General features: G+C 43.6%; 1 long non-coding RNA gene and 1 pseudogene across 2 annotated transcripts; one reads left to right on the top strand and one right to left on the bottom strand.

Moving 5' to 3' along the window:
- Nucleotides 1–7,145: 7,145 nt before the first annotated feature.
- LOC128777784 (tigger transposable element-derived protein 1-like) lies at nucleotides 7,146–21,479 on the top strand (annotated as a pseudogene).
- A 1,753-nt stretch (nucleotides 21,480–23,232) lies between these two features.
- On the bottom strand, nucleotides 23,233–54,002 carry LOC109249574 (uncharacterized). Of its 2 annotated transcripts, none has more exons than XR_002072640.2 (5): nucleotides 53,917–54,002; nucleotides 27,067–27,145; nucleotides 26,790–26,889; nucleotides 26,229–26,278; nucleotides 23,233–23,392 (listed from the first exon to the last, which is right to left on the bottom strand). It is a non-coding gene; the product is annotated as an uncharacterized LOC109249574 (long non-coding RNA). The 2 variants fall into 2 exon arrangements; XR_002072641.2 differs by lacking the exon at nucleotides 53,917–54,002 and adding an exon at nucleotides 29,203–30,242.
- Between the last annotated feature and the right edge of the window lie 6,946 nt (nucleotides 54,003–60,948).

Genomic DNA, 60,948 nt, shown 5'->3' with positions numbered 1-60,948 from the left:
AGAGAGAGGGGGGAAGAGAGAGAATGAGTGGGGGAGGGGCAGAGAGAGAGAGAGGGAGATACAGAATCCGAAGCAGGATCCAGGCTCTCAGCTGTGAGCACAGAGTTTGACACGGGGCTCGAACTCATGAACCGTGAGATCGTGACCTGAGCCGAAGTCCAGTCATAACCAACTGAGCCACCCAGGAGCCCCACTACTGACAGTTTTATTAAGGACCACTGCGGCTCTCTATTGAAAGAATTCCTGAGACGTTAGGAGTGTTTTGTTTGGAGAAGGGAAAACAGAAGCCAAAGGTCAGAGAAGGCTTTGTGAAGTCAGATCACCTCCACACCTCACTTCCCATCCCACACTTTCTCCCCACAGAGTGACCTCTCCCACTGTGACTCCATCCTGTCTCTTTATGCTTCACGGGAAAATCTGGAGAAAACGTGTTGATTGCTTTGCAACACACTTTGACAGATTTACTTCCGTTTGCTTCCATGAGTTTTGAGATTGAGCTCTCTTGAACCCTCAGACAGGGACTCCTGTTCTAGGAGACCACTCTTGAGATTGTCCCAAGCCTTTGGAAATTTATGGACTCTTCAAATCCACACCCGCTCTCTTGAATGGTGTTAGATGGCCGTGCTTCCGGGAAGGATTTGGAGCATATTTCCTGGTGGGTGGTGAGTCCACGGCTGGGATTATGTGAGCAAACTTGAGCCTAGCCTGTGTCAGATCTTTCTTTCAGGCGCTGCCGCATTCAGTGCCATTGAGTGAGTGTGTTTTGTTTTACTCACTGCCCACACTTACGTGGCATCTTCAGAGAGTTCTCAGGGCTGCGTTGCATGTTTCCAGCCCCAAGAGTCACAGCGGCTTTCCGCCCTGTCTGCTTCACTCTAGAGAGTCCGTGGAATCATTAAAGGGGGAAACCGTGGCAGTCGAAGAAACACCCCCAGCAGCCGATCACATAATGATCGTCCTTTCTTAACTGAGAAAGGAAGACTACCACTGCCCAGATGGGGATCTCTGGAAGTCACCACCATTCTTCAATTTAACAAACATTTATTGGGAATCTCCATGACTGAGGCAACAGGGAAGAAGTCGATATGACACTTTTTAAGAAAAAATCTGATATTATGAAACGACTAACAGGTGCCATATTTTACGTACATTATCCCCGCTAATCCTTACAACAGCTTTTTGAGCTGGGGAATATTATTCCTGTTTCACAGATGAAGAAACAGAGGCTCAGTGAATTTCTCTCCCTCGCTCAAGCAGTAGAGATAGAACCTTCTGACTCCAGAATATACAGCGATCTTAATGTGGATGAAAAGACAGTTCCTTGGACAACTAGAATTCAAGGTGATAAGTATAACAGGATGAGAACATTTTCAATTGCCATATGAGTTTTAAGGAAAGAGATAAGAACTTGATCCTCTCTTCCCCTTAACCCCCCACACAAATGAGTCCCTTCCTACCCACCAGCTTGGCATGAAGCAGAACAACTTAGAAATACATTGGAACACAGTGTCGCAGTTACTTAGGTTAAAAGTTTGGGGCTGCACCTGGGTGGCTCAGTCGGTGAAGTGACCCATTTCGGCTCAGGTCGTGACCGCGCAGGTCAAGGGTCCAAGCCCGGATCAGGCTCAGGGCTGAGAGCTCAGGGCCTGGGGCCTGCTTCCGATTCTGTGTCTCCCTTTCTCTCTGCACCTCCCCCTTCACGCTCTGGCTTTCTCTCCGAAATAAACATGAAAAAAAACCCAGAAGCTTGGGGATAAGACTGTTCACTTTCTATGCATGGATACTGTCACACATTGGTGACAGTTTCTCAAAACTTGGTGATCAGTTTCTCAAAATGCCCTGCTCAGGAGATCAGCTGGGGCTCAACAGGGCCAGGCCAATAAGAACCCTCCTTACCCTCAGATGGTCTTCTGTTGTCAAAAGCCAATTCTGTTTTCCCCTTCTGGAAAGTAGTATCTATAAATCTGAATGATACCTATTTTCCATCGTAGATGAAGCAAATATTGGTAACCAGGTATGGAACAACTTACTGGCTAGGTGAAAAAGATATGTGGAAGTGTACAGAAATAAAATCATTTTTCCACATTTGGTAGCAAACTTCTTAAAAAAATTTTTAATGTTTATTTAGTTTTGAGAGAGAGAGAGAGAGAGAGAGGCAGAGCGTGAGTGGGAGAGAGAGACACAGAATCCGAAGCAGGCTCCAGGCTCTGAGCTGTCAGCACAGAACCCGACGCGGGGCTCGAACCCACGAACCGTGAGATCATGACCTGAGCCGAAGTTGGACGCTCAACCGACTGAGCCCCCCAGGCGCCCTGACATTTGGGAGCAAACTTTAAGTACCGTTCACCTTTTGGTACCTCCTTCTCATGCCTAAATCCAAAATAATATAGTAATGAAAACACATTTTATACGGTACATGACGGGACAATACGGTACACTTATTCCCCCAATCCTTCTGAGATAAGTAGGAATTATTTCCCCTAGAGTAGAGATGAGAAAAATGGCTCAGATAAAGTATATTTCCAAGGGTCAAAAAGTATCTTTCCAGGATTACAGAGCCAGGGAGTTCTCTAAGCTAGAACTGTAGCCCGGAACACCACATTGCAAGCTGCGTGCTCCTTCTACACATGATGTAGTTTTGCAGCAGGAATGAAATTCTCTTCACTATCATCAAAAGTGACACTCTAAAAGATCATATCCTTTGCCAGTTTTGCCGTCTCAGCAAAACTCCCGTTACTTCACGTATATCTCGGCATCTCTTCTTCCAACGTGGAAGCCTTCCATTTTACGGGACTCTATCTGTATTACTACATTCCCACTATTATGACTTCTCATTGTTTTCTAGTATCTGTGATTCTGAATTTTTCATTTTCAGTCTTTTCCTTCTGGCAACACCAGACATTCATACACAGGAAATGACACAAGTGAGTGGAAGATTTGGATCCACATCTAGACCCAGGAATGGGTTATTATTTCAGGAGTAATCTTAGAAAGTTGATCCAAAAACATCACTTAAGCAAAGCTTAATTTACTTGGGTAAAACACAAATTAAGCAGTGAGTTTTCCAAACAAATATCTGAGATACTAGTATCCCCACAGCTCCCAGAAGAAGCAAATGGACAGATAAAGACCATGTATATATATTTGCATCTTCAAATAAGGACAACCGGATACAGAAAATCTCATAGCTTTAAAAGATTTCTTGTACATGGCCAGTTTTTAAATGAAAATCGTATTTATCTAAGACATACAGCATGATGATTTGATACACATAGTAAAGCTTTTACTTCAGTCAAGCTAATTAACATACCTTCTCACATAGTTACCATTTCTGTGTGTGTGATGAGAGTACATGAAATCTACATGGACATTTCATGGACTTCTCACCCCTGACCCCCACATCATGCCATGCTCTGGAAAAGCATTTATCTTCTCAAGATATCAGGCATTTATATATTCACGTCTTGTGATGATGTATATTGGGTTTAGTAATGTCTTACCAGGCCAAGAACTTACCAGTTGGAGGCAGTCTAGAGAGGCAGTTAAAATGGCCAAGTTTACACAAAGCTGCAGAAAAGGGGAATGGAATTAGGGGGAAAGAAACTCAAAGAAATGGCCTTTTCAATCCGTATCCCTTTGGCTACAGGATTCTACAAAGGCCACTAGAACTCGGCTCTCAGTTATCGAATCCTGGGCCTTCGCAGATTCAAATGGAGAGAGAAACTGAGATTGTTAATTTTATTTTCAGTTTTATTTGTTTTGAGAGAGAGAGAGAGAGAGGGAGGGAGAAAGAGAAAATCCCAAGTAGGCTCCACACCATCAGTGCGGATCCTAATGCAGGGCTCGAACTCAGGATTGTGAGATCATGAGTCGGGCGCTTAACAAATGGAGTCACCCAGACGCCCCGAGACTGTGATTAACAAGAAACATGAACACCGTATTTAGCACAACCTATTCATCAGGCACAGTGCCATCTGTTTACCTACAAACAGCCTCCCAGATAGCAAATAACACCCAGCTCGATTCATGAGGGCATATCCGAATTACGGCGATATTTCCAGGAAACGAGTATGGACAGAATTCTGAGGCAAAAGGTGAATCATCAGTGCCTCCCCCAAGAGTGACCTCCCAGGACACATTTAACACCTGGGAAATACCAATGAATGTATTGGGTTGTTCAAACTCATCCAACGTTGGGTGGCTTTTTAATAAATAAAGATCTAACCATTTCCTCTAAGAAGCTGTGACTTGTCACTCCTCCTAACATCTTGTCCCGATTTTTAAGAAATGGAAAAATCTCAAACCAGACATGTAAACGTAACTTGCTTTTTCCTCTAATTCGTGGGGGGGAAGTAAAACTTTGAAAAAGACTTGTTGGTTTAAGAAACTAAAAATATAATCAAGAAGACCCCAAATATCAGATGCAACTTTCTAACTTCTGTACCTCAGTTTACCTATCCTTAAAATGGGATTAACAATGTTGCAGTGCACCTGCAGAGGAATATAAATTTAATCAGCATCTTAAACCTCCACTTTGTAATCCTCAGAGGAAAAGGCACTGTGTAAATACAAAGTGATCTTATCGTTGCGCCTCATTATCTGAGCTAACATTAACTGTAGAAAAGCTATGTCGACTAACATAAAATGGATATTGGAAGAAAATTGCAGTTTGATTTTGTTGTTTTATCATTTCTATTGGCAAGTGAGCATAAAGTAAGCACAAGGGAGAAATAGATGACAAACATTCATTATATCATGTCACCAAAATTCCGGCTTAGAAATAATACCTAATAATAACAGCACGGTTCCTGGTTCTACCAACTTCTAAAATAAAAACCAACTCGAACTGAGCATGCCAGCTAGATATAAAGTAATACCTTTTAAAAAAAAAAAGGCTCAAACTCACATATAAATATCAGACTGGCATCCTGATAATTGGCCAGTAGCATCGCTTTCCACTACTTAATAGCACATCGTTAGGAAAAGTATAAACTTCTGGAATGTCATTTTGATGTTGTTTTCACTGCTTTTTGTTTTGTTTTGTTTTGAGAGAGAGCGTGGCGGAGAGGGGCAGAGGTAGAGAGAGAAAGAATCTGAAGCAGGCGCCACACCCTGCAAGGAGCCCCAGTGGGGGGCTCAATCCCATGACCCTGGGATCATAACCTGAGCGAAAATCAAGAGTTGGACGCCTAACTGACTGAACCACACGGGTGCCCCAATGTTGTTTTCACTTTTATGAAGCGGTCAGGTGATTCTCATGCAAGGATAGCTTCTTCTGTAACTCAGATACATGGTCTGTATGGTTCCATGGAAGGTTCCATGACTGGCCCAAAACATCAGGCAGAGCAGGAATGGTGCCCACATCTCATGACCAGTTATTAACGATGTAACCCTTGCACATTCAGTGTGAGCCAGACTCGAGCCTCTTCTTCCGAGGATGAGAATGGGAGCATTAGCAAGGTGATCTGCAAAATGCAATCTGAAGCTCATCCCAGTACACAACGACGAGCTAATCCTTTGTGTTGGTATAAATAGTGCTGTGCAATTCTTTTGTTTATTCATTTTGAGAGAAAGAGAGCAGCATGAGTAGGGGAGGAGAGAGAGAGAGAGAGAGAGAGAGAGAGAATCCCAAGAAGGCTCTGAGCTGTCTGAGCCCAACACAGGACTTGAACTCATGAACCATGAGATCACGATCTGAGCCGATACCAAGAGTAGGACGCTCAACCGACTAAGCCACCCAGGCACCCCATAGTGTTGTGAAATTTTTAATGCTTACAAACTTTCTCTCATTTACCTCCTTCAAAGCAGGGTCTCTGTCTTCCTTGTGCTCTATTTCCCTTGTGCTAATGCAGTGCCAGGAATGTTGCACATATTCAAAAAATAGCAAATATTAATGTTATTTAGTTGGGACCCTAATTCGTTCATCTTATAAACCAGATTTTACCTCAGCTTTGCATAACTACTTTTCTAGCTCAAGTTGTCCTTTTTCCTTTTTCTTTCCTTTTTTGTTCTTTTTCTTCTCTTTCTTTCCTTTTCTTTTTTCTTTTTTTCTTTTTTTTTTTTTTTTTGTATTTTGGCTTTTTTTTCCATCTGTAGCTTATCCATAGCAACATGATTCTCTCAGCACCTTCAAAAGTTGTCCAGACTCCTGCAGTTTCTCTTTTTGTTTTTTTGTTTTGTTTTGTTTTGTTTTTTCTCCACTGGGGATTTCACAGCCCAGGCAAGGGCATTTCACCCTGTGACTGCTTTCTGCTAACTCAGCAAAGACTTTAGATCAAATTTCCTGATTGTTCACCGAGGATATTTACATTTCCACAGCCAGAAGTAGGGAAGACAGAATGATAGTGGTCATTTTCAGGGTGTATTTCAGGACTTTCCTTTTACAACTACAACATTTTCCCCCAGCTAACCACTCCCCCACCCTTAGTTCCTTATCCATTGAATTACCTATTGTTCATATACTGCCTTGAATCTTTTAGGCTTTTTTATGAATTACTCATGCTCAGGTGCCCTTAATAATAATCTTTAACCATCTTCTAGCTTAAAACCCTGCTTCTGAGTCTAAGGGAGGATTAGTAAGTAAATCTATTTTTTAGGCATTTTTTTCTTCCCATCATCATAAAGAAATTATTAAACATTGCTGTGTGAAATTGCACGAATCAGTATTTTAAGATAGTATCAAAACCATAGATGGCTAACGTGACCAAAGACCAGACTGTCCCCAGGAATCAGGTCCATGCAAGGGCATGGGACCAATTGCCAGGAGATCTGGTTTTAGGTGTAACACATTCCCGAAGTCTGGTTTCCTCACCTTTCTGCCTCCAGCGACTGGTGTCAAAGCTGTGTGAAATAATGCAGAGAAATGCGTTTATAAACGGTAACACTCATGTAAGATTCTTCAACCTTCTTATGCATACATGCTTACACTGAAAAAGAGAAATAGGGGTGCCCGGGTGGCCCAGTCGGCTAAGCGTGCGACTTCGGCTCGGGTCTGGATCTCCCAGTTCTGGAGTTTGAGCCCCAGGTCAGCCTCCTTGCTGACGGTGGGGGGCCTGCTTCAGATCCTCCGTCTCCCTCTTTCTCCGCCCCTGCCCCGCTCACAGCTCACCCCCTCTCTCACAAATATAAAATAATGAACACTAAAAATGAAAAAGAAAATAGAAGATTTGAAAAGGGACGTGGAGGAATATTGCAGGTATGCTAAGAAGTCTCTGCAAGATTTCTTTTGACATAGTTCTTCGGCAATATATTTTACTTCCTTCAGGAAAATTCCAGTCTCTAACCTAAAGCCCTTGTCGTGAAATAACGTCCCAAACATCATAACCAATTTGTTTTGACTACTAAAGAGGCCCCTTCACGGTCCCTGTAGTACACCCCCAATTATATTCAAGCCCTAATTAATCCTGGAAGTGGTGGGCAGACCCTAGGTTGGTGTATGTTGACCGAGAATTCCAACCCTTAAGTGGTAATTTCGCCATACTCAGCGGTATTTGTGGCCCTCGCCATCCAAATGACTTTGCTCAAACGCCCGTCATCCCATGTGGCTTTAACGCCTACAGACTCGGAACAATCCAGCCTAATGCTTTCTTGGAGGTGACGCGCTCCAGTTCAAAAGTCCGCATGTCCCCCAGGCCACTGAGGGTCTCAGATCTACCAGGGAGGCACCACCACATACTTCGTAAGAGAGACTGTGAATTAGAGGCTTAAATGTGAAGTTGATTTTCTCAGGAATGGGGTTGTAGGAAAGAGCTCCTCGCTTTTCTGAAACAAGTTTGCGGCCTTAAAGCTTGGGCCTTATAAACAATCTGTCTTTGGACTTGCTTTTCTTTCCCCACCCCCCCAAAGGTGTTCTGGAAAGCAGAGCGTGTGAGAACATAATACAAATGAGTCATATGGGGGTGGAGGACCCCCCAGGAGGGGCCTGGCATTTAGAGATAAAGACACTGTGAGAAGGTTACCCAAATTGCATTTCCACTGGCCAAGTCCTTTCTCCGCGGAATAGCAACGTCAAATAAAAACGCAACACAAGGACCAGGAAGGATTGTTTGCAGGGATAAACAGGACAGGAGACAGACTCACATGTGCCACGTTTTTCCCACTGCAGATGAATAAAAGAGGCAATTATCTAATAAAAAAATGTACTGTTAATTGCCCCCAGTTAAGCAGTACTACTGTTAGAGCTATTAAGTACTATTTGGACTGAAGAGATTTATTTCACCTTCCTCTGCTTGGAAATTTGACATCATTCCTGGCTTCCATCTCACCCCCCAATTATAATCCACTGGAAATGGGAAAGCGACAAGAGCCATTTAATGTGTCACAACAAGAGTGAGGGGGAAGAAGGGCTGGAAGTGAAGGCTTTTCAAAGAGAGTGGGGGAAATAGTGTCGCATGATGATTACAGAATCTGGTGGGGTTTTGTTCTTCTTTCCCCCTCCTTTGCCGTATGGATTCGTTTTGTTTTTGTTTGTGTTTTTGTTTTCTCACGTTAGGGCCAAAGCGTTATGGTTAAAGGGTGTGTTCTTTCGGGTTTATGGCTCTGACTAATGGAATTGCTCTAAATAACATTTTGATCTCGCAAGGTCACCCAGAGTGCTATACCTTTCCTTTCATGATTCAGGTCTGGACCAGGCATTTCCCAGAATTGAGATGGTAATGAAGTCATTAGTTTCTTCCTACTTGAAGCCCTGGCTAGAAAGCAGAATTCTATGGGCAAAGTCTGAGTGGGCTTTTTTCATAAATCTCACACCCAGCTGAGCTGTAACACCTGTTACATTTTCCCAGGAGCTTGAGCCATAAGACCATTTCCAATCTATTTGCTCTTCTTCTTGCACAGGACACTGACAAAGGCAGGGGTCCCTGTTTTCTAAGGCACTGCTAATTGAAAATCTCTGGCTGGTGCAAATGTGAACTCAAACCCGCAAGAGTTCCAAATAAGGCTCCAATGAGTATTTCCTCCTCTTTTTAAAAATGGCCTTTCTAATGCAGGTTATACAAGATTAATTTGTTGGAGGGAAAAATCGTCATTGAACCTCTTTGCCCCCAATAAACTTTTACTTTCCATGCATTTTTTTTTTAAAGAAAGAAAAGGGAGGGAAAATAATAAAACCCAGAGATCAGCTAACCCTACAAGACCTGTGTTTGTAAGAACTGGAGGGTGGGGGGGAGCATGGCATTAAAGTGTATTTGCTTTTGTTGGTGTGCTTTTAAAATCTCTGTGTATTAATTTTGAACGCAAGAAAGGAGAACAAAGTTGAGTCACATGAGCGAGCAAATGTAAAGTGATTACAATGGCAAAGCAAGTTTCAAAAACTGTTCTCAAAAACTGAATAATTAAAAGAGGAGGAAATTTTCCTCTAGGATTCTTGAAAGGGAAAAGAAAATGTATTCATCTATAGAGAAGATGGGCATTTCTGGTCCTCATAACAGTCCGTGGGGAAAGAAAACAAAACAAAACAGAGCAAAAAAAAAACCCCAAAAACCGTGCAAAACAAGGGAGGTTTAGAAGAAGCAGCTATGAGGCCTCACCTGGCATTTGACAGGAAAAAGAAGTATTGGAAATAAAGTAGATGTAAATAAATGAACAGTTACACATTCCTCTGGGAGCTCAGACACCCTAAGAATTTGGGTCTTAAAGATACAACGTTGGGGATCCTAGCCCCACAAATCGTAACAGAGCCCACAACCTGGCTGTTCCACCAACTACATTCTTCACCCAAAGCCCCTAAAGAAATGGCCTGTCTCTGAATTCCATACCACAGGCTTTATCGCTTTATTGCTGTTTGATGTTTTGTGACTTGTTGGCTTGGGGTTTTGTTCCTGTTGTTTTTAAGTGCATTGCTTGTGGTCACTGTCACTGTTTGAGTAGGTAGCACTTAGGTCATTTGGGTATCTTTGCATGCCTCATTCTTAAGGCACATTCTCACTCATTATACTCCTCCTTTGCCAGAAGTGGAGAAGCTGGTCTAAAGCTTGCAGGCTTTCAGTCATGATGTGTGAAGGGGTGTATGCATCAGTAGGAAGAAAGCTACCATTTCGGTGCAGGAGGAAAAAATAATGACTGACATTTTTAAGTCCACGTTTAACAAACTGTCTTTCTCCAACATAGATTAACTCTACTGTGAAATCTGTGTGTGGTTCTAAATCCAATCCTGAGAAGAGCTGAGACACTCAGAACCTTCAGAGAACACTTGTTCATACAGTTCCTAAACCATATTTGAAACCACCAAAAATGGATGTGGTTGCCTATTTATTGGAAAGGAAAGAGGTTCATGATATATCCCTGAGTGAAAAAGCTTTTCAGCTCACCCATCTATGAATTGCCATATTTTTTGGTAAGGTCAAAAGTGGTCAAGTATCTACAATGTCATATCTCAGCTTAAATACTGGGTAAGATAATATGAATAATATGATCTGATTTTGTCGTTGTTTTATATATACTCTGAAAATCTACCATAAGTTTTCCCTGAAACAGAGATTAGGGGTAACTTTTACTTCATTTCTTCTTTTGGCTTACCTTTATTTTTCACTTTTTCTGGAAAAATCTCTGGGATCCCCCCCAGGAGGTCCAGGCCGGCCAAAGCTGAAATACTTGAGAAAATGTTAGCCACACCCTTTGGGCTCTTGTCAACCTCTATCCCAATGCTCAATCCGTTTGTACTATTCATGGCGGGGAGGTGGGGTGGGGGGAGTAGGGGGTGGGGATGGTGTTGTCACCCATATTTCACCAATTCTGACTTTGTCCATATAAGCTGTAGAGTCAAATAACTTAATAATTTAAGAATCAATTTGGACTAATGATTTTTGCCCCACTTAAATCTACCATGAAAACATGTCACAATTCTGTTCGGAGAATTTTCTGTTCCCATCCACCATAACAAAATTAAAGATACGCTCCCATGGAGGAAAAGTCAAGCAAAACAAAGAGTCTCCATAGACTGAGTCTAAATTTCTGGAAAAGAATATGGTGAAGGTGGTGACCTTTTATTTGTTAGGAAAGACCAGCAACACTGATTCTATCCGACTTACCTTCTCTCGCTTCCAGAAATGTGGGTTACTTCTAGATTCTTCCATCGCCTTTCCACCATCCACCCCTTTAGACTCCCTGCTTGTGTTTTTTGTGTTTTTTTGACTCTGCATTGATCATTGCCAATTTTTACCTTTCCTGCTTGTTCCTTTTATGTGGTTATTTATGTCCAAGAGACTGGACCTTACCACCATTTCATCAATAGTTTCTGCCACTTACTGCCATATTTTCTTATCATAGTAACTTCCTTGATCAATTTTCTATTTTGTATGTGCTAGTGATGAGTACTGGTATTCATAATCTTTCTAAGAGCTCAGAATTTCTTTTAAAAGGGACCATTCTATTATTTAGGTTGGTGATACCGATCTATATTTTAATTAGAGAAAGTCGAGCAAAAATTATTTTAAACCCCACACTATTCAGGGAGGCAGCCTGAAGCAGGAAAAAAGAAATCACCAGTAAGATAAGGTTGTAGCCCAGGTTTTGTGACTCACTCTGTGACTTTGAGCATGTCACTTAACCTCTATGGGACATAAGCCATCATCTATAGGACAAAAGATTTTCAAGACGGAGAATGTAGGTCTCTCTATTTCTATTTTTGTTTTGGCTCTCAATTCATGAATCCATAAATCCCTTTGAATTCTTATGTGCAACACCAATTTTCCACAATGACTAAGAGCCAAGAGTGGTTGATCCATCAGCCCTGTGATTCCCAGGGCTCTGGAACGTGGCTGAATCTCCATTTGCCAGGCAGAGAGATTCTTTCCATTCCCTTACTGCCCGTCGGTCTTCAAGGCACAGAGAGGACTCTACTCCTGACAGGTACCTTGGTGGCTACAGGTAACCTTGCTTGAATGAACTCCTCAGAAACACCCGATAGCTTTGAGTTTCATTGTGCCCACCCACGTCCTGTAACACTTGGGAATTTCCTGGACTCGTTCTTTCATACATTCCCACCCAAACTACACGCTAAGGGAATAGGAGTGGAAATCAGCTACGAGTGCGGAGCGCCCGCCGTTCAGAATCGAATGGGAAAATTTTCTCAGCCTCAGGTAAGTAAAAGTAAAAAGGCAGAGCGCTCTTTGAATTCTCCTGGAGACAAAAAAAAAAAAAAAAAAAAAAAATTAAAATGTTCTCTATGAGTTGCTCCAGGGCCCCGGGCAGGCATCCCCCCCTCCCCACCCCTTTTTAAAATAAGAGCTTGCCCTTCCCTGCACAGCCCTTTTAATACAAGTGAAAAAATTCCAAATTCCTCATTTGTTTAGCCTGAAAATCCCCTGCACATTCCCACAAACTACTTCCTTTTCTCTCTTTTTAGCAAGACTCCCCTCTCTCTCTTTAATGAAGAGAAGTTCAGAGGGTTTTTCCCATGAATAGATGGCAGGCACCTGGGAGTTATGAATTTTAAAGTGATCATTTTCTTTCAGCCATGCCGGACAATGGGCATCTCCTTTTGACTCACTTTCACAGCTTTGAGAGGCTCTCAGATCAGCCACATTCCAATCGGACTGGAGTCAGCTCGGAGCTGTGCTGGACCGCATCAAGGTCTCGCACAGAAAGACAGGGAGCAGATGGCCGGCCCGGCTCTCCTCCCCCCTTTCAGCGCGCAGAGGCAGGCAATGTGGGAAAGCGTTGGCCCGGCATTGCCCATTGATCCCTGAATAGAACCACCGCGGGCCACCAGCCTGTAGGTATGAACCTCTGTTAACAGATGGTGAGATCATTATGAGCAATTAATTCCTTTAATGTATCAGTGGGAACATGTTGGAAAGGATGACGCAAACACTCAGTGAATAGTGAGCTCCTCGCTCCTGGGGGAGCGAGCGGGTGCTACCTTGGGGGGCGGCTGGGAATCTCTCCCCAGGCTGCAAGGCCGCCTTATGGCTTGGGACGGGATCTGGGAACGGACTGCCCGGCACGGAGGTGTGGTTTTCATTAACTAATTGTGAATCCTTCCCTTCCTTCATGATGAATGCCAGATTGTCTCCAGGTCATTTTTCTGTACAAGCACCATCCAGAAACAGAGACACAAACAAAAACGGTGCCTGTCAGTCAATCCGAGATGCGCGGGGAATTATTTCACAGAAACCGGCAGAGAATCAGGTCATGGGGTCACTTTTGCTAAACACGATTTCAGTTGCGAAGGTTCGAAATTCAAAGAAGGGTTTCTTTCAACACAGATGAAGCAGTGGTAATACTCCGTGCATCCCAGGGTTTGAGTCTGCAAACTGAATGTTTGGATGCATGATAAATGGGTAGATGAAAGGAGAGTCATTTTTAAAAATATGAATTCGCAAACATAGTGAATTTGAGCAAATGACCCATGCAGCAAATTACTCCCCTTGCATAAGTGAGATAATTTTTAAATTCCGCAACAAGGTAAAAAGGATGGTCGGCGGCCAACTGGGAAAAATTGGCACCCTCTTCTTCAGGTATTACTCTGATTAATAATCAATGAGATAATGGCGTTTTTACGTGTTTTTCCTACTTTTAGAAATAATATTTAGTAGTAGGGGTGTTTTTATTTTATAGGAAAAAGAAAAATCTTGGGGCACAGTACAGATCCTTGGGTAGCCTTTAGATTTTAAGAAGATAGAAAATACAGGAACAGGAAATACTGGCAACTATTCGCTTAATTCATATTTAAATGACACTTTTTGCTTGTAATTAAGACACTCAAGCAGTGTCTCTGTTCATGAAATTTACATAACTGTACAATAGCTTGCCTAAATGAACAGCAAATGGCAGTTAACCTTGAAGTGTATTATCTTAATTGAATAAATCTGGCTTTAATTCAATAAATTAAAAACAGAAATAATATCGCAAAAGACTTTTAAAAACAGACTTGCCATCACCCCCTAAATACAGACTGGTACTGTTTATAGTTGTGTTGGAATGCTCGGACATTTTCCAGTATGATTTTAGAACTCTAAAAGCATTCTGGGTACACATTCGCTATTTTTCCATCATTGTTTCCAAAGCAAATCAATGTCACTTTTTGGAAATCATTGATAACAGTATCTGAACACTGAATCAGAACTCATAAGCCTGCTGATTTAAGATGATTCTTCGTCCGGGTTTCCACTGCCTCTACCTCCATGGGAAATTTGCTCTTCCTTTTTTTCCAGTTCTTTATGACGGAGTGTCCTGTGACACACAGAAAAGACTAAACAGGGGGGAAGAGACTTCTTACATAGGAAAGAGACATTCCCACTACTTGTTCATTTAAATCAGATTCCCATGGGCTACAAATGCCTTCAGCATCAGGGAACTGACAAAAATTGCTGAATTCTTTCTCCCAAAGTTTGTTGCATTAATCGGCAAAATTATGTTTCAGTGATTATACAGTTAAGGAGAAGAAATCATGCAATATGTTTTTATTTGCATCAAATAAGTTAATGAGGCACCACCTGTGCCTTGTATCAGTTTATGGGGGAAAAAGCAGGAGAACACAGGTGTTCCAAGAGCATCACGGTAGACTTCCTACATTAATTTAAAAACCCTAAAAGCATTTAGCAGCATCTACAGTGCATATTGCCAAGGAATAACCTATGCACACAGAGACGTGCATAAAAATTATTGTGAAGAAATTCCTGGTTTCTTGGCTAGCAAGGAAAAAAAAAGCCGTAATTCATTCTTTCCTTGTTCTCACAGTGTTTGCTATTATACCATCTGCAATATACAATGTACATGCTCAGCCATAACCCGTACGGCTGGAAAAGAAGCATTCACACTGTGAATTACCATTTTTCCCAGCATCTAGCTCTAGTCAAAGACAGCACAATAATAAACTAGAAGCTCCTTTGTCTGTTAAACATTGTTCTTCATTACTACATGAAAAGCAAATTGTCTTTGTATAGAGAAAGAGTGGCACATCAGCCATGGGAGTGGGGGGAAGGGCTTCGCCTCTCTCACTGACCACCTCGCAGACACAGAGGCCACTCATCTATCTTTCCCCACCGGCCCACCCAACTCTGCTTTCCAAATCATTTCATCGACAGGCACGTTGGGGAGAGATCCCTTGTTCGGTTGAGTGAGATGCCCGATTGGAGGCTCACAGGAAGCTTTTACCCTGAATAGCCTAACACTTACATCCACAGATTTCTTTCTTTAAATCTCTTCGGTGTGTCCCTTTACAATGTTTGGGAGAAGTGAAGCTTATCAGAGATGCTCTTTTTCCTGTGGTTAAATATACTCCACGAGTTATTGTGCTCTTTGTATTGTTTTTGAGCTCTTAAGGGCCAAATGAGAAGACAGCCAACAAAGAAACAAAACATTTGGAGCAGCCGACTAGATAGATAGATAGATAGAAAACATATACCAAGTACATTAATACCAGTTACCATGAAAGTTAAGAAAATGTATAGATTAGACCAGAACCACCCATTCAAGGAAAGGGTCCTCATGATGCAAATCAGTTACTTACAAGAAATTGATGATTTTCTCAGGGCTTTTTAAGTCTTTTGGATGTAATAAATTCCAACAAAACTTGCAACATCATAAGCTTGCTTGCGAAAACTTAGTTACTAAATTAAAAACTCAAAAATCTCTCCTCGTAGGGAAGGCAATGGGCAAACCCAAGTTCTCGTTTTAAATCTCAAAGACGATTACCTCTTACTGACGTCTCGTATGACCCGCAGTAGATCGTGGCCACAGTGTGTTGCTAGAGAGGTCTGCCAGAAGGGACTGAAGAAGGGGACCCTGCTAGACATGACGTGAGGAGTCAAAGTCACGTCTGTTAACTCCACTCCCCTGGACAGAGACCGGCCGGGTGAAACACCCTGCCTGAATATCAGTCCCAAAGTAGTTCAATTTGTGCATTTACTGTTCAAAAGAAGTTGAGATCTCATCAGAGACTGGTAAAAATCACTGGGGGGGAGAATGTCCAGAATCAGCTTTGGACATAAAACAGCCGTTTCCATATTGATGGGTTTTGCAGTCTAATTTTGAATGTGACTGCAAGTTTTTCTCTCTGGCAGACGGGAAAAATACCTGGCTCACTGAATCGTCATGAGGCTTTAAGGAAATCACATCATAAAATAACTACATTAGCTCTCCATAGTGTAGGCTCTCAATAAATGCCAAAAAAGGTACCTTTTCAGGTGTCGATTAACACTTGATTTTCACTTAGGAGATGGGGCGCCTGGGTGGCTCAATGGGTTAAGCGTCCGACTTTGGCTCAGGTCATGATATCACACTTCGTGAGTTTGAGCCCTGCGTGCTGAGAGCTCAGAGCCTGGAACCTGCTTCAGATCCCGCGTCTCCCTCTCGCCATCTGCCCCTCCCCCACTCGCACGCTGTCTCTCAAAAATGAACAAATGTTAAAAAAAAGTTATTTTTAATTTCGGGAGAAAAAAGTACATAATTGCCAAGCAGCATATTCACGTTTGTTCTCTCCTGAGGAGAGACACAACTTTTATTTTTAATGCGCAACACCTGAAATGGCAACTTGAGAAATTGTGAAATGTTTGCGGAGGTAATTGGGACAATCCTTCTCAACTCTGAAATTCCGTTATTCTCGAATGTTCTCGAATGTCTAAAGTTCCTGTGCTCAACCCAGAAATCAAGTCTGTTACCCTGGAGCTTGCAACCGTATCCCATCTAAAAAGAAACTCGCCTATGTATTTTTATCATGCATCACGTGACAGGGCTAGTTTTGACTTAGGCAGGCTCATTCTGTGTAAACAAGATACTGACATCATCAAGACACAGAGAGGAATAAACTGAGTCCATGGCCATGAGAAAGTGGTAAAAATACATGAGTCACATCAGAAACATCTGTCTTCAATCCCAAGTTAAGGACTTCCCAGGCTAAGGGGCAATTTGTGAATCATACGATCGACTCTCCAATTCAAACATCGGCATTGGTCTTAATTCTACTGATACGTAAAAGGATAACTAATGATTTATCTTTTTTAATAATACTGTTTTTCCTTGTAAGTTTGCATACTGGTTTCGAAATGGTTACAACAAATACTTTTTTTTTTTTTAATTTTCAGCTTGAATGCTTCCTTCTTAATTCAGAATGACAACATTTGTTCCTAAACTCATAACACAAAGTATGTACTAGTACTTCGTATAGTTGTGCCTTTGTTTTTTCACTTTCAGGGAAAACATGTTGAACTTCCTGACTGCTACTCCTCAACATTTAGACCCTCCCTTTCCAGTATCCCTTTTCTTTCCTTCTCCACAGGCTCTTTCTCTATCATTTCAAACATACTCGGACCATCTCAGTTTGGGGTGGTACTTCTTCACTAAAGAGTGATTTTGCCTCTGGGAAATATTTAGCAACGTCTAGAGACTATTTTGGTTGTCAAAACTCCATTGCCATTGGCATCGAGTAGGTACAGACCAGGGATGCTGTTGAACATCCTACCGTGCATAGGGCAGTCCCCTTGCCCACCCCACACAAAGAATTATCCAGCCCCAAATGTCCATTGTACCCAGGCTGAGAAACCCTAGTCTAGAGGAGGAAAAAACCTGAGATCTAGCTTTATGTTATTTTGTGCCTAGCTACTCCACTCCCAATCCTTTCCTCTTTGCTAACCTGTCTCAAAACCTCTCCCCTCTACCCATTCCCTATTACCCCCTTACTCCTTAATCATCTGCAATTTATTTTCCTTCTCTACAAGTCACGGCAACCGTTCTCTTCGGGGTCACTAACCTCCTTGCATGCTCGACCTCACAAGGCAATGAACACTTCCTGTCCTTTATTGGGACATCACTGTTGCATTTTGCTTGCTGACCACTTTTGCCATTGTATAACTCTCTCATTCCTTGGCACCATTGACAAAAATGGTCTACAAGTCTTAATCATTATTCCTCTTCAGCATCATCATCATCAACAACATCTCCTCAATCGTCGCGACCACTGACACCTCATGCCTTGCTTCATTCCATTCTCCATTTAAATATCCTCCCCGCAAAGAGCCTTCCCTGCCTGCTCAACTCAAAGTAGCGTTATGGGATTTTCCTTTCTCCTTAACTTGCTTTGTTTTTTTTATTACTACCTGATACTATATGAATGTATACTTGAGTTTGTACCTTGTGTCTCTTCACCCCATTCCTTTTCCCCAAAGAATATAAACTTGAGGACAGAGGAGGGACAGTGCTTGTTTTGTTCACTTCGATGTGATTAGCACCCGGCACTTAGCGACACATGCATATTTGTAGAATGGGTGACTGAATGAAATAATGGATGTGTGAATGAATGAGTGAATGAATGCATGAATAGTGGGGGGAAAACCCCAGACCTTCGAGTGCTTTCCACCTGCCAGCACTGTGCTTAGTGCAGTGTCTGATACTGGAGATTTTTTCTTAAAATTCTTTCCTATCGTTGTCTTCTAAGACATTGCCCTAGGCTGATTCTACTATTTCCATGGTCATTTCTCTGTCTGCTTTGATGCCTCCTCCCTCCTGCTGGGCCATTCCCTCCTCAAACGAGAGCCATCTCCTTGTTCTGCTCCCTCCTTGACAGCATGTTCCAGTGTCCCACTTGAGTGACCCTGATAAGATTCTGTGTGTGGCACCACACATCTGTAGAACCAGTTGTATCATGGGGCATTCTGAGAACCCAAACATGTTCTAAGTCAATGCCGTTGCTGCTGAATGCATCTACAAAGTATGACATTGGCAGAGATCTTGAGGGAGGAAGAAGCCTTAAATATTTGGGAAAGTGGGGGGCGGTGGGGGGACGGGCTGTATGCTGGAATAAGGAGACCGAAGGGTGTAACGCTGATAAAATACGGTGGTGAAGAAAGTTTCATTGGAAGCCCCTTTATGGACATATAACTACATCTAATTTTCTAAGACATGTGGACAGAGAAATTAAAGATGAACTGAGGTCCCCTTCATGCCTAAAGTTCTGTGATTTACTAATCATAAGCACTGTGTCTAAATAAGGCACAGCTCGCTGTATTGCGCTCCACGGATGTGTGTTTCTTTACAACTTGGAGGTTTGAGGCAGCCCTGGGTTGAGTGAGACTAAGCTGCCACTTTTCTAACAGTATTTGCTCACTGCATGTCTCTGTGTCACATTTTGGTAATTTTTGAAATATTTCAAATTTTTTCATTATTATTCTATCTGTGATGGTGATCTGTGATCGGTGATCTTTGACTTTACTATTGCAATTGTTCTGGGATTCTGTGAACTGTACCCATAGAAGACAGAGAACTTAACCAATAAATACTCTGTGTTCCAGCTGTTACACTGACCAGTCATCCCCCCATCTTTCTCCCTCCCTCTCTTCAGGCGTCTCTATTCCCTGAGACACCATGATGTCGAAATGAGGCCAGTTAAGGACCCTACGTGGGCTGTAAGCGTTCAAGTGAAGGGAAGAGTCACTTGTCTCTCACTTTAAGTCAAAAGCTAGAAATGGTTAAGCTCAGTGAGGAAGGCATGGTGAAAGCCAAGACAGGCTGAAAACAAGGCCTCTTGTGCCAAACAGAGAACTTGTGAATGCAAAGGAGAAGTTCTTGAAGGAAATGAAAAGTGCTGCTCCCGTGAACACATGAATGATAAGAAAGGGAAACAGCCTTTTTGCTGATAAGGAGAAAGTCTGAGTGGTCTGGATAGAAGATCAAACCAGCCACAACATTCCCTTAAGCCAAAGCCTCATGCAGAGCAAGGCCCTGGATCTCTTCAGGTTGGGTGAGAGAGGTGAGGAAGCTGCAGAAGGAACGTTTGAAGCCAGCAGAGGTTGGTTCATGAGGTTTAAGAAAGAAGCTGTCTCCATGACATCAAAGTTCACGGTGAAGCAGCAGGTGCTGATGTAGAAGCTGCAGCCAATTCTCCAGCAGATCTAGCTGAGGTAGTTAATGACGGTGGCTACACTAAACAACAAAAATTTGGTTAATTTTTTTTAATGTTTATTTTGAGAGGTTGAGGAGAGGGGCAGAGAGAGAGGGAGACACAGAATCCAAAGCAGGCTCCAGGCTCTGAGCTGTCAGCACCAAGCCTGATGAGGGGCTCGAACTCACAAACTATGAGATCATGATCTGAGCCGAAGCCGGATGCACAACCGACTGAGCCACCCAGGTGCCCCACAAGTTTTTAATGTAGATGAAATAGCCATCTACTGGAAGAAGATTACATGTAGGACTTTCATAGCTAGAGAGAAGTCAATGCCTGGCTTCAAAGCTTCATAGGACAGGCTGACTCTCTTGTAAGGGGCTAATGCAACTGTTGACTTTAAGCTGAAGCCAACGCTCATTCACCATTCCAAAACTCCGAAGGCCCTTAGGAATGATGCTGGATCTACTCTGCCAGTGCTCTCTCCATAAATGGAACAATAAAGCCTAGATGACAGGACATTTGTTTACAACATGGTTTACTGAATATTTCTTTTCAATATGTGAAATTTATTGTCAAATTGGTTTCCATACCACACCCAGTGCTCATCCCAAAAGGTGCCTTCCTCAATACCCATCACCCACCCTCCCCTCTCTCCCACCCCCCCATCAACCCTGTTTGTTCTCAGTTTTTAAGAGTCTCTTATGCTTTGGCTCTCTCCCACTCTAACCTCTTTTTTTTTTCCTTCCCCTGGTTTACTGAATATTGTAAGCCCACTGTTGAGACCTACTGCTCTGAGGAGGGAAAAAAAACCCCTTTCAAAATATTACTGCTCTTTGACAATGCACCTGCTCACCCAAGAGCTCTGAGGGAGATGGACGAGATAAATGTTGTTTTCATGCCTACTGATGTAACATCCATTCTGGAGCTCATGGGTCAGGGAATAATTTTGACTTTCAAGCCTTATTTACGAAATACATTTCATAGTGCTATAGCTTCCATAGACAGTGATTCCTCTTATGTATCTGGGCAAAGTAAATCGAAAACCTAAAAAGGACTCACCATTCTAGATTCCATTAAGAACATTCATGATTCATGGGAAGGGGCCAAAATATCAACATGAAAAGGAGTTTGGAGGAAGTGAATTCCAACCCTCATGGATGACTCTGAGGGGCTCAAGACTTCCATAGAGGAAGTCACTGTAGGTGTGGTGGAAACAGCGAAAGAACTAGAAGGGGAGCCTGAAGATGTGACTGACTTGTGCAACCTCATGATCGAACTTGAACAGATGAGGAGTTGCTTCCAAGGGAGGAGCGAAGACAATGGTTTCTTGAGATGGAAACTACTCCTGGTGAAGACGCCGTGAAGATTATTGGGATGGCAACAGAAGATTTAGAACATTACATGAACTTAGTTGATGAAGCAGTGGCAGAGTGTGAGAGGATGAATTCCAATTCTGAAAGACGTTCTACGGGTAAAACGGTGTCAAACAGCACCACATGCTATGGAAAAAATGTTCCTAAACGGAAGATTCCCATGGATGTGACAACCTTCATTGTTGTCTTATCTTAAGAAATGGCCTCAGCCTTCAGCAGCCACCATGCTGATCCACTGGCAGCCATTGACATGGAGGCAAGGCCCTCCCCCTGCACAAAAATTCTGAACGGCTGAAAGCTCAGATGACGGTTAGCATTTTTTTAGCAATAAAGCGTTTTAAATTAAGGGTGTACCTTTTTTCAACATGATGCTATTACACAATTAGTACAATGTAAGTGTAACTTTTATAAAATTCATTCGATTCGCTTTATTGCAATATTTACTTTATTGCGGCGGTCTGGAACTGAACCCACAATATCTCTGAGGTTGCCTGCACTAAAATAAATAGACGAGAATGAATGCAATAAAACGCGTGCATACTGTTGATGGAACAGACTCAAGCGTGCTGCTGGTCATTCTCCGAATCAGTTCTGCGCCCTTTCCTGGCCGGCTCTGTGCCCGAGGCTGACTCCCGGCCTCACCGCCCATTCCGGCACCAGCTGTAAACGGGAGGACGTGAGGAGGGAAAGTGGGGCCCGTTTGCCTTGTTCCCTCCTGTGCTGCCATCAGGAGGACAGCTCCTTACTGGGCCCAGGCGACCCCTCCTCCCTCCAGGCCCAGGAACGGGCACAGCTTCCCCTACTGCCAGCTTCTGGAAGTCTCCGCGTCCCTCTCCTCCCCTGTCGGTGCCACAGCTGGCAAACCGAGTACAGCCTCTTCACCTGCACCACTTGGGATGAAGTGTCTCCAGCTGGAATCTTGTCCCTTATCTCCTCTTGTGCGTATGTGAGTTAGATATTTTTTTGTGTATATACAAATTGTGTGAGCATAACTGTCCATTCTCTTTTCTTTAAATTTCTTTAACTTTGCCGCTTTCTTTATTTTTAGATTATTCTCCATTGCTGACATACTAACTTAAAGTAACTCATATCTATATTGTGGTGTGTGTTTGTGCGTGTGTGTGTGTGTGTGTGTGTGTGTTTGTCATCAAGGGAAAACTTTTATTTTAGGGTGTCTGGCTGGCTCAGTCAGTGGAGCATGTGACTCTTGATCTTGGATTTCTGAGTTCAAGCCCCATGTTGGATGTAGAAATTCCTTAAAAATAAAAATCTTAAAAAAAAAAAAAACAAAAATGTTTAACTGTATGGGAGTTGAAAACATTCAAACAACAAACAATATCTTAAATAAAACAAAAAAAATTTTCAATGAAAAAAATGAGTTGCAAAATTTAAACTCCCCTAAATTAATCTATGACCTTAGAGCTAATCTATGTGAAATATTATGACCTTCTACTGGAGTGATCTTATTATTTAGGGTTTTTTCCCAATTAAAAAAAAATGAAAAGTCATTCAGGAAAATATTAAATTCTTGTACAGAGTTCTAATACATGTTCATGTATCTGAAAATGACACACAAAAATGCTGATGCCATACAAAAATGGTCTTCATTGTTTTAAATCTCAGTATGCGTGCCAAATTTTAATGATGGATAAAGTAATAGTGGACTTTTTATTTAAATCAAAATACAATACTTACATTATCTAATTCTGCAGTGTCCAATGATGTGAAAATAATGTATTCACAAGAATTATATCAAATGAATCTTTATTTGAAAAACACTATCCCAAAATTATATCTACTTGAATAAGAACGACCGTAGCGGCAATTAAATGACAGCAACCAAACCAAGAAGAGATCAGTGAAAACGACTGTGAAGACAGAAAACACTTGCAGATGCGCCGAGGCTGTGGGTGACCAGGACCCGGCTGCCATGGGCCGGGCCACACCTGCAGGGGAGCCTCGATCCCTGAGCTCAGCACATGACCTTCCTCTTCCCTGAGGGGCTGGTGGCCCAGGGGACCCCCCGACACTTGCGGCCTCTGTGGGCTGTGAGTGGAGCACCGGGAGCCAACGGGCCACTTGGGAAAGGCTGGGAGTCGGACGTGGCGTTGGCCAGCATTTGCCTGTGGCGATCCTTTCCTTCTCTCAGCTCCTCGAGGTTCCTCCAGTCAACACAGCTGCTGTCCAGCTTTCTCCAGCTCTGTCCTCAGGGAAGAGGATTTATTTGTTTGGGGAGAGAGGAGAGTGGGGGAGGGGCAGAGAGAGAGGGAGAGAGAGATTCCCAGGCAGGCTCCTCACTGTCGGTGCAGAGCCTGAGGCGGGGCTCAGTCTCCTGAACCAGGAGGTCACGACCCGAGCCGGAACCAAGGGTCAGACGCTCAACCAACTGAGCCACCCAGGCGCCCCACGACTCTCTTTCGATTGGAGGCAGTGCTTCTCTCCATTCTTTGCCCATGTCTTCGGCCGTCTTCCTCTAGAGGCTGGGAATCTGATTTGTGCAGTTCGTGTTTCTACGCACGCTGGGAAGTTTCTTCTCGACTCCCAAGCAGCCTGTTTCCTCCTCAAACAACTGTCTGTGATGTTGCACGATGTGTTCTTGATGTAATCCAGGCAGAATTGGAAGCTTCAGCTTCAACCGCAGAATCTCACTTTCAAGCTGTGAATGTTCACGCTACAAAGGTGCTTCTTCGGTTTGGGGTCTTGTTATTTGTCCTGCGAGCTGTTCATTCGTTTGTTTTCCTTCCCACAGTTGTCTGGCTATTTCTTGATTTTCTTCTTCGTACTTTGAAGGGACACCCTGAAGTCAGCATGGTCGACACTCTTCAGATCAACTACTGACTGGTGGATGGGGCCATTGCCATCTTCTCTTTTGCTTGACTGCCCCTCTCTCTAAGGAGATCAGAGAAGGGGAAGGTCGTCAGCAGGTTTTCTGCCCTTGATATCAACTGGCTGAGTTTCTCCCTCGAGACCTGCCGCATCCCTGCGTTCGGCTGCTCCAGCCCTTCTCTCTCCTCCTCCTTTTCCTGGACTCTCTGCCTCCGTCTTGCAACTTCTTGTTTGGACGGTTCTGGACTTTCCTTCAAACCACCCATTATTTCCTCCTGAAGTTGTCCTCTGTCCTTCTCTGATGCCTTGAAGATGGGTTTTTCATCAGTTGCTTGGGAAAATTTAGGGGGCTGGCTCCTCTGTGCCTTTTTCAGGGAGTTGACGGTGACGTCTTGGAGTGACGTCCTGCTCAGGTTTGTTTTCATCGCCGACAAGCACAAGGTCTGTACGTGAGAGGACCGGCCTCCGCCCCAGGTGCCTGAGGGCCTCATCGGCCTGTGTCACTGGTGCGAAATTCTCACCACGTTCGCCACAGACTTTGTTGCAGGCAGAACACGGTTTGCCTAGAGCCTTCACACTTCTTAAAGTTTGTAGTCTCTTTACACCCGAACCAGCACCGTGGTACAAACCAGGATCTCCCAGGGAAACACACAGAGGCCCGGGACATGGCTCCAGCTTTCAGAAATCACCCACAGGGCGCACCCCCCCCCCCCCCCCGCCACCACCCAGGTGCTCCAAGGCCAGCTGGAACGTGGATCTGGTGACGGGCGGCAGGCCCTCCATGGCTGCATCGCGCTCCACAGCGCTGTCTCCAAGTGCCAGCGTCCTGTGGGTCTCTACCGATGGCTCAGAACCCCGGGGAATGTTCTGCCTCTAAGATAAACAACTGCCCGACAACCAGGGCAGAGTAGTCGGGCCGGGGGAAGGGGAGGCCAGCCAGGGGCCAGAAAGGAGTTCTCCCTAACTTGGCCCTGAAACAGAAAGGGATGTCACTTACACAGGCACGGGCTCAAGTGCAAAGGGCTGATGGCAACTTGGAGCCCCCGCTATTCCAGGCCCACCTGGCCCTACAGCAGACCTAGGGGGCTCAAAGCAGGTCCAGGCCATGTCCCTTTTCTCACACCAGAGCAAGTTAGGACAGAGTGGTGGGGCCCCTCTCCCTGTCCCTGGGTGAGGCTCATTTTCCTGATTTAAGGTTTCCTTCTGCTGCAGGAAGCCTGGTGCTGCCCACGAGATCCCGGGGATCCCACCCTTCTGAGTCTTCTTCTCTCCTCTGTATGTGGCCAGTGTGGGCAGGCAGGGGCCCCGGGCGGACGGATGTCCCCAAAGGTATTAACTAAGAGACCTGGATTCCAACCCTAACAACTCAGGAGAAATCAATCACAACTGGCAGGTCGTATGATTTCCCGGACTTTCTGTGGAGCCAGTAGCCCCTGTTCGACCCAGCGTTCCTGGAAGGGGTGACTCTGCTCCAGAGGTGACAGAGTGACCGGGTTCCTTCCCTCATGTGGCCCTCCATCTTGAGCCCGTGCCTCCCAAGATGGCCTCGGGGAGGGTCCCCAGTCCATGAGTCATCTTCAGAAGTGGGCCTCTGGGGAGGCGGTCCTTCTTTGGGCTCAGTTTACCACTTTTACTTCATTAAACCACATCTCACTCTCTGGTGTCTCTCGGGCAGACCCCGCTCAGGGCCTCCTTGTCCACCCCCGGGGACTCTGTCGTGAGCAGCTTGTCCCCAGTCCCTTTACTGAGAGGGACACAGGACAGCTGTTAGCCAAGGCCTGTCTGGGGGTCCTGAAGGGCTCCATGGGCGCAGAGAACAGAGGCTCTGACCAGGCCTGGTGGTGCAGGGAGGAGGCAGCCAAATGCCCACGGTGAGAGTGGCTTCGTTTCTTCTTCTTCTGTTTTTTTTTTTTTTATAAATGTTTATTGATTTTTGAGAGAGAGGGTGGGGGGAGGGGCAGAGAGAGAGAGGGAGACACAGAATCTGAAGCAGCTCCAAGCTCTGTGCTGGCAGCAGAGGTCACGACCTGAGCCAAAGTCGGACAGTCAACCCACTGAGTCACCCAGGTGTCCCCACCAATGCTTCTTCTTTTTGACTGGACTATTTTCAAGAGCAGTTTTGGGTTTGAAGGAAAACTGAGTACAAACAGAGCCCACCCAGCAGCACGCCTGTCTGTGACCCTATCAAACCCCAGCATTTCACCACATACCTCCCCTCCTGTTTCCTTTCTGAGGTTCCTTCTGGTCAATTCCGCTGGTCCTGTTTGATTGAGAAAACAATTTATCAGTTATGATTTTTTCAAATAGTGGTCTATATTTAAGAGTCATCAAAACAAGACAATTTATTCCAAATGTATTCCAAACTACTAAGAATCCGCACGGAGCCTAAATTATATGTCACAGAGAAAAGCACAGTTTGGGAAGGATCACGTAACTAAAAGCCCCGTCATTTGCTTTTCTCTTTTTTACCTAATTGTGTTTTCTTCTTCAAACTCTTTTTTTCCTTCCTCGGATTCATTTTCTCCTATCCAGACTCTTTGCCTTTAAAGAAAACTCCAGTGGTGGGCAGCCATTGAAAGCAATAACATGTACTATGAGTTGTCAAGGGGGATTTGAAAGAAAAGTCATTTCTGACTGGGAATATCAGCCAAGAAAAAGGGAAAGAAGCTCTGTGTGTGTGTGTGTGTGTGTGTGCGTGTGTGGTGTGTATCTGTGTGGTGTGGGGGGGGGGGGTGTGGTGGAACACATGTCTGCCTGTGTTTATGCCTCACCTTGGAATCTGAGCTTCAGGAATATTCTCAGACATCATCTGCTTCTTAAATTTTCAAACAGACACGACCCCAACAAGGACTAAATAAATGAAGATGACTTCTATTATAAAGGCAGGACAATTGCATAGATTATTTTAAAAACGTCTGAAGAAAAATAAGCTGGTATGGTAAGGAGGATGAGCTTAACCACTTTAGAAACTGTAAAGCAAGCAAGCAAGCAAGAAACTGTAAAGCATTAGACAAATGCAATATGTTGGTGTTACTGATAAATAATTACCTGTATTTTAATTTGGCTTTGCACCTGCAGTATTCTGTGACTTAAGTAGGATTGCTGGGAAGTCAGTTCTAGGGAGAAACTAAAAGGGAAAAAAAGTTACTTGTCTTTCCGCATTTGTCCCAAGTAGCTCAAATTTAGAGCGTTTATTTTAAATCACTCCTTCCTTCTGATGATCTTCTGTATTAATATAGTTGGACACTGAGATATAGAGTTATATTCTGCTTAGACAAATTCTTATATTGGCCACACTATACAATGAATGTAACTGATTAATGAATTAACCAGCTGGCAACCATACCTGGGTGTATTTTAGCACATTTTCAACTAAGACGGATGAAAGAGGTATTACAGACCACTTGGGAATCGTTAATAATAATAGCCTACATTTAGAGAAAGGAAGTTTGATGTTAATTTTCAGAGAAAACAGCCAAAATCTTGCAATATTTTCTGGGAGAAGGGGCAGTAGGTAGAACCCAGAACTTGGGTTATTTTGGGCAGCCATCCATGCTTTTAAGACTGATCCTTACAGAAATCACTTGGTTTGCAAAATTGTCAAGGGACTAAATGACTTAATCAACCTTTCTCATTTTTATCTGCAGTCAATCTGAGCTTATTATCAAACCACTCAAGTGATGGCCCCTGATTGAACAGAACATTCCACTGGGAGCAGCGTGAGTAGCCTTCCCTCCTGGGAGGGGGTACTCACAGGCATTGCATTATTCCTTTTTCACCTTCAACCTCTATAGGTAGAAACTTAAAAGCCATTTTGAACATCATCTCATTATCCCTTCAGTCTTGAGCTAGGAGTTGATTACCCTTAATTTACGAGGGGACACTATATTGAGAAGCAATCCCATTTCTCAAATGTCACATACAAAGTATTCTGTGTGGGGCCGAGAAGAGAATTCAAACCTACGGGTCATAATTCACCTTCTGCTTTGGCATTTACATAGCATAATATTATGACGGAGACTCGCCCCACCTTTGAAAAATAATGAGATATTATTGACAAACAAAAATCCTTTCGTGCACATGTAAAATCCTCTTTCCTAAGTCAAAGGTGGCTGGTTTTTTTTTTTTTTTTTTTTGAGAGAAAAATAAATTCAGGTGTTCAAATATAGCAGTGGTTTTATTTTATGTGTTTACTTTTTTAGTTCGAAAGCTCTTCTGTTTACCAGGAGCCCAAATGAATGTCTACAGTCCTCAAAGAGACAAACTAAGGTAACCCTGATTGTTTTGTTGACTTTGCTAAAGGCAATGGCCCAAAGCGTTAGTAATTAAAACCCATTTAAAATTAATTTAATTTCAGGAGGTCCACAAACCCATAAAATCAGACACACACAAAACTAACAGCCAAAGATGCCTTTTTGAAACCAATGGTTTTCAAAGTGAAAAGGCAGACACCAGAAGCGAGCAGAGCTCAGGAGAAAGAAAGGGAGTAGGGAGGGAGCCGGAGAAGAGAAAGTGCTCGCATTAGCCTGGGAAGCCGCCTTTCGAGCCCCAGCCCCGTTTCAAAGACAGGATTCCTTCGCTTTTTTGAGTTTCAAGTCGCTGAGCCATCATTCTGTTTCTCCCCAGAATGGAGCTAAACCGGACTGAGACATTTGGAAATGCTTCTCTGGGCAAACGTTCTATTTGTATACGTTTCTCAGAACAAATCAGGGCTGCCACAGACTAATCTTAAGTCCACAGAAATTGGGCAAGCACTTTCCGCAGTCGAGTGTGACCCCAGCTTTGCATTCAGGGAAGCGCTAACCCGTCGCTCACCACGCGAAGACACAGGCTTTTAGATCATCAAGCGTGGGTGTTTGGGGAAGTGGCGAATATATCTAAAGACGGGTCCAATTCTTGTTTCAAAGGAAAAATGTGGAAACAGACTGGTCCAGATGTGGAAAAGAGCATCACTGACAGTAAGTTGAAAGTGTGGGCAGCCCGAGTGTGAGAGCTAGCGGTGGGGTCGGAGTGTGGGGGAGCAAAGAACCTGAAGATAATGGAATCTTTCTCCGCCTACCTCTTCCTCTTGCCAAGTGCACCCTTCCAGTCGCCAAATGACCCGGCACCTAAAAAGGCAGACCACTTACAGACCCCTATTCTTGACGAAGACTCTGGAAATGACCCGATTCGACATCTGCTTACATACGGTGAGTTCAGCCAACCGTCCCTGACTGCGACGCTCATTACTTCCAGCCAGCTCTCCTGTAGCTGAGATAGTCTTGTTGGCACAGACGGATTCTTAGAAAGTTCTTCCAAATCCTAATTCTGCTCTCTTGAGCAAGAGAGGATACGACATTTTGCTCTGACATCTGCAAGCAATAGGGTAGCAGTGAGCCCTGGAGCTCCGGAGTCAGACGGGCATAGGTTCATACCCGCACCCAGGGACAGGTGTGTGGATACAGGTAGGTTACTCAAAGAGTCTAAGCTTCAATTTCCTTACCTGTGAAACGGAGTAACAAATATTCCCCGCTTCCTAGGTGTTTAGTGAGGATTGTTAAGATAAATCACCTAGAACAATGCCTAGCATATAATAAATGCTTAGGTAAATTAATGATTATCGTGGTGTGAAAGGCATAGACTTTGGAGTCAGCTGGTCCTGAGTTCAGATCCCAGCACCACTGTTAAGTAGCTGTCCATAGGCTCATGCATTTCCCTGAGCTTCAGTTTTTCCAGCTTTGGCATGTCTGCCTCAAAGGGATTTCGTAATGATTTAGTGAAAAAAAACCTTTAAGTGTTTAGTATAATGTCTGCCCGTAATTTTTTCATCATCATCGTTACCCATGGTCTTTTTAATGTCCTCCTTAAAACACAGTGCTAGGAACTAATGCAATATTCCCAAAGCGGTCAGAAACAGGGCCAAGAATAGTGTGCAGAAAGTCTCCTCTGGCCTAAACATGATACGTTTATTACTGTAGCAGTCTAATGCTGTATTTGCCTCTTCTCTTTCGGCCCCTCAGAAATAAGAGTATAAGAGGGAAAATACAGGCTCAGGGATCCACTGGATCTATTCCAGTCTTTCAAAGTAAGTCAGTAAAGGGGCACCTGGGTGGCTCAGTCAATTGAGTGTCTGACTTTGGCTCAGGTCATGATCTCACGATTTGTGGGTTTGAGCCCCGTGTCGGGCTCTGGACTGACAGCTCAGAGCCTGGAGCCTGCTTCGGATGAATTCTGTGTCTCCTCTCTCTGCCCCTCCCCCACTCACACTCTGTCTCCCTTCCTCTAAAAAAATAAATAAACATAAAAAAAAAAAAAAACAGAATCCTTTTGGGGCACCTGGGTGGCTCAGTCGGTTGAGCGTACAACTTTGGCTCAGGTCATGATCTTGTGGTTCACAGGTTCAGGCCCCGCGTTGGGCTCTGTGCAGGAGAAAGAAAGGGAGTAGGGAGGGAGCCAGAAAGGAGAAAGTGCTCGCATTAGCCTGGGAAGCATTGCAGAGCCTAGAGCCTGCTTCAGATTCTGTGTCTCCCTCTCTCTCCGCCCCTCTCCCATTCACTCTCTGTCTCTCTCCCTCTCAAAAATAAGTAAACATTAAAAAAATTTTTTTAATAAAAAATTTTTTTAAAAGAATCCTTTCTAGCTGTCTAGGTCTAAAATTGCAAAATTGCATTGTTCTATCATTAACAATTTCCTGTGGCACAAACTATCCAAGGCTATATATGTCCCTGGGACAGTCTCTCTTGGATCAGTCATAGGAGGGGTTCTCAGAATGAGTTCTTTTTCAACTCTCAAACATTCAAGAGGAAATTCTTCATGTCCCAAGACAAAAGTGACCAGCCTCCAGAAAGCTCTTGCAGCACACACACCGTTGCTTTTCCCACCAGCTCTCTCCCCTACCCACCTTTGTTTCTGCCCAGTTACAGAAACACAGTGTTTATATGTTTACACCATGTGCTTCCAAGGAGGCCAGGCTCCTACCTCGTCCCAGAGGGTAAATGTGCATTGGCCTTAGCCAACCATCCTTATTCCGGTCCCTCTGCCAGCACCCGATTTAGGAATGGGCAACATGCTGCAGTTCTAGACAATCAGATATGAGACGTGTAACACGAGGAGAAATCTATTTGAGTGGCTTCTGGCAAATGTTTCCCTGCTGTCAAAAACGCGTATAGGAGGGGGAAGCTTCCTTTTCCTACCCCCTCCCTCCGCTGTGCTGGGAGGTAAAGCCTGCAGCTTCTACAGCCATCTTGTGACCACAGAAAGATAAATCTGAGTGGAAAAGGAAGCACACACAGCACAGCAGAGCAGAAAAATGGAAAACACCCAGGTCCTCCTTGACATCGTTGACTTGCTGAGTTAAGGATCCCCGCACTGCTGACCCCTAGCCGGCTTGCTATCTGAAATGCATTTAAAAAAAAAAAAAAGAAAGGTCCTTGTTTAATGCTGTGCTTCCCAAACTACAATGTGTGCAAATAACCCATGTCTCTTGTTAAAATGCAGATTCGGATCCAGAAGGGGTGGGCTGGAGCTGAGGATCCCACAATCCCGAGCTCCCGGGTGGAGGTGATGTTGCTAGTTCTAAGCCCAAACTTTGAGTAGAAGGGCTTGTGTCATCTCAGAGAGATTTCTCTGCTATTTGTAGCTGAAATCATCCCAAATGATACAATCCTCAATCTAGCATCCTTGCTCATCACCTCTTACCTGTGTTCACGAAACCCAATTGAGGTCCGGAAAATTTTAACAGTAATTCCAGTCGACGTGAACCTGCAATTCGTGTTTCGACTCCGTTCCACACATTTCAATACCCCGCCATCACCAGCACCCTCTCACTCTTTTCTGCCTTTAAGTAAGGCACTCACGGCCCGGGCACCCAGGGTGTGACAAAGGCGCCTGTGAATGCCGGCTGCACGAGCCCCGCACCACCTCGGAGCGCGTGCCAGTGCACCTGGCCCAAAGGTGAGGCAGCTGCAAGCACGTCGGTTCCTTCCTTGCCATCTCCGGCTCTAAGGAGAAATGCTTGAGCGCTTTTGCAAATCAAAACCTTTTCATCCTGAATTTGGTGATTCACCCTGAACGGCGTCTTCTTGGAAAGTCTGTAATGCGCTATTGTGTAAGATGGGTAAAATTGGCCTGTCTCTTTGACAACGCTCCTCTTCTCATGGCTCAGGGCTGGGCTGGGGGAGGTGAAAGAGTCACAATAAAAGGCGTCCTTTACACACAGCCGCCCTCCCCGGCTGGAGCGGTGTACCTGCGTGGGCCGGGCTGTCTGCACCCCGTGCGGTCGGTATTACTAGCCCCCTTTGTTCATCGCATAGCCTCTGGACGAGAACTAGGTTTCGGCAGGTACGAAGATGGGGCTTGTTTTTAACAAGGCAAATTTACAAAGCTTCCACACTAGAGAAAAAAAAAAAGTGTGGGGGAGTCAGACATTCAAAGGCCATGCCAAATTTGCTTTTCCCCAAAGCAGGGAGAGACAAAGGAAATCTCAAGCATACCTCCCAGACACAAAGGACATGTGTTTACCCTCCAAATTCAAGCTGAGTGAACTCACCTCATTATCCCAGGAGCTGGTCACTAATTCTACCCAGTTAAAAAAAAAAAAAAAAACAAAAAACACCCAAAACAAAACAAAAACACCCAAAACAAAAACCTACAGTCTCAAACAGTGTCATATTATCTTTGCATCTGGGTCTGCTGACAATTCTTTCAGTGTCACACAACTCTACACTACAGACTTTCATGTATATTCTCTTCCTTAATCCTTGCAACAACTCTGTCAAGTAGATACTTGGATTAGTGAGAGAAAGGTCCAGAATCTGAAATGTCCAGAATCTGAATCCAGAACCCAAGAGATTTTTACAAGAGGAACAGGTAAAATTGCTTTGGGAAACTATGCCAAATGGTGCTAGAACAGTTTTAGAACATTCATACTTTCCGCCCCCCCCCCCCCCACCCGACACAGCTGAAGCAGACCTCTCCTTGGCTCCTGCCTCAGTAGTACGGTCGCGGTCTTTGGGGACAGGACAGATGACCACAAATTTCCAGATACCTTGAAGCCCTGGATTTAGAGCCCACAACTACGTGGCTGGGGCAAGACTGTCTGGGTCAGGGCTTGTAAGTAGCCACTGAGAAGCCGAGTCCAGTGTGGCTCCCTTAGCCATTGTTCATTTGGACTAATGCTTGCTATTTTTAAATGTAGAAATCTCATGTAAAAAGATGTTTTTGTTTTGTTTTGTTTTGTTTTGTTTTAATTCTCCGAAGAAGTCAGAAGATCTGTCTACACTGGGTCATGGGACAATAAGATGACTGCTAAAGAGTGAGAGCCCTTTTATTCAAGGAAGGTGCTCTCCAGTCAGCACACTGAAGCTCTCCCTGCTCTATCTTCAATACGGGGTCCAATGTCACTACCAATACCAAATGTCTCTCTAAGCCAAGCTTTCTCGACCTCGGAACTCTTGGCATTTGGGTTCAGATAATTCTTGGTGAGGCGGGGGGATGCTGTCCTACACATTGTAAGCTGTTTAACAGCATCCCTGGCCTCTACTCACTAGATGCCAGTAGTAAGTATCCTCCACAGCAGTTAGCACGACCAAAAACGTCTCCAGATACAGCTGAAGGTCCCCGGGGGGCGGGGGGGATGGCCTCTGAGGGAGAACCACCTAAACTTCTTCATCCACTTCAGATCCTAGCCAAGCCCCCACCCACACGAGAGTCTGGATCTCCTGCCGCCTACAAATAGTCCCCCGTACGACCAAGGATGGAAGGTCTACAAATCACGCTGATTTCCTTCAACTTCAGGCTCTGTGTTCCCTTTAAAACGAGTGTCCGTCTGGATGAGGCAGTACATCAAGTATCCATCATTTGTATCTCGGACTTTCCGGATCCTCTCTTAAGGGCGGCTTTTCATAGGAAAAGGGGTAAGAGGAACATGAGACCACTGCGTTCAGAAGGCAAAGTGATTTTAAGAAGGGAGGGAACAGAGCAAGGACCCAATGGGCGACATCATCGCCTTAAGCGCCAGCCCAGCAGGCACCCACCTGAAACAGAGCTTTACGAGGATCACCTGTGCTCACGCTGAACCCTGCCGCTTTGAATGAGGAGAATAGATGTTCACAAGTCCACCGCCTCCCACCTTGCTGAATGATGCACCTCATCACATTCTGATGAAATCCGGACGCAATCAACATTCTTGTTTTAACTAGTTGTTCTGGCAAGGGGTCTTCCTCCAAGCTCAATTTCCCACGTTGGCAACACGGCTAAGAAAAACATACCCATTTGCCAGCTCCCCTCACCGTCCACCCTAATTAGAGCCAATGTTGCTGCTCCCTTCAAAATGGCTGTGGAGGGCAAAGGGACGCTGTAAGGAGGGTGGCCCTCTGCAGGGGTGAATGCTCCAAGCGTCCTCTTGGCAGGGACGTCAGGATCTGAGGAGAGTCACTGCGAGAACTTTGGGGTGGGACAAAGCCAACTTTACAAGTTGTTTATAACTGAGCAACCACAAGAACCTCATACACCAAAACCTTTGGAGTTGGGGCACCTGGGTGGCTCAGTCGGTTAAGTGTTCGACTTCGGCTCAGGTCGTGATCTCACGGTTCATGGGTCCGAGCCCCACGTCGGGCTCTTGCTGACAGCTCGGAGCCTGGAGCCTGCTTCGGATTCTGTGTCTCCCTCTCTCTCTGGCCCTCCCCCCACTCATGTTCTGTCTCCCTCTCTCTCTATCAAAAAATAAATAAACATTAAAAAAACAATCTTTGGAATGTGGCTAAAGCAGTACCCAGAGGAAATGTATAGAATTAAAAGAATATACTAGAGATCAAGAAGGCTGAAAATAAACTCAGAAAGCTATAAGCGACACAAAAATCATTTTTTTAATGTAGAAAGAGTTGGTACAATAAAAGAAGATATTAATAAAAAAATACTATTAAATAATAAAATTATTAAAATAATAAAAATGAAATAAAATTTATTTTATTAAAAATAAAAATAAGAATTGGGGTGCCTGGGTGGCTCAGTCAGTTAAGCCACCAACTCTTGATCTCAGGTCAGGTCATGATCTCACAGTTTGAGTTCAAGCCCTGCATCAGGCTCTGCACTGACTTGCAGAGCCTGCTTAGGACTGTCTCTCTTCCTCTCTCTCTGCCCCTCCCCTGCTCATATTCTCTCTCTCTCAAATAAACATTAAAAAAAATTAAATAAAAAAAAATAATAAAATAAACAATTTTTGACAAGTATGACAAAGAAACAGAGATCAAAGTTATACATAAATGGCATTAGGTATGAAAAGGGGCATATAAGTATAGTTGCAGATGAGAGATTTTAAATCCTGAGACACGAGAGACCCTCTCTGCTCTGTATCAAACCCTACCCGACACATTTTGCTTTTCTGCACAAAACAGACAAACGCTTCCTCCGTAAGACTCTATGCATATCCCTAGTATAGCACCTATTCTGGCACAGATTTTGCATTTGTCTCACGACTAGCCTCAGCCCTCCTTTATGGAAGGGAATAGATCCTTTTTGTTTCAGAACCCTAGCTTTGGGCACGCCTGGCATACCGTTAGTGCACAATAAATGTCTGACGAATGAATTCTGGGAAAAGAAACAGGCTGAGGAAATGGCTGAATATATGAAGAGAAAGGTTTGAAGGAAACAGGCGTATCCGATCCTCAAAAGAGACAATTACAGAACATACCACAGCTGCCTTCAACAGTGTCACTGGTCATGGGAAGGAAGGATTGAGTTTTTTCTGCAGAGGAGACCCAGTGAATAGAACTTACATCAGTGGACACGACAGAGACCAAAAAGACCCGAAATGGCAGAAGAGCCAATTGGATTATTTGACTTTATTAAGATGACTTTCTTTCCCAGAAATCTTCTATTTAAATTATTTAAAGGTAAGAGATATGTTTTACTTCTTTCAAATTAATCATAAACCTGGGGCACCTGGGTGGCTCAGTCAGTTGAGCGTCTGACTTCGGCTCGGGTCATGATCTAATAGTTCATGGGTTTGAGCCCCGTGTCGGGCTCTGTGCTGACAGCTCTGAGCCTGGAGCCTGCTTCGTATTCTGTCTCCCTCTCTCTCTGCCCCTCCCCCACTCATGCTCTGTCTCTCTCTGTCTCAAAAATAAATAAACGTTAAAAAAAATTTTTAAAAAATCAATCATAAACCTCTCTGCCTTTCTTCCCCCATATCACCCCCACCACACCCCCAAATCACCTGCACACAGCACTCTTTTGGGCCAGCTTAGGGTTATTGCCCTCATATCTCCGTCATATCTCCATCAGATTTCCAGTTTCCGAAATAAACCTCGTCTGGTTGGTATGAAGCCCGATCTAGCAAGGCTAAATATTCCACCGAGCTGCCTGCCAGACGCTGATAGTATCAACATTCTGTCTTCGTTCCGAGTTGCAGTTTAAAACCAATCGGGCTTTTTCCCGAATCTCAGGCCACCTGTTTAAGTCCTCCTTTCCTCCATGCCCGGCGTGAACATATTTCTCCAAAAATTGGAATTAATGAGTTTTCTTCATCAACCTCGTTAAACGTAGAGATTAGACTGACTTTTCAACCTGATCGCAGCTCACCAGCTAGCTATCTGCGAGGGCTTTGTTCTTCAAGCAAACAAACTCGTGATATGCTCCCCTAAAGTTATATTTTCTATGAATACCACTTTCAGACAAGACATACAATTACTAAAATTGCATCTGATATTTGTAATTACTTGGGTCTATACCTGCGGCGAATTGGTTTCACACTAGAGGAAATGCAAATTGCTTTACATCCAGGTGGAGGAGTATATTCTACAGCACAATAAACCTCGCAGCTTAGAGAATTAGCCAAAGGTAGGGAGCCGAAATGTCTTACTTGCTCAAATTAAAGATATTGCTGTGTGTGCGCGTGCCTTTATACATTTATAATGTAAACATATATGAGGACGTAGCACACGCTCATTATCTAGAACAATCAGAGCTAACCCCCTGCAGCATGGCCCTCAGACTGTTTTCCTGGAATACCGATTTTGCTGGCATATCCGTCTCCTCCCTCCCCCCCACCCCATCACCCCTCACAGCACCAAACCTTTGGGGAGTACCTGAAATATGCAACAAATGTGTCTGTCAACCCTCTTGGTTTCCTATGGACGGCTCCAGATCACTAAGATCAAAGTTAGTTAATAGGAACCTATTCTCGTAGGCCAACTGAACAAATGGCATACCCAACTCCCGGGTGTGTATGGGCTGAAGAAGTGATGGGCTTTCCGGTGCTGCCTTCACCATCCGTCTGTTCCTTGATGTAGAGCCCTCTTCCTCACCCCAGGGGCTCGTGGTGAACATCACGCACAGTCCTTACAGAAATGACAGGCAAGTCCATGGTTTGTCCCAAACTTTGCGCTCGGCTCCTGGAGAGTTATTTGAAAAGGCACTGCTTACTCCTCAGTTTTAATGAAGGAGAAGGTTAAGACAGACATTTTTTTTTTTTAATTTTGGGGGATGCTCTATTTTTTTCTGTAGTAGAGTGGTCGTCTTTATCTCATTCCTATTTTAAGTTTTTGATTTGTAGAGTCCCCCGGTTTCCCTTGGAATGTGTGTTTCTTTTTAAAAATTTTTTAATGTTTATTTATTTATTGAGAGAGAGAGAGAGAGAGAGAGAACCAAGGAGGGGCAGAGAGAAAGGGAGAGAGAGAGAATCCATCGAGATGTGGGGCTTGATCTCACAAACTGTGAGATCATGACCTGAGCTGAAATCAAGAGTCAGCTGCTTAACTGACTGAGCCACCCTGGAGCATCCTTCTACTGTTCACACATACACACACACACACACACACACACACACACACACACACACTTTTCCAGAGTATCTGCTGTGTTATACCATTGTCTAACTAATGACAACACTTGGGCATAGTGTAAGGTAAGTAGATTTACTAATAGGAAAACGATAAATTGATAAAAAGAAGAGAAAGATGATAGATAGATAGATAGATAGATAGATAGATACTATGAATCCTCCCCTAGAGTTAAGCCCTCAAAAGCTTATGATTCCCTAAAAATCTGCCTGACAGAGGGAAGAAGACAAAAATGCTTAAAGTGGTCTGTACTTTCATCAGAAAGTGACCATAATATGCCTCTGATATTCTTCTTTTCAGCTGCCCAACATCCGAATCTCCTCCTGGAAATTAGGCACCTTCTGCCATACGAACCTTTCCCGGAAGCAGAGTTCATCCCCTCTACAGAAAGGCCTCTTGTCTGCTACCCCCACCAAACTGGCTGCCGTTCGTGGACTCGTGACCTCGTCAGCCAATCAGACCCCACCACCCAGGACACGGGACCCGGGGGCCACCACAAAAAGACGCAGGGAGGGCGGAGAGCACGTGCTCCCCGGTAGGTCCCCGGACGCCACGGCGGGGAAGGCGGTGCCGGCCAGGGCCCGCGCTGCCCGGCAGAGGTGGCCGCCGCGTCCTCCCCACGACGCTTCTCTGGCCCGTGCCCCCGCTCCCAACCATACCTCTCCAGCCTCCCTGGAAACTCTGGAAGGCGACCGACATCCTTTTCTTTTCATTTTATGGGATTTCTTTTCCTTTACCGCGAAGATCCGTCCACGCAATGCAGGTGCAGAGTTTAAAAATTAAAGGGAAGTGAAGGATGTTTGAAGAAAAACAACCAGCCCCGCTTGCTCTCTCTGCCTCTCACTGCTCGGCCGTGCTCCCGGGAGGCATCGCTTCCAACCTCCTTGTCTGTTTCCTTTGGAGGGTATCCCCATAATCCTCGGTAATTAGCCTGACTTCTTCTGCAGCTAGATGAGCAGTGGCTTCCTGCACTCTTTTCTACTTGTCCTCACTAGACCCTCCAAGTAAAGTCATAGAAGAATTTTATTTAACCCACCGCAGAGTGGTCACATTATAAGAGAAAGGCCATGTAGTGCTTTCTGATGTCCTTCTTTCTCTCGTGCCATCAATTTTTGTCACACTTTTTGAGACTTCATGGTTTTCTATATATCAGTCATCGATACCGTTTCAAATGCTTGATTTACAGGAATCCCAGGAGGTTTTTTTTGTTTTTGTTTTTTTCCCCCAATGTATTATCATATCAGATAGTCTCCTCATGCCCTACCCCCCCCCCCCCCCCCCCCCCCCCCCCGCCCCCGGGGATCTGATGTTTATCTGGCTGCTCTTTGGCCAGTTGGAAGCTTTCCTCTGATATTTGCAGGTCTTTGGCTGTCTGTTCATAGAGCAAAGCCCTAAAACGGATGGGAAATCCAGGGTGCATGGGAGGGCCCCGGACCCTTGTAGGTGTTTCTCTAGTGTGAGTGGGGGGTGGGGGGGGAAGTCCAGTGTTTATTGGTGAACTCCTAAGTTAATGGAAGTCGGGTTTTTTGTTTTTGTTTTTGTTTTCGTTTGTTTTTGTTTTTGTTTCTCTGCAGCTGTTCAGTGTCTCCAGAGTAGAACCCCACCGATCTCCCTCACTGGGGCATAAACCCAGCTGCTGGCCTTCAGGAAAAGAAGCGAGGCACCCTACCACGGCCAGCTTCATGAATTGTGGGGCCCAGTGCAAGATGAAAATGTGAGCCCCCTTGTTCCAAAAGCAGGAAAAATGCCATTAAAGTTCCTAAAATATAAAGCTTCCTTCTGCAATCTCTCAATTTGTCATGGCAGTTTTCGGTTGCTATTTAAAGTTGCTCCAAATTTTAAAAAAATTAAAATTTTAAATTATTAGTATTTTTACTGCTCATCTTTATATCATGCAATGCCAGTTTTAAATGCAAATATAAGTGCATTTAGCTCTGAAGCAGAATCACTGAAATTACACAATTTTTGTTTCCTAGGCTTGTATTTCCATCTGTGTATATATAGATTTCATTCTCAACCAAAACAATGGAAATGCTTCACAAAAAAATAAAAATAAAAATAAAAATTGTTTTCATTTCACTTGTTGATATGCTTATATTCTACCAAATTCTCCACCCTGAGGATGACTAAGTTAGGACAGAAAAGACAGGCACTCTGGGTCATCTTATCTGTCTGTTTGCTTCAGTGATCTGTTTTCATTGTAGGTGGTTTGACAAATACGGGAAGGCACAGGGATAAGAAAGGACATGGTAAGGTTCCTTGGTAGTCATGTTTCTTACAGTGCGACTGCCCTTTGTCTGCATTGAAAGTTCTGATTTGAGCAGAAAGCACGGTCCCTTGGGGCCAGCAGTGCTCACCCTGCGCTCACTCTCAGTCTTGCTAAACTTCCACGTGTCTGGGTCCACCGAACCTCTGTGCCCATGGACATCACAAACACTGTGCTCAAACGGGACTGCAGGAGACAATGGACATGCACCTCATGTGCTTCTCCTCTGCTCACATTCATGCTTCCTCATCCCATCGGGCCTCACTTGCAAAACACAGGCTCGAAGATAAAATGATGAAGACTTCCAGAATGGAAGCACTGTCAAGCCAAGCACAGGACCCTTCTGAGCACTGGGCCCTGTGATGCCAGCCCCGTGTCCCATGCGTCATCATTCAGACTCTGACTCAAAACCGTTTTTTCCCAACTCCTGGCCTCCCCCTTGCCTATGATGGTGCCTGGTGTCTCCGAGCCTGCAACCTCTCCTGTTCAGTTTGTTCAGAGAACAAAGCTCTTCTGTGGTCAAGAACTATACCTGGGACATCAAACGGATCCGCGAGGCATGTGGGAAGCCGGTCCCCGTTGACGAAGGTCTCAGTGCCACAAACACCAATAGAAAGTTGGGCAGGTTTCTGTAGCCTGAGTGGGGCAAAGTGGGGTAGGTAGGAGACTGGGCAGAAGGGGATATGAAATACCAGACCAGTTAACGTCCATCTGGGCTTGGAAAAGTAACTGTAAATGACACATCGGTTTATTTAACTGAAGGTTATTGCTTCCCATAAATGACATTTTGCACTTTAAAAATGTCTTTGTTAAGTGTGGCGCTGTGAACATTTGTGATTTCCCCAAAGTGTTTTTGTTTGGAAAATAACGCATTCTGGAGTTTACAGACCTGGCATTGTATCCTGGTCCTGGCACTCCCCAAATGTAGCTATAGATGTATTATTTAACCTCTCAGAGCTTTGCTTTTCTCTTCTGTAAATAATGGAGGTAACAATATCTAGTCTCAGATCACAGATGCAAAGATAAAATAAAGGTTGAAATTATAACACAGCGCCTCACATATTCTTGATGCACAATGAATATTAGTTTTCTGCCTCACTTTTGATAGTATATACAAATCTCTTTCGAAGATATGTCAGTGAACCAAATATTAACTTGGGAATGATAGAGGACCAAGACGGATTTCTTATCCCCCGTGGACAACAAATAATGGTTGATATATAAATACAGTTTTCCTTATCAGACTAATGACTTTGCATTTATGTGTGGGCTTAAATGATAATGGATAACTGGCTTTCATTTGAACATCGCACACATGTAAATTTGATCGGATTTGAGCAAGTAGAAGAGATTTATTTTTGGAGTTTTTTTATGAGCTTATTTTTGTAAATGCTTATTTATTTTTGAGAGAGACAGAGACAGAATGCGAGTGGGTTAGGGGCAGAGAGAGAGGGACACACAGAATCCCAAGCAGGCTCCAGGCTCTGAGCTGTCAGCACAGAGCCCGACGCAGGGCTCGAACTCGCGAGCTGTGAGATCATGACTTGAGCCGAAGTCGGACGCTCAACCGACTGACCCAGCCAGGCACCCCTATGAGCTTATTTTTAAAGATATTGCTTCTGTTTCTAATTGGGTGTTTCTAATTGTTTGGTTTTTTTTTTCCTAGCAACCAATAGTTACATATTTTCATACTGTAAGGTGTGCTTCAGGTGGCTTTGATGCTGCTGTTCACAGTTATCCCCATTACATCACCAAACAATGGCCATCATGGGGTTATGTTGTGGTCCATTCACGACCATGTCCACACTCGGTAACTGCAAGCATGTCTTCTGTGCTGGCGTCCTGGGTGCATCACAGATCCCCCCTTCAGCAGTTGTGTTTTTTGCTTTTTTCACATTAATGATTGCCAGGATGTTAAAGTAACTACTCGAGAACCCATGTGTGTCTTTGTGTCCAGCCCAAGATTCAGAATTAAATAGGGTTCTGAAGCCCCATACTTGTCATACTTCCCGTTTGATCAGAAGAATAAAGCCCTATAGGGATGTCACGAAGATATAACACATACTGAACACAATGTAAAGTGTTAAGGATGGTAACAACGCAAACTTAAGCCAGTACACGATTAAATGCCAGCTATTTGATGGAGTAACTGACGTGAGAATGATCACTCTGGATGGTAGCGTTCGGAGGGGAAGGCTGGGATTCGGCCAGGTAAAGAAGAAGCCATTGCCTAGTCAAGAGACAATTATCTCACAGGAAAAGTCTTAATGATTCGCAAAGTTGAAAGTAATCCCGTAATATATATATTCTTTATGACAATGAATTTTGGTTCTATGCTTTGCTTTCGATATTACAACAGTTTCTTAGAGATGATGGCTTCAAGTGCAAAGAGGAAGTCGGATGAAAACACTTGACTCTCTGTGGAAAACATGAGAAAGTTCACTCCGCTCTTGTCTTCCTCCATCTGCTCTGCAGGAAAATAAATGCCCTTGGAACTGCTACGAAGCTTCTTCAAAAGAATTTGGGAAAGGGAGAGGAAAACTTTCCAGAGGCCCCCAGAGCCTCAGAAGGCAGTAAGGAAATGTATATCATGCCTTGCCTGGGAAACAGGATGTAAGAAAATCTAAAAGATCTCCAGGAAAGAGTCCAACCAGAAAGACCCAGAAAACCATGATGCAAATTAGAATCTCTATGTTTCACTTTTGACGACAAGGACATTTTAGAGTTTGCCCATGATCGCCTGTAAAACATGACCATCTTTCCAGAGATCCTGGCCTTAAAGATAGATGAAGTGACCAGCTATGAGTCTGAGAGTACTGGAAACGTCTCCCCTACCACCTGCACCTGTAGTTCTATCATTAGAAACTCCGATCTTTGGATTTAGATTTGTTTTAATCTGTAAGAGCCCACAATAAAACTTTAATGCTCTTTAGAGGGCCATCTAATGTTGGTATCAGCGAACATTCAAAGAGCTTGCACTCCACTCGTTCTTCAAATGACAGCATAAATTAAAACGAGTCTCAAAGTTGACTGAGAACCAGATGAACAAAAGGCCCCAAAGGAAACAAGGGAGAACGATCAAGATAACCATGCATTTCCTTCTTGGCTATGTTCCCTAGAGATGGCTGTCCATGGACCGCCTCTTAAAAAAACAAACGGAGGAACAAACACAAAAACAGACTTGCTTCACTTCTAGCAGATAGACTTACCTGCCAGTCTTTCCTTAAGATATCTTGTTCAACAATGACTCCGTTTGGGTAACAAACTATGCACAAATCCTGTTGTTACCACTCTCTCCACAGCAGGAAAAAACTGGCCACGGAGAAACACCTGCCCAAAAGTGTGGAGATCCTCAGATCCCAGAACAGCCGCACAATTCCAACCCGATGAGCCAGCAAGTCCCCAGAGTATGGGAAGGGGGACGGGGTATGGGATAACTTTCCAGCTCTGTTACTAGCCTTCTTGGCACACTGGTTTTACAGAGAAACATGGCTCTCGTCGTGTGTAAAGAAAAGTACAGGAAGTAGTCTTTTTATTTTTTTTCTTCGTGGTAAACAAAAACAGCCATGCCTACATCAACGCAAAGTAACTGCACACATTTTTTCCAGTCTGTGGATTTGTGCTTAGACACCGTCATCTACCAATGGCAGTTGGGTGATTTTTTTTTTTAATGGACTGGCACAGATGACCTTGTATTTGACTCGCTGGAACTGACAGTATTTTCCTTGGTTGGGGACCAAATGGAGACCTATGCTTGCTCTCTGAGACACAGGAGCTCTGTTTTGAGAAGGAATCAGACACCTACGGGCATGACAGTGTTCTCGGGCAAACCTCAGTCAGATAAGCCCTTTCTTAAATCCTCAATTTTAGCCAAAAATAAACCCTAAGTTTTTAAGTCAGCATGACATGTGTGAGGTACCTCTTCCTTCCGGCATCCCTGTACTTGATGGAGCAAAAGAAAGGAGACTAAGTGTGTAGCCGCCTCGCAGAGGGTATTCCTGAAAATCAGGAGAAGAACGGAAGATGGACGAGGACGAAGGTTGAGGGAACTGGGATTCTTACATCAGAAAAAGGCAGCCAATGGGGTGAATCAACATTTGAGTATGTCGGGGATAAATGCCTGCAGGAGGCCATCCGATTTCCTCTGATAAGCAATGAGGACCAGAGCAAATGAGGACCTCTGAATTGCTGTCCCTGTAATACATTATGCGGTGAGCAAAGTGGAGCCAGAAGTTAAATCTCTGTCAACCCATACGCTAATATATTAGGTACCAGATACCCTAAAAAAGATGAAACAGATCCCCACACGCAGACTTCATAAAAGAAATTTCTTTTCTTTATTTAAGTTTTTAAATGTTTATTTATCTTAGAAGGAGAGACAGAGCGTGAGTGGGGGAGGGAGACACAGAATGGGAACCAGGCTCCAGGCTCTGAGCTGTCAGCACAGAGCCCAACACGGGGCTAGAACCCACGAACTGCAAGATCGTGACCTGAGCCGAAGTCGGACGCTTAACCGACTGAGCCACCCAGGGGCCCCTAACAAAAGAAATTTCTGAGAATTGGTCCTGTAACTCCCGAACCTTCTCGCTTACCTTGAAAATATAAAATGATGGACATAGGAGAGACAAACAGATTGTGTGGAGAACAGTAATAATTGTGCTTTGAGTCTGAGCACCCGGAAAGGAGTGGAGGGGAAGAGGGAGCTTCCTCTGTCATCTCAGTGCACTTCTTTGGGACCATCTGAAGAGCTGGAAAAGAATTTTCCCCTGTCGGGAGATATGGAGGATTTGCTTCTGCCTCATCTGCGAGAAAGCAGAAACATTCCAAGGAGAATGGATGGAGGGGATATTGGGACTGGTCTTCATTCTCTAGTAAGGGGTATGCAAATTATCCCTGTGGACCTCATGTAAGCTCAAGGGGTTTGCAGACAGGGTCCAAGGAGCAAGATGCCAGAAATGTAACCCATCGGAACCACACCCTGACTCTATTTTGTTACAAAGATTAGAAAAAGAAGGCCTCTTGGCTCTAAAAATGAAAACAAAATTGAAAGATCTAAGTAAAACCAAAAAAAAAAGAAGGAAATAACTTGATTGTTCTTATATTTGTTCAGAGCAAGTCAAGAGAGAAAAAAATCAGGTATAAACTTTAATGCAAGGTGCCATACTACTGATAGAGAAATTAAGAGTTTTGATGCAACCCCAGCTGTCAGACGGGTAGAAGATATGATCCAGCTCTTGAGAAAAGAGAATGCTCCTGGAACAGATGGGCGCACCTCTGAGCTTTATAAAGCATTAACTAGCTGTTTAAATAAGTCCTTAGCAGATGTTTTCAATGGAATTTTGGAGGTGAAGTGGGGAAAAAAACAAAGTCCGAGGCACAAGGGGAATTGATATCACAAATAAGAGACATTCTTGAATTCAGAGAACAATTTATGGTCAAAAGTTTTTCTTTTTTCTTTTCTTTTTTTTTTTTTAAGACTAGCCACAGTATTTGTAAAATGGGAGCACATTACCCAAATCTGCCATTAAATTAATGCATATCGCAGTATTAGCCTTTCAAGGAAGAGACGTATTGAAAGCCAAGGACGGTTTACTGTGGAAGCTTCGTGATACGGATAGCTACTCATCTGAGACCAAGAAGGCGAGCAGACATGTGTATGTGCATGGTGGTAAGTAAGAGGTCTGTTCTTGTAATGGTACCCCGTATATAATGAATACAGTTATTAGCGATGAGATAAATCACAGAGGGAGAAAGGAAAAGATGCTCCTAGGTCTGTGTTGAAGGTACTGTGTGAATGTGTCCAAAACATATAAAAAAAGAAGAGTATGTTGCACAGAAAATAAAAGGAGCGGTGAGTTTTCTTCCTCCCAAATGGCCCCCACACGTCCATACTTCGGTAGATCAGCAAACAATTCTCAGGTGCCTCTCGGTGCCAGCCGGTGGATGAGGTGATGCACAGGGAGATAAAGAACACGCAGTCCCTGCCCTCCAGTGGCTGATCTTCCTTGAAGGCTGCAAGGACGCTGTTCTCACTAGCAGTACCTGCTGTTTTACTAGTACCTTTACCTCCAAGTGCTACTCCTCCCATAGCTTTACCTCCCAACTTGTAGGGATGGGGGAGGGGAGATTAAAGGGAGAGAGCCAGGGAGACTCAAGCCCCCACAAGAGAGAGGCTGGAGTGGAAAACACGGCGTGGAGACCTATGGATCTAACTGCTCAGCACATTCACCCCAACAAATGACTGCGTATCATCATTTAGGGGGGACAGAGAGGATGAATGGAAAGGGAGGAGGCAGACAGCATCCACGTCTGTCAAATCCAGGCATGTGTATTGAGAAATGACGTGAAACAATCCACAAACGAAAAGACACGGAAATGTAAGGCAGAAAGAAAGGACTGACCCATTTAAATAGTCGTTTTTGACCGAATTCACATCATTCAAGGCGCCGTGAAATCCAGCACGGTGGTTTAGGCAGGTTTTCACCCCTGACTCACCCAGGATGAGAGCCGAGGCTGTGCCAGTCACGAGACTGTAACTTCTTAGGTTTGGTTTCCTCGTTTGCAAAGTGGGGATAAACACAGCACCCACAAAGGGTTGCTGTGAGAATTCAGATACTGCACACAAAACACGTTTATGTTGGTGCATGGACGTACGAGACCTCAACACATGGTTTCTATCATTACCAAGTCCATCACGGAGCCTGCTTACAACTTTGTGACTTCATCGCGTAGCTCCGTCTGCCCCTCTGACCTCTCAGGATATCTTGCTGGCAAGGCCCTGCACCGTTTATCACGGGCACATCCAACAAGTCCTTACGGAGCATCCAGTCTCTGGAGGGCACTGTGCGGGGGACCCAGCAGGGGGGTCAGACAGGTCTGCTTCCTGTCCTCACAAAGTTGGGGAGAAGAATTACCCTAGAAATGTGATGTCATTGGCAACATTCTTGGCATCTGAAAATCGCAGAAGAATCCTTCTGAGACTCACGGCGGGCCCCGTAACTCTTACAAAATGGAAAGGAAAACCTCCCCTCCAGGAAAGGTAGAAGGGGAGAAATGAGCCCGGGGATGGTGAGCCTGAGACAGGATGGGCCGCTGACTGTGCACGGGGTCTTCTGGATTAAGGTGATTCTAGGACCAGACACCTTGCTGTTTCGCCCTCGGTGTCTCTGGCGTCTCCACTCTTCACCTTCAAAGCTCACTGCTGCTGTGCGAGCTCCTGCCTCGTCGTCGGTGAGCTCCTGACGTCTGCACTCGGCTCCTACACTCCTTCCTCCAACCACCCCTGACAGCCTTGCAAGGCTCTTCCACTCATCGCTTCCCCTGTTGCAAACTCACCAGCGCTTTCCCGTTGCCCACAGGGTGAGAGCCAATGGCTTTCCGTGGCGAACAAAACTGTTTATGAACCAGACTCCTATACATCAGGCCTTGCCATTTTCTCTGCCAAAATGTTTACCCCGTTTTAATTACTTAAAGGTTTCAGTGACAATATCATCTCTCCCCTCTGTTTTTCCACACGCGGGCCCCTCTGCCCAGAGTGCCCTGTCCTCCTCTCTTGGGCTCCCTGGTATTATCATGGCTCCTTAGACCTTGGTTTTAGGCATCTTAATGGTTCGTCACAGTTTCTGTTTCCTGTGTCTGTCTCTCCACTGGCTGGCAAGTTTAATGTCTTGTATTTTGGTGCCCCCACATCTGTGACTTGGCATAACTCAAGATAGGTGCTCAGTGGAAAAGTATCTCTTTTTTTCGTGCATTTTATCTTATTTGATATTCCCAGAAACTGCCTTTTGGAAACTACGTGAGACTGGTGGAGCCAGTTTGGGATTTTTAGCTTTGCTGTCAAATGACAAAACCGATGTTAAAAAATATTCAGAAGCAGTGGTCCAGGTGAGTAGAGATAACACAAGTTGTTTCTTAAATTCTTGCATTACCTTCACATTCTCTCTTCCACCTGACCTCTGAGTATAGGGATGTGAAGCAACAGAAACGGATTGGATGATAAAAATAAATAATACGGCGCGAAAGCCAAAGATCTGCGGATGTAAACCAGTAAACGAATTAGATCATCACCCTGTATTTGTTAGTCACCTTTCAAAGAGTCTGCTCCTGAAGGATTTTCTACATTGTTTTCCAGTCTCGACCCAACCAACCAAACAAACAAAAGTCTTTCACGCTTTTGTTCTTTTGCTGTTCGTAATCCTCGATGTTAAGTTTCCAAAATGGCATCCAGCATTCAATTTAGTTCCATCACAGGCCTTCAACCCGGGTACCGACGCCTGGTGATACCTGGAGGACCCAGACAGGGAAACAATATTGCTTTAAGCCACCTCGGCTCTTGAGACGGGGTCACTGGTCGCGGGGAGAGAGGCAAATTCACAAGGAGCCTTGTGGGAGTTAATGAACGGCTGGCCACATGGTCCCTGTCGGAAGGTGTTGACTCTTCAGACAACTGGGACTGTTTCCTGGGAGTAAATGAGAAGGGCCTGCATCTCAATCACACGGAAGCATTCAGACCCACGGCTGATGAAAATAGCCACAGAGCCAGGCGTATTTTTCCTTTTTTGATGGTGTTTGTAGACACGGAGGAGTATCTAACTGAATATACGGTTTTCACGTTAAGCTACTCTAGGGAGAAAATATGAAAAGCTATATAGAAATGGCATATTCTTAATAAGGAAATATCAAAACACGACAAGGGAAAATTCTGAAACACGGGTACACCAGCCTGGAATGAATGCGGGCGTCCCAACGACTGCATCATTAACGGCTCGGAAAGAAATGAAGTTGAGATACAAAGATCCACAGATATCACTGAAAGATGGTCACACTGATAGAACCCACTAAGGGCGTGTTGACATCGCACATCTCCAACATTAACCGCTTTTCCCAACTTGACCATTTTCATTTTTTAAAAATTGTTTTACATGTTTATTTATTTTTGAGAGAGAGACACACACACACACACACACACACACACACACACACACACACAGAGTGCGAGCGGGGGAGGGGGAGAGAGAGGGAGACACAGAATCCAAAACAGGCTCCAGGCTCCGAGCTGTCAGCACAGAGCCCAACGCGGGGCTCGACCTCACCAACTGCAAGATCATGACCCGAGCCAAAGTCGGACGCTTAACCTACTGAGCCACCCAGGCGCTGCTTAATCATTTTCATTTGTTGCTTTACTCATCTGGTGATATTTTCTCATTACATGCTCACTGACATCTTTGACGGGTAAACCCTGTCACTGAATGCTAACCTTTTAGCAGATATAAGCAGCAGAAAACTTCATTGCCTTTTTGTTGCCATCAGATAAAATTACCTGAACATATAGATCTGCCTGTTGTGTTACTGTTAGGTGTTGCATAAAATAAGGTAAATAAATGCTGTCAACGACCTCTGGGAGGCAGTTTGATCTAAGTGAAGAAGTCAGACGACTGGAGGATTCGCTTCTTGGCAGTTACGTGACCTTGGACAATTGTTTAACCCCTCCTTGCCTCAGTTTCCTGTTGTAGTGCGGATTATATGACATGATTGTAAGGAACCTGGCATGAAGTTACCTCTTGTATTGATTTCTCCTTTCTTGACTACAAAGAGCACTCAGTTGAGTTTATTCATTCATCTCATTTTTATTTTTCCATTCTCCTTATTGCAAACCCCGGGTTTGCCTTTGACCTTGCATACGTCCTCAACAGCCCTCTAGAACTTCATAGATATATCCAGAAATTTGTCTTGCCTGTTACCGAATACGAAGCAAGGACTATATGAGTACAAGGTGGGTAGATATTAAACATCTTACTATCGTTTTTTTGTTTTATTTTTGTTGTTGTTGGGTTTTTTTTTGTTTTTTGTTTTTTGTTTTTGTTTTTGTTTTTTTTTTTGCTACTAGAGTCAAACCCCCCTTGGCAGGGGTCAGTGTAATGGGTTTTTCCATTACAATTTCCTCCATGTTGGGGATCGAGAATTTCCTGGGGGCAGACATCTCCTGCAGAGAGTTTAAACAATGCAGTTAGGAGTAATAGTTGATGTTCCATATTCCAAGTGTAACCAAAATGTGGGTCATTTCTTCCTCTTTCAAACGTTGATTTTTTTTGTTTGTTTGTTGGTCGTGAGATATGCATCAGATTGCATGCATATACGCATTTCTCATTACGTGGGGTTAGGCTCTCATTCAGCCTCCATTTCTTCCTGCACGAGAGATGGAAGTTAACTATCAAGATGTGGAACAAGGAATTTTTGTTTCTTTTTTTGGTCAGAATAACAATGGCATGTTTTTATCTCCAATAGACTCAACAATGAAATATAATAAATAACAGAATGAGGAAGATTTTGACAATTTATACATGTGTATTCTAAAATGAAAAGGAAGCAGAGAGAATACTGCACTCAGGAGAGAACATTAAAAATGTCCAGCCCGTCATGGCAGAACGTGATCAGCATGGCTCAGAATACAGAGGTGATGTTGACATTGTTCACAAGATTGAGTTCAGCCAACCTGGAATGTGATGTGCGCTGACCGCCATTTAACCACAGATTTTTAAAAATCTATCTCAGCAGCATCTCCAGCTTTTAAAACTTACCTAAATTTTAACCCCAGGCATTCAGTCATGGGGCAAATATCCCGAATGTTAATTCTGAGAGACTAGAATTCTAAACTGTTATTGAGTTGAGTCACATACATGCTTTGTGAACAGCACGATCAATGCTAAAAAGCAGTAACATTTCTACATATGTGTTTCTTGTCATTCCTCTCTCAATCCTTTTCATCTGTCTCGTGGTAGCATCAGAGTCACAAACAGCATTCAGACTCACGTATGCTCAGCACTCCTGACTATTTTCACACTGAGAGTGATGCATGCATACCTGCAGGTCGGTGCCCTCTTAGCTCTAACCCATTCGATTTGTCACATGTCCCTGAGGACCATTTACAGAACTAGACGTGCTTCACTCACAAACACTTGCAGACCATCTCCGTCTAGTCACTTAGGAATGCTTACTTGCTCGTTGCTTGCGAGATGACCATCACAAACATACGTGCTTTTCCCACGTTACACTGTCAGATATACACGTGTGAAGGAGAAGTTGAATTTTAACACGACCTCCCTCCCTCCCTCCCTCCCTCCATCAAATGCGAAATGATTTTCGCATTTCAAGTTCAGAGTTAGGATTTGCTCCTTCTCGAATCCCAGTTGCTCATTAGGGAAACAACTTTTCTCCACGGGGCTAAAAAAGACTGGGGACTGATACAACACTGGATCATTTGAGCCAAACACACTTTAGCTTCAAAGATTTGTGCCCCATAGCATTTCTGCCTCTCAGTTCTCTTTTGCTTTGCATTTACTGACCCAAGTAAAGAATTGAACACTGATAGATAATGATGTCAGCCAGGGTATTATTGGGCCAGGCTTATCAAAGTCAGAGAAATCCATTCATCATGGATCATCAAATGAGGCTGAGCAATTTAAAAACCGGAATTTCTGGGCTCCCGTCCCGCTATGGCAGAGCCACTTATAATTAGGTAAAGTAAATGTTTAACTTCTGAGTCGAGTGACCTAAGAGTAAATGTCCCTGCCACCCAGCTGGTCCTCATCCTCCCAAAAATATCTTCCCAAATTGCTTAAGAATTTTTAAAATTCCTTTCACATGGAGGAACATTATATGACAGTAGGAGAAGCCGTACGTTTACTTAGTATTGCATGAAAGTGTGGCTATCCTTACAGGGGGCAAGTGTCCTTTAGTAAAATGCAGACCATTAAAATTTAGCACTAGAAGGATGATCTCCTAGGAGGAAGGTTGGCTGCTTGAGTATTGGTTCTCCCTCACTCCCCCCATCACCAGAGCTTTACCTCTTGGGGTTCTTGCTTGGTTCTGGTTACCACAGCCACCCCCAGGGATGGCATGCTCTCCTTTTAATACTCTGGGTCATGCGTTGACTAACGCCTCTTGGCATCTCTTAGCAAAGCAGATACCGGCTGGAATACTCAAATACAATGGTGGCAGAAAGAGAGGAAATGGAGAGGACGAGGGAGGGAAGGAAGACAGCGAACTAGCACTGTGTGACTACAGTCTGGAAGCTTTCCATGCGTAGGAGCTATTTAACCCTCACGTCAGTCATCCAAGGAAGATTTCACTATTCACACGTCGTAAGGGGTACAAGACCCAGAGAGATTTAGTAACTTGCCCAATGTCACCCATTGGTAGACGACAGAGCTGGAATCCTAACCCCGATGCGCATGACCTTCCAGAGTCCACCTGGCTCCCATCCAGGGAGGGCCTGCTCCTTTAGAGTACCGAAGGATCCCCACAACTTTTCTGTTAAGTCTCTGGACTTCCTAACTCCTCATACCAAGTCCATCTCTATAGGGACAGTGCCAGAACCTTCCAAAGGAAACCACATCTCCAATAGACAATCGACTTCATGGGTAAGTCCAAGAGAAACATCCAGCAGCACCTGGATTTGACTCTTTGGTGTCTGGCTGTCTAGCCTGAGACACCCCTTTCCAGGCGACTGGTTCTCCCTCAAATCCAGTAAGTCTCCAGACCCACAAAACCATAGAACCTCATAACCATATAATCTCGCATGTATCTTCCACACAAGAGTTACACACAAATACAGTAATGGAGAGTATTTCTTCTATAGACGTTAGTACCACATTCTTTTCTGAGGAAGGCACTAAGTGCAGAGAGGAGGAGGAATGAGGATTTCTATTAAGACCCTGCTCATTTCTGAAGGCTCACCACAGATACTCGCTCCTGGGGATTTTTCTGAGGTCTCCGGGTAGTCCAAATTTACCCATTTTCTAATCTCATAACGTTTTGTTTCTACCTCTATTATTGCCTCTGAGATTATGCTGTCTTGTGGCATAATTAGTCGATGACAGCCCTCCGCCCCAAGAAAAGTGAAAGTGCCTTATTTCATGCGGTTATTGAGAACAGTTATTAGAACTGGTAACAGTAGTAATCGTATTAATAGCAACAACCAGTATTCCTTTGAGCACTTATCTTTGAGTCTCCCATCCACACAACCCTGGAGATAAAGAATATTAGTCTTTTTTTTTTTTTTTTGGTAGATGTAGGAACCCATGTTTTAAACAGTTAAACAACTTCCCCGAAGTCTCACACCAATATATGGCTTCAATCCCACATCTGACTAATTCCCAGAGGATACATTTTTTTTTTTCCCAGTGACCACTAAATAAGTGTTTACTGAAAGAATGAGGATAGTAAAATGTCACCTGTTTCTTAATTTTGGTCTATAAACGACCCAAAATAAATCAAACAGGCACACAGTTTTGTAATAACAAAGTTATTGAGACCCCCTTGTTTTTAAGACCCCATTAGACCCTGCCTAAGTAAGCCCAATTTCAGACTTTTATTTCCAAGAGGCATCAGTAGTTCATAAAAACGTATGCATGTTAAGAATACAAAAACAGAGATAAGAAGATAAGACCCGGTAGGTGTGGTCACAAGGTATAAACTCCTAGTTCTAGAAATAAGTCCTGGGGATGTAACGCACAGCATAGTGACCATAGTTAACAATACTGTCTTGTGTATTTGAGAGTTTCTGGGAGAACAGATCTTAAAAGTTCTCATCACAACACACAAAAATTGTAGCTATGTGTGGTGATGCATGTTAACTAAACATTGTGGTGATCATTCCACCATATATACCTATGTCAAAACATTATGTTATAAAAATGAGTACAGTGTTATGTGTCAGTTACATCTCAGTAAAAAAGACCATGTATCTGAAGATCGGACTTTTTATTTTTATCTCTGCCATGGCCTAGGTGGTCCTTCTACCAAGGATACTCCTACCTCTCGGCAAGCCAGCTGATTCACTACTACTCCAAGATGATCAGCCTGTCAACTTCTATAGATATTCCGTGGATCCTCAAATCCTTTGAGAAGGGATAAAACAAAACAAAGATCTGCATTAGTATGTATTAAGCAATGCGAATTCAGTATTATCATTTTTTAATAGAATTAAAAGTCTGCAAGAGACTGAGTTGTCTTCAGGTTATTTTCTGTGGGGAAGAAATAACTCTTCATTCCTCGATGAATCATATTTCATGGTATTGTGCACAAAATCTGCTTGCCAGAGGTCAGTGCTGTGAATAGCAAATGATTTCTGTGCTCGAATATTTAGATTTATCCCAGCTTTTGGATACAAAGAAGGCCCCTGGTCCACTGAGTCAGAGACAAGTCATGGCAATAATGTTAATCAGACATGAACAGATGAACAATGAGGGATATGAAATTTCCATTATTGATGGTGATGAAATAAGAAAGAAAGAAAGAAAGAAAGAAAGAAAGAAAGAAAGAAAGAAAGAAAAAGAAAGACAAGAAAGTCACATAAACATACGGCACACACTTAGGAGAGAACAGGAAAAGAAAGGAAAACAGATGTTCTGTTCCCTAGATTGCACAGGGCAGTTGGTGACAATGGCCACCAAAATGATGGGCCAACAGCAGTATCAGTCTCAATAGATGTTATAAGACTAATTTTTTTTTTTTTTTGCTGGTTTGATTAATCAACTAATCAAACTAGTTTGTTCTAATAAATGACTGTAGATTATTAATTATTACCAGTGTTAGGCTCTTGTGGAGGGAAACCAGGAAATATTAAAAGCTAGTTCTTTTCCTTCAGTTTCCTACAGTCTCCTTCACTGCACATTTGCTGAATGCCTACCATGTGCGAGCCATTGTTCCCATGTCTCTGTCCCACTAGACCAAGGAATCTTTGAGTGTAGGAACAGATGACCATGTAAGAAAACCAATATGATGCTGCATCATCAGCTTTACAAACCAGAAGGATGGCCTTTGGGAAGGCTTCCCAGAAGGGATCTTGATTGACAAGCTCTTCATTAATGAGTAAAAGCTACATATTTGAGGCAACCTGTGCATGAGACATTATGCCACTTCTAGCAAACAGTAAAAGAATCCACATGGTGGAATAGTGAAGTCTTTAAGGAAATGGAAGTTGAGGCCAGCTAGAAAGGAGAGAGGGTGGGCATAAAGGGTCCCGGATGCTGTGATCTGGAACTTGAACAAAATGCATGTGCAGAAAAATATAACCAAGAGCATAAAGGAGTAAATGAACATGAATAACGGTTAGAAGCTAAACCTTCAGAGGACCCATCTTGCAGGCCAGATAACCAGAGAACTGACAAGACCACCATGGCAGACAAAACAACCATTCGTAACTCCCCTTAGCTTGCTTGCCTCCAACCACAAAGACAAAAATCAAGAGACTGGCCTCCCTTCAGAGGTCTGGTCATGTGACTGGTGATAATGCTCAGGCCAATGAGCTTAAGTCAATGTGTCCTGGGGCTTCTCTAGATACACACACACCAGCAAATTGTGCTAGCTACTTATTCAAAGATTTTTCACCCCTAATTAAAAGAAAGACTAACCAACCAAGCTTCCCCTCACTCTCCTACCACTACCTGTTCTCTGCCTTTGAAAGGGCCTCGCAACCTTGTGAATCTTCAAGAGCCAATTTAAGACCGTGGCAGAAAGGACAGGGCACTGTTTCCTAAACCGAGATCAATCTCATCAAATAAATCATTCCCGCTTGAAGTGTCTCTTCCAGTGAGCAGACCATCACTGGCCATTTGATTACAATTTATTTCCTAAGGTAAGTAAACACAATTTCATTTTCCTACATCATCAGGTTCAACCAAGTTAGAAAACCCAAACAGCTGAAAGGCAGATACACGGTGGCTAGAGTGAAACCCTGATGGGTTTGCCTTCAGATGGCCATACAATATCATCTAATGGCATGAGCACCAGGCAGAAAGGCAGATTCTGGTACATGCTTTGTCTTTAATTAGATGAGGCAGTTAGATTAACCACGAAATGAGGACACCAATTGGAAGTCATGACCTGGAACCAGATTCATTCCCTGGGGTTGAAGACACAACCCAGGGTGTGGGCACAAAGAAACCCATGAATAAGTGTCCAGGAGAAGTTTAGAACAACTACTGTGTTCTTCTCCTGCTTTATTTTATATTATTTTTTAGTTATACGATGTATTTATTTAAATTCAAGTTAATTAACATACAGTGTAGTATTGATTTCAGGAGTAGAACCCAGTGATTCATCACTTACATACAACACCCAGTGCTCATCCCAACAAGTGTCCTCCTTAGTGCCCATCCCCCATTTAGCCCATCCCCCACCCACCTCCCCTCTAGCAACCCCCAGTTTGTTCTCTGTATTTAAGAGTCTCTTATGGAATTTAAGAAACACAACAGATGAACATTGGGGAAGGGAAGGAAAAATAAGATAAAACTGTAAGAGACTGTCCTGCTGTATTTTATGCCCTCCTTTCTAGATGGTAGCCTTCTGCTTCTAGGTCACAGAGCCACCATCACCCATCTCTTTAACAGCCAGGGACAGTAAGGATTATCAGCAAGGCAGTACCTGGGCACCAAGAGCTAACCAGAAATACTTGCCACAACTGGGTTCCAGTCAGAGTAATGCTAACAGGAAGTGTGACGTTTGAGTTTGTTAAATCTAAAGTAATGGAACCCTGCTTTCCTAAAGCTGAGATTGGCCTTAAAGGCAGAGGGGCTGAGTGCCTCCTCCTGGGGGACAGGTGGTACAGCTGTGTGGAAAGGATGGCCTCTCACCAGGAAGCAGACAGGACCCAATAGGCCTGTTTTATTTGGTAAAATGAAGACCTTGGATCTCTCAGTTTACTCTTTCTTGATTGTCCTTCAACTAGTCTAAGATCCAATGCAGAGATTTACCGAAATGCAGAGCTACACAAAATAGGGATTTTTCTGTATTTAAATTTAATGAGGGACCCTTAGAAGTAGCCTTACCACCACCCCCCCCCCCCCACCAAAAAGTAGATTCCAACATGTATCAGACCCCTGGGGAGACACTGAGTCAAACAGAGTTTAATTAAAGAACAAAAACAATTACTTAATTAGCTCTAGACCAGTTCATTTTATACACCATCAAAAAAGATCCATACGCACGATGTGAATAATAGCGAGTAACAAAGTCATACTATACCAGTATCACCCCAAATTTGAAAACCCATTTCGTAATGCCCTCCTTGTATTGTTGCAGGCTGTATTGTTTACTTTTTGTGTGATTGCTAATTGTTACATAGTTCTCTGCCGGGGCTTTGAATCCCTTAATGCATCCCTTAGAAATTCTTAGTTTCACAGCTTCTGAAAGGACAACAGAGCTAAAAACAGAAGGGAATACAGTAGCAAACCCCTGCTGGTGTGATCCTATATAGCTTACTCAGAATGGAAATAGTGTGTTTATCCATTTGCATATCACCCCCAACCTGTGCAGGAATATCAATTGCTTTCCATAGCTGCTTTCCCCTTTGTTTTTCCGAAAGTGAAGGCAGGCCAGTGGTGCATAATGATAAGGTGGTATCTTCTCCCCCCAACACCCAGAGGGATTGTACTAATCATCGAGCTTCAGTCTGTCTCAGAAACAGGTATTTTTTTTGAGTAGAAGATTTGACAGGAGGTGTAAAGTTTTCTATTAATAAAACAAATTGACAAATCAACACAAGATTTTATTTAGAACAAATGTATTTTAATGTTTATTTTGACAAGGCTAGATACAGCACGCTCTTATCCCTGATTCTGATTAATACATGGGTACCCAATGAGATGCCAGAATGTGGAACGCATTAGCTCAGCTATCCTACTTCAAGGGCTTGAATTTTGAGAATCAGAATATAATAACTTAAGTGCTTTCTTCGAATGTCAATGTCTGATCCGCAAGTATGACGTACGCTAGAAAACAGGCATTCTAAACAGCGCACAGGATAAAATCTCAATAAACTGATAGCTTCTACCTGCCGGAGAAAAAAATCCAACAAGAGAGCACAGAGGAAGACGGACTAAAACAAAATAGGTCTAAGTTCTGGCACGACATGACTGTAATGAGGGACAAAGGGGTCAGTTTAAGGAAGACAGTGATCACAGCTGCCGCCATAAAGGCCGGGACACTGTACCACTGCCATACATATTCAAGGCTGATAACGAGCGTGTAAGAATGTCGGAGCTGTGACCGCAAGAACGGAGGTGCTTTCTACTCATGAGCAAGAAAGAATCCTTTGACTTCTGGTTGTAGCAATGATTATCAGAATCTGGATCTTGCTTCTGTTGAAAAAGGTTCAGCCTACTTTTCATGGGATTGCTTCATGGCCTGACACTTCCCCATGGCTTTCAGGAGCTAGGATTGCACGTCAAACATGTAGTCATTTATCTAAATAGTTTCAGAACTATCTGGCAAATTCTAGCACCACTAACTAATGGGCATCTTTATTCGTACACTGGAGAGAAGTGCTAAAGGAATAGAGGATAAGCGTGAGAGAGACATGCGTCACCTCCATCCCACCCCCACCCCATCCTATAAAAACGTACTACATATTGAGAGGTCCTCACACATGCTGAGTAAAAGTGTTTTGTTGATGACATTCAAAACCTGATTCTAAAATTCACATGGAAATACCAAGAACCTAGAATAGCCAAAACAACTTTGCAAAACAACAAAGTCAGAGAAATAACATGCCCTGATTTCAAGACTTTCTCTCTCTCTCTCTCTCTCTCTCTCTCTCTCTCTCTATATATATATATATATATATATATATATGGTATCAAGATAGGAAATTAATTCAATGGAAGGAATAGAAAATCCAGAAATAGCCCACATATATATGGCTAATTGGTTTGGGGATTTTTTGTTTGTTTGTTTGTTTGTTTACAAATATGCTAGGGCAATTCAGTGGGGGAAATAAAAAGTTTTTAAATAACTGTGCAAGACAAAAACTGCAAAAAAGTAAAGCTTGACCTTGACTCATTACCATACCCAGAAATTAATTTTTTTTAAGATTTTATTTTCTTAAGCAACCTCTACACCCAATAGGGGGGATCAATCTCATGATCCCAAGGTCAAGAGTCTCATGCTCTACCAAATGAGCCAGCCAGGTGCCCCCAGAAATTAATTTTAAAATGGATCATAAGTTCAAATTTAAAACCTAAAATTATCCACCTTCTGGAAGAAAATCTTAGTGCCTTTGGATTAGGCAAATATTTTTTAAATTATTTTCAATGTTTATCTATTTTTGAGGGAGAGAGAGCACAAGCAGGGAAGGGGCAGAGAGAGAGAGGGAGACACAGAATCTAAAGCATGCTCCAGGCTCTGAGCTGTCAGCACAGAGCCCGACACAGGGCTCGAACTCATGAGCTTTGAGATCATGACCTGAGCCGAAGTCGGTAGCTTAACTGACTGAGCCACACAGGTGCCCGTAGGCAAATATTTTTTTAACTAGGATCCAAGAAGAAAAAAAATGATTGAATGGACTTCACAAAAAATTTTTTAAAAATACTATAACTTCACTTTTGAAAAGGTACTGTTAAGAAAATGAAAAGGCTACAGATTGGGAAAAAAAGGATATGCAAAACTAACATCGGGTACACATATAAACATATCTGAACTCATATGCGGACTGTGTTACAAATTCTTATAAGTCCAGAAGAAAAGCAAACAATCCAATAAAAAAAGGAAAAGGATTTTAAAGAAGACATACAGATGACAAAATGAGTGCATGACACATTTTCAACATCGTGAGTCACCAGAAAAAATGGTCAATGGAACCACTAGATGTCACAAGGATGGCTAAAATTAAAAAAAAAAAAAATTATAAAAATGGAAGATGCCAAGTGTTGGCAAAAATGCGGAGCACCTAGCCCTTTATTCATCGCTTCTGGGAATGCAAAATAGAATTGCACTCGGGAAAAATAAATGGGTGGTCCTTTGTCACGTTAAATAGACACATACAATATGGCCCAGCAAGTCTACTTCTAAGTGCTCATCCAAGAGAAATGGAAACATGGGTCCCCGCAGAGATGTGTACTCAAGTTCAAAGCTGCTTTATTTATGTTAACAGTTGTCCAAAAACTTGAAAGAAGTCAAATACTCATCAGCTGGAGAAGGGATAAACGAATAGTGGTGTAGTCACACAATGAAACGCTCTTCGGCAACGAACAGGAGGGCACATGGACACATCAACACCTTACGTGCTCTCAAGAGGCTTCTGTTAAGTGTGAGAAGCAGACGCAAATGATTGTGTGATTCCATTAATATGAAATTCCAGAAAAGCCAGACTAAAGTGATCAGGATTGCCAGAGGTCGAGAAGCAGGAGAGAGGAGACTGACTACAAAGAAGCACAAGGAGACTTTTAGGGGTACTAGAAATGTTCCGTATCATGATCCTCGTGTGGTTCTAGGACTGTATACGCTCGTCAAAAGCCATTACATAACATACTTAAGTTGAATTTTATTGTATATAAATTATACCACAATAAAGCTGCTCCTACCCCCTGGAAAAAAAAATACAGGCTGCAATCAATCCTTTGTGTATCATATTGGATATAGCAGGAGGCTATATAATATACATTGAATGGGTTCTTCTGAAAGAGACATCGTGGAGATACTGGTCCCAACTGATCTCCAATCCTAGGAAAACTGCTTTAAATTTTGTGCCTGTGGGCCTCTTTGAAACAGTGATCAGGAGTGAATTAAGACACTGGTACTTATATTTATCATAGCAAACAAAATGATCACCGCAATTTGGTCAAAAGGTTACGGACATATACAAAAAATATGAAGGAAGAGCAAATAAATGTTTGAAACATGTAGCAAAGCAGACACGTCTTCTATCCATGGATCTGTAATGTCTGATGGGCCAAATGTCTATGGGTATCAGAAAATTAAACGTGAGTATAGCCTGTTGGCTGGCAAGTCTAAAATTCGGGAGTCTCTATTTGCACACAGGTGCTATAGTTAGTTATGACCGTACAAAAT

This window comes from Panthera pardus, unplaced genomic scaffold, assembly GCF_024362965.1.
Source record: "Panthera pardus isolate Hobbes unplaced genomic scaffold, ASM2436296v1 HiC_scaffold_17, whole genome shotgun sequence".
NCBI lineage: Eukaryota > Metazoa > Chordata > Mammalia > Carnivora > Felidae > Panthera > Panthera pardus.
The sequence above is the reverse complement of the archived record's forward strand: the minus strand, read 5'-3'. Positions and strand labels throughout refer to the sequence as shown.